Here is a 72,089-nt window from a genome sequence, read left to right on the forward strand (position 1 = left end):
AAAGTACTAGACAATACAAGAAAAGAAAATTCTACAAGGGAGAAAGGAATATAAACAGTCATACAAATATCTGAAAACTTCCAAAAGATCACAAATCATGCCTGTGGACCTTGGGAAACTAAAACTTAGAAAGAATTTAGAAAGAACTTGTTAACACAATTGTGGGATGCTAATAGTGTATTATGAAAGTAGTTTTCACTGTATTTATGTTATAGTCTCTTAAGGTAACTCCTCCTAAGTGGAGTAATCATTCACTGCAAAGTCTATGTGGAGTTTGTGTGTATAAATATAATCCAAACAAAGTGACATTTTCCTTTGTGGATCCCAGCAAAAAGGAAACAAAAAATGTTCAGCTAATATGTTACTTTTGCAAATGTAATTATCAATATCTGTCTCTTAATAGATTTTATTAGTAATTCACCTACATATCATAAGAGGGGCCAATCAATAAAAATTTAGTCAGCTGAATAAAGATCAGTAATCTTTCTTAAATAATAAATAATTTTAGAATGGAAAATATAAATATTGGGTTTGGCAAAGTACTTTATCAATTGTGATCACTCAAAAAATATGGAATAAAAATTTGTGAATTATCAACTTTCTCATTCTTAAGTTTTCAACATATTTATTTATAAGAAATACTTCCTAAGTTGCTTACCTGCCGGTATATGCCTGAGTACTCTCTTCCGATGTGGACCTAAACATAAATTTTAAAAAATAATGTCTAAAACTTAACACTAAAAATATTGCCTATTCTTAGAATAAGGAACAAGCCATTTTATACCAATACTAATTCTTTAAACAAAGGACATGCAAATAAAAAGCATTCTTGTTTACCCAAACACTGACTGCAATGTATTCTCCAGTAGAGAATAGTAGCAAGGCAGCAGAGACCTTTTTTTCTTGTGAATTCTAAGCACAGACTATAATGACTCTAAATTCCTAAATCTGGTCTTTAGGTTCTAAGTCAGTTGTTTTTTGTTAGATATATAAATTGCCATATTTTGTAATTTAAAACTTATATTTGCACTCTGGCATACTGACTTATGAAAGCCTCTCCTTCCTATCCCATACCTTAAAAAAAAAAAAAAACTAAAGAAAATAGCACAAAAATCTAATCCACAACTGAGACTGAGAGCCACAAAAGGCTTTCCCAACACTCAGTGAAAATGAAGAAACTAGAAACTCATAGGAAAACAGGAGCTAAAGCTGAAGTACACAAACCTTAAGGTATATGGTTTTTATAAACCTAGCTTGGAAGGAGTTGAGGATATGTGTTTTTTTAAATTTGTTAGAGAGCTGGAATGAGCTATTTGTCCAAGCCTGAGTCTTAAATAAAAATAACAAGCTATGACCACTGAACTTGAAAATGAACCAGGCCAACTGTTTCAGCAATATGGATGGAAAGAATCAGCTAGAAATGCAAGAACTCCATAGGGCAGGGCCTTGATTGCTCCATGCCACCACTCACAAGTTGGAACTGCAAGCATAGAAAATATTGTAACATTTATGTCATATAATAGGAGAAACAGCCCTGGAACACCTTCCTCCTCCAAATGTAGGTCTCTACAACTAGGGGCAAGCAGAATTCCCACCAGAATGATCATTGCCCTGAGGATGAACTTACAAATCTAAATTATAAACTACTGTAAAATTACCACAGCCACAGTGCAATAAAACAAAAATTTCATATATCAACATCAACATATAATATAAAAACCTTTTTAAAAAGGGGTTTAATATCTCCAGAGATAAAGGCAAGAATAAGGCAAGAAAATGGTAGCTCTTAAAATGATGGGTGATCAGGAAACTGCTTAGAAAACAAACACTGTCAGATACAGAAGTATAAGAGCATAGTTACAAACAATCCAATTAAGAAACATGGAAGCTAAGTTGAGAAGACCCTCCTGAACATAAACATTTCAGAAAGAGAAGAGAAAGATGGGGACAGGTCAATCACTGAGGAGATCATGACTGAATTTTTCCAGAATTAATGACCTGGGTCCTGACATATAAAGACTACACTAAATCCAGAGGTGGATAAAAAATATATCAAAGTATATAATAATAATAAAATAAAACATTTAAGGCACAGATGAAACCTTAGAAACTACCTAGAAAAAACACTCATTAACAGGAAGTAGGGGAATAAGGGAATGAGTAAGTTAATCAGACTGACAACAGAAAACAAATCAATGACAGTAAGTGGCATATTACAACAGAGTATTTTTTTTTAAGTTTCAGGAAAGTGACTCTCAACTAGCTGTCTTTAACCACTTAAATGATCATTCAAAAATAAATATAAAAACAAATCATGCTCAGCCATTTAACACAAAATGCTTTATAACACAGAGATTACCTCAAACTAAAAGAGTAGTACTTCAAGAAAAAGGACATTGAAGCCAGAAAGAAAAATAGATTCAAGAATGAATAATGAGCAAAAGAGTTGATAAATGTGTTTTAAAACTCTTCTAAACATTCATTTAACATAAAAAATGATAATGACAACAGGGACTAATGGAGTGTGGAACTCTATAGGTTAAAAATCTGAAACTAAATGACAATAATATGGGAAGATTAATAATTAGAATTTGCTGTTAAATAGTCTAAGATCCTTCTGTTGTTTAGGGAAAGACTGGATATATTGATGGAATGTAGGCATTTAAAACTTAGTTATACTAAACTGTTACTCATAATGAGATTCATCCTGTGTCTCTGCTGTCTTTAGCTTCAGTATCCTTTCCCACTAACTTTCTGCCTGTAGAAGATTATTCCAAAGATAAGTGACCTAAAATTTCAATGAATACTCATCCTAAAAGTGTCACCCTAGTGCACATTATGCCAGAAGGGTAAACCAGAGGATTAACATTACAAAATTAAGCTATTTGAATTGAAACATGCATTTTCCTGTAGGTGATGCAATCATCCCTCATTCAATACAGATGAATGATGATTCTAAGAAAGATTATGTTAACAAGATTTCAGGAGGAGCTGGGCTGTGGTGATTTATGCCTGTAATCCCAGAGGTTTGGGAGGCTGAGGCAGGGGGATAGCAAGTTCAAAGCCAGCCTGAGCAAAAGGGGCACTAAGCAACTCAGTGAGACCCTGTCTCAAAATAAAATACACGATAGGGATGGAGATCTGATTGTTTTTCTTAGGAACAAGGGACAATTAACATTTGTTTACATACTGAGATTTAGAAAAAATGTCCACACACAAATTGGAAAATTTAAATAGAATTAAGTCAAACATTTCTCTACAAGAAAAAAATGAGAAATGAATAATTTTTGCCAGAGACTAAACCAAGAAGAATGCTATATGTTCTATGCACTGTGAAAACTGTACTTTTTGCAATTCAGCAAATTGGTGATTAAAATTATTGCCTAGTGATGATAGTGTGGTTTGCTATTTGCCAGGTACTATAAACCATCATCTCTGCCCTCTCAGCAGCCAACATTCTAAATTAAAAATGCTCATATTTCTTCAGGTGGAAAGGTATTTGGAAAGTCAGTGCTCTTAGTAAAAATAAAATCCTAAATGATAACATAGTTTTATGCACATATGAATGAATGGTATTTCTCATCCCCTAATATTTCATATTGCTTAAAAATAACATAAAATACTATTTGAAAACATATGTTAAAGTAGGAGAAAAGGCACAACTAGAGGTAGAAACATAAACAAGGAGTAGAAACAGGGCACCATAAAAATGGTTGCCATAATGCCCTTGACCTTGCTCTGAATGAACTTAGGGTCAACTGGAGATTTTTTTTAAATTTGATAGCTTTTCAGATTTGATTTTATTTCATTTTATTCTAATTTGTTATATATGACAGCAGAATGCACTACAATTCATATTACACATATACAACACAATTTTTCATATCTGGTCGTATACAAAGTATATTCACAACATTCATGTCTTCATACATGTACTTAGGGTAATGATATCCATCTCATTCCACCATCTTTTTTACTCCTAGGCTCCCTCTCTTCCCTCCCACCCCTCTGCCCAATCTTGAGTTCATCTAATCCTCCCATGCTCCCCCTCCCAACCCCACTATGAAACAGCCTCCTTATATCAGAGAAAACATTTGACATTTGGTTTTTGGGGATTGGCTAAGTTCACTTAGCATTGTATTTTCCAACTCCATCCATTCACCTGCAAATGCCATCATTTTATTCTCTTTTATTGCTGAGTAGTATTCCATTGTGTTACATATACCACATTTTCTTATCCATTCATCTAGATTGGTTCCACAGATTAGCTCTTGTGAATTGTGCACTATAAACATAGATGTGGCTGTGTCCCTGTAGTATGCTTCTTTTAAGTCCTTTGGGAATAGACCAAGGAGTTGGATGGCTGGGTCAAATGGTGATTCCATTTTCAGGTTTCCAAGGATTCTCCATATTGCTTTCTATATTGGCTGCACCAATTGGGAGTCCCATCAGCAATGTATGATTGTACCTTTTCCCCCACATCCTACCAACATTTATTTTTGTTTGTATTTTTTAATAGCTGCCATTCTGACTGAAGTGAGATGAAATCTTGGAGTAGTTTTGATTTGCATCTCTCTAATGGCTGGAGATATTGAACATTTTTTTTCATATATTTGTTGATTGATTATATATCATCTTCTGAGAGGTGTCTGATCAGTTCCTTGGCCTATTTATTGATTGGGCTATTTGTTTTGGGGGGTGTTTAGCTTTTTGAGTTCTCTATATACCCTAGTGCTCTATCTGATGTGCAAGTGGTAAAAATTTGCTTCCAAGATGTAGGCCCTTTATTCAGTTCACTGATTGTTTCTTTTGCTGAGAAGAAGCTTTTTCGTTTGAATCCATCCCTTTTATTGATTCTTGATTTTAATTCTTGCACTATAGGAGTCTTATTAAGAAGTTGTGGCCTAATCCAACACAATGGAGTTTTGGGCCTACTTTTTCTTCTAATAGGCGCAGTGTCTCTTTTTTAATTCCTAGGTCCTTGATCCACTTTGAGTTGAGTTTTGTGCATGGTGAGAGATAGGGGTTTAAATTCATTTTGTTGCATATGGATTTCCAATTTTCCCAGCACCATTTGTTGAAGAGGCTATCTTTTCTCCAATGTACATTTTTGGTGCCTTTGCCTAATATAAGATAATTGTAATTATGTGGGTTAGTCTCTGTGTCCTCTATTCTGTACCCTTGGTCTATCAGTCTATTTTGGTGCTAATGCCATGCTGCTTTTGTTACTATTGCTCTTTAGTATAGTTTAAGGTCCTCAGCTTGCCTTCTCACTTTGATGTTCCATGAGGGCACCATGTAGGTCACTGCAGTGCAGTACCAGCAGAGGTCAAAGATGGGTGGGAGTGTCAGTGATGCAGCATGCAGCAGGGAGAACAGACACCATGTAATGTATGGCCCCATGGAGCATTTTCCTGTACTGGTCCACAGTTGAAATAACCCATATGAGTGTCAGTGTCAGAACTGTGTCTTTTCCAGTTTATCTTATTTTTTTTTTATTTTATTGTTGGTTGTTCAAAACATTACATAGTTCTTTTTTTTTTACATTTTTTTTATTGGTTGTTCACAACATTACAAAGCTCTTGACATATTATATTTCATACATTAGATTGACATGGGTTATGAACTCCCAATTTTACCCCAAATGCAGATTGCAGAATCACGTCAGTTACACATCCACAATTTTACATAATGCACTAATAGTAATTGTTGTATTCTGCTACCTTTCCTATCCCCTACTATCCCCCCTCCCCTCCCCTCCCATCTTCTCTCTCTACCCCATCTACTGTAATTCATTTCTCTCTTTGTTTATTTTCCCATTCCCCTCACAACCTCTTATATGTAATTTTGTTTAGCAATGAGTGTCTCCCTTCATTTCCATTCAATTTCCCTTTTCTCTCCCTTTCCCTCCCAAGTCTCTGTTTAATGTTACTCTTTTCTTCCTACTCTTCCTCCCTGCTCTGTTCATACTTGCTCTCATTATATCAAAGAAGACATTTGGTATCTGTTTTTTAGGGTTTGTCTAGCTTCACTAAGCATAATCTGCTCTAATGCCATCCATTTCCCTGAAAATTCTATGATTTTGTCATTTTTTATTGCTGCATAGTACTCCATTGTGTATAGATGCCACATTTTTTTATCCATTCATCTATTGAAGGGCATCTGTGTTGGTTCCACAGTCTAGCTATTGTGAATTGTGCTGCTATGAACATCGATGTGGCAGTGTCCCTGTAGCATGCTCTTTTAAGGTCTTCAGGGAATAGTCCGAGAAGGGCAATAGCAGGGTCAAATGGTGGTTCCATTCCCAGCTTTCCCAGGAATCTCCAAACTGCTTTCCAAATTGGCCGCACCAATTTGCAGTCCCACCAGCAATGTACAAGTGTACCCTTTTCTCCACATCCTCGCCAGCACTTGTTGTTGTTTGAATTCATAGTGGCTGCCAATCTTACTGGAGTGAGATGGTATCTTAGGGTGGTTTTGATTTGCATTTCTCTGACTGCTAGAGATGGAGAGCATTTTTTCATGTACTTGTTGATTGATTGTATATCCTCCTCTGAGAAGTGTCTGTTCAGGTCCTTGGCCCATTTGTTGATTGGGTTATTTGTTATCTTATTGTCTAATTTTTTGAGTTCTTTGTATACTCTGGATATTAGGGCTCTATCTGAAGTGTGAGGCGTAAAAATTAGTTCCCAGGATGTAGGCTCCCTATTTACCTCTCTTATTGTTTCTTTTGCTGAAAAAAAACTTTTAAGTTTAATTAAGTCCCATTTGTTGATTCTAGTTGTTAACTCTTGTGCTATGGGTGTCCTATTAAGGAATTTGGAGCCCGACCCCACAATCTGTAGATCGGAGCCAACTTTATTTTCTATCAGACGCAGAGTTTCTGATTTGATATCAAGCTCCTTGATCCATTTTGAGTTAACTATCTTAATTGCCAAACACAAGGAGGCTGGACTTCTTTGCTTTTGGATATGGAGTGACCCAGGAATCCAGCAAAATGCAAAACCAAACCAACAGTTGTCAAATGAAACATTTTATCAAAACCTTTCCATTAGTTTGACCTCCTATAGTTCCACTCAAGGGATCATTCTCATTGCTCTCAGCATGGTTTCAATCTTTGCATCACGGGACAAATCATATTTGAAGGGGATATTATAAGGTGTTACCATTTTCAAAATGAGGTGTTCCCCAGAAGCTCCTGTGTGAGACAATGCAAGAAAGTTTGAGGTGAAAAGATAGAGTTAAAAGAGCTTTAAATGAAGCCGTACCTTAATGCATGCATATGATTAAATGAGACATAAGTATAGGCAGGTAGGTGTTGGCTAGAAGAAGTAGTTCCATGTGAAAATCCCTTGGTGTTTCTCTTTTGTGCCTTTTGTGTTGCTGTCTCTGTGCTTTCCAGTGGCCACGCCTGACTGCTTTCTTAAAGCACACTCTTTTGACATGTTTTGCCTTATCTTGGGCCCAGAATTACAAACACAGCTGTCTATGGACTATGTCTGAAGCCATGGGAAATAAATTTTTACTCCTCTAATTATTCTTGTCATCTCTTTGGTCATACAGACAAAACAAAAGATGACTAGAACAGAAATAGGTATCAACAGGTGAGCTGCTTGTAGTGACTTGCCTGAATATTTGTTTCAGGAACTTGTGGAGACTTTGGTATTTGAGATAGACACATTGAATAGTTTAGAGATGTAAGCTGGAAAAGCTTTGAACATTGTTAGTGAAGCTTATCATGTGTATTTGGTAGAAGCTCTAAATAACAAAATGCTGATAGGATTGTTCCTAGGAAACACTGTGTTCATGAGTTTGCACAGGAGAAGGACTCTGCTGGAAAAGGAACTAGGAGACATTTATGTTACATTCTGCCAAAGATATTGTCTACCTTATGCATATTTCCCATCACATTCCTGTGGCTAAACTTAGAGGTGATATACTCATTAATCTGATGAAGGAAGTGTCAAGGAAGAACAGCATCAAGAAACACACATCAAGAAACCTGTGATATGGATGTTACTAGCAGCTTTTATTCATGTTTACTGTGAGAATGTGGAGCACAGGGAAGAGTGCAAGCTTGCATTTTGGTCAGAAAAGGTGGAGTAATTCTGGGCCTCAGGAATTGTGGTTGTTAACACATTACAGTCACTAAAGAGATTCTAAAGAAATTACATAGACACAGTAGAGAGGTAGCTTAAGGTCATTTCAGGAATTGGCAAGATCATTCACAAATCATGTTCACAAGATATGAAAATACAGATTCCACTGAGAAACTACTAGGAACTTTGTTCTCCGTGCTCACTCAGCCACTCCAAAGTTGCCTCCTCATGGTCCTCAGAGGCTTGGCTACTGCTTGAGATGGTGGCAGACACTGGCTTCAACCACGTGGTGCTGGTTCTGCAGGAATGCAGGATCCTAAAGTTAGGTGGTCATGAAGGCTTCCAACAAGATTGCAAAGGAAGGCCTGGCAGGTCAAAGTATAAGGCAGTGAGAATCCATGTAGGTAGCCCTGAGAGGGTCATGTGTGCAATTGTAGAAGGAAGTTGAAGCTGCAGTAGTGACCCCTTGGATGAAGAGATGCTGGCAATGTGGACTATATGTCAGGGGATGTTGCTGGCTGAGGATAGAGCCAGCCTATGTGAGGGGACATGGAACAAGGCTGCCCAAGTCCTTTGGAGCCCACTGTCCACAACATGTGCCCCAGTTGCTAAGCATGGGGATAGAGGACTTGTTGGCAGCTGGATTTCAGTTTGATTCATAGCCATCTCTTCTTTCTATGTGCCTATTTCTCCCTTTGGAATGGAAATACTTACTCTGTGCCAGTGTATAATTGGATATGCATGAGTTGATTTTGATTCCTACAAGGTCTGAAAACCAAGAGTTTAATTTGAGTCCCAGAAGAGACTTTGGACTTGCAGTTTGGGGCAATGCTGAAATTGTTTACATTTGGGCATCTCCTGGAAATACACTGAATGTATTTTCCATAGTGAGATGTTCATAGCCTTTGGGGATCACAGATGGCATGTGAAATTTTGGAGTCCACAGTACCTCAAAAGCTGAAGTGAGATAATGTGGGAATGACTAGAGGTAAAATTATTACATTATGAGATTGGTGCCATAATCTATAAATAAACTCATTAGGTGGATTAATAATTTGAAAGAAGTACTGCATTGGGTGGTAAAGGGAGAAGGTATATATCTAGAAGAAATAGGTCACTGGGGGCATGTCCTTGGAAAATTATATTTTGTCACTTGGTCCTCCTTTCTTTCTGCTTCACAGCAGCCATGAGTTTAGAGGCTTCCTGAAAAATGCCCTTCTTCCCTGATGTTCAGACTCACCTCATGACCAGAGCAATGGAGCTGGCTTCCCATAGACTGAGATTTCTGGGACATGAGGTGTTCTGCATCACCTTGGGCCACAGCACAGCAGCCATCCCAACACAGACTGAGATCCCTGAGAAATGTGGTTCTAGGCAACAGCAAGAATATTGGGTCCCCTAAACATGATCTAGAAATTATATATATATAATATATAATATATATATAATTATACATATTATATATATATATATATATTAGAATAAAAGGGACTTCATCCCAGTGAAAATGTCCATATTTTGCCTGAAGCTAATATCAAAGAGTCAGGCACCATTACTGGATCCTGAGTTCTGCTGGACTATTCCTTCTACACACCATTCTAATGGTTTTCTAAAACTGTATTATTATGCAGGAAATGATTGAGAAAACAAGAGTAGAGCTATTCAGTGGTAATTGGTGGCAGTTTTGATTGGCTAATTGATAAATCCAGATGACTACCTCATGTCAAGGAGAATCCAAACAGATATCATGTGGTATGAATGTCAAATAACCAATAGGAAAGCAGCCCCAGAATAACACTCTGAAGAGATGAGAATCATTAGGTGGGAAAACAAGCATTGCAAAGTCCTGAGGAACTCTACACTCAGAATAGCAGTGGACATTGGGCCATGCTCCTTGTCCCTGGGGCATTCCTCTGACCAACAGGGCTTGTCCCCAAGCCCTTTCTCTATCTAGCATTCCAGCCAGAAGTCACAATAGGTGAACTCAACAGTGCTCCTTTGGGCTCCAGAGGAACAGATGTCCCAGCTGAGCTCCTTTATTTTTGTCACTAATGTCAAATTGGACCTCACCAGCTGATCTGAATGGTCAATTTCTGGGCAAGTATGGTTGTGGGCCAAGCGACCTGGTCTTTTGGGACCATGAGGCACACCTGACCCATAATGCTTCCACACCGTGGCATGATCACCGAGTTGCTCCAGCAGCTGCCATCAAACCTGCCTCCAGACACTTCTGCCAGGATCTCCATGCTCCCAGGCCTGGATAAGCTGCCTCAGAGGCCTTCTCCTACAGGTGCTGCGCTCCTCCCAGGGGATCCTGCCCCTGGTCTCCTGCTGCCGCCCTGATAAATACAGTGCTGTCCTACACCATCTTGCAGATGTTCGGACCATCCAGAACAGTAAGAGTTTCTCCTCCTCGCTGCAGACTAGTACTCCTGCCTTCAGCAGTTGAGCAAGTTCATTGGCCTGTGCAGAACATGATACCCACTCTAACCCTTCTTCCTCATTCAGAGAAAATGGAACTGTTAATCTAAGAGCAGTGTGAAGAAGGGCCCATAGTGAGATGACTAATGGACCCCACACACAGACACCTCCCACCCCCAGATACCCAGCCAGCAATAAGTGGCAACTGCAGCCTTCTGGACACCTGAACCTCTTTGTCCATCCTCCTTCGCCCTCACTAAGTAATGATGAGTAGGGAATCACTTGTTCTCTTCCCCTGCTTCATCCCACTAACCCTGATCTCCCATGAGGCCCAGTCCCAATGAGGGAGTTACCCTACATTGTTTCATGCCCCTTTTTTACCTGAGAAGCACAGTGGCACCTCCCATTTTTTACCTTCCCACACCCCATATCCAGGTCCCTCTCCCCTCCAAGCCTACCCCCTGCAGAATGGAATCCCCGAACTCCATGTGCCTTGATTCTCCTCCCCCTCTTCCTACTCATCCATCTGTTCCACCTCCAAGTGGTCCTCACCCTGCTCCTCCTCCTGGTCATCTTCTATTTCCTTCTCCTCCTTTTACTCCTCCACTTGTTTCTGATCACTTGCTTCCCATCTTCCTCCTCCTCCTGCACCTCCTCCTCTTCATTTCTTTCCAAGGCCCATTCTAGTCCCTTCCAACTGCACCCCAATAGCCTTGGCCAGATCTTAACTGCTACAAGAGTCTCTCCCACCCACACAGCCAAGTCCTCTGCTCACCTGACTCACCCTCCACTGTGCTGTCTGAGGACATGGCCGTGGACACTACTCCCTCTTCTCTGGCAGTAATATTTCCAACTGCACCTGTCTCCAATTACAGCTCCTGCCCATGCCCCAGGACCATGGCCCTAGGCAGCACAGGCGGCCCACTGGCTCCCCAACACCTCAGGTCTCCCACCCCAACCCCCAATTGAACCAGTCCTTTGTCCCACTAACCACACCTCAGCTCTCATCCGGGGGTCCTCCTGGTGATCAATGGAGAACCTGCCTTTGCAATGCTGCCCTGCTTATGGCGATCCCGGTTAGGGACCATGCACTGCCTCCACCTGGCACACAGTGTCTCTGCCATCACCTCCTAGCCTGCAGCACAGAGGAACCTGTGGATACCACCCCTCCTCCCTGGGCTGTCCTAGCACAGTCCCTCCTGCCTCCTACTAAAATTTTGGAACATAATATGGGCTGCTTCCTGGTTCAGGGAACCTCCATCAGAGTGGCAGCATTGCCTCAACTCCAGTCTCCACCAGCTGGGGTATACGGCAGGTGCAGGGAATAAGTGTAAGTCTCCAGGATCCTAGCAGTTCTAGAGCCACCTCTCAGTCCTCATGTAGGAGCCCTGGTGGGCAGTGGTAGCATAACACATTCATTTAGGGTAACCCACCCAGGAAGCTCAGCCCAGGCTGTGGGCTTGAACTCAACAACCCTTCAACCCTGAATAGCAGCAATGGGCTGCTTGGTCTTGTGGATATGATGTCAACCCAGATGCCCTTGTGCACATCACTCAACAGCTGGCTAGGCTTTCCTATAGTGCAGTGCAGGGGTTTAGAGTCTCCAGGACAGGCTTGGACTTTGTCACAGGTGGGCTGGATATGGGACATCATATCCAGACTTCCCATTTGCCAGCTTCCCTCTCAGGCATGAAGTGGTCTTGAAACGTGCACTGCTGGGCCTGGAGGGGAAGCTGGTTTTGAAGTGCTCATTCAAGTCCTGGGGTCCACACTGAAGCCCAGGGTTAAACACTGTGCATCTAAAACACTCACTATGGAGCATAGAGGAGATCTGCATGTATGCCTAACCTGACACCATCACAAAACACACACTCTGGTTTGATGGTAACCTGCTTGATCTGAGCTGGGCAATTTTCCTGACCTTCAACCTGGCTAAGATATTCATTGCTAGCTAAAGGGGCTTCCTAATAACTCAAGTGTTTGCCTCCATGGCCTTGCTCTTGCCCCGCAAATGGATATAAATTTTATTGTTTCTAGTTTTTCTGACTCTTTTTATGCATCTTGCTTTCTGATTAGATGTCAAAGAAAGATGTGACATATGTTCATGGTAATGTGTGGAGCTAGACATTATGCAAATTTGGAATAACAAGATGTATTGTGTGTGCAGAAGATTGAGCCAAAGGTGCTCTTCCATTGGGCTTTACAAAAATCTTTTATTTTTTATTCTGAGACAGGGTCTCACTACTTTCGGGATACTACCCTAGAACTCAACAACTTCTTGCCTCAGCCCCTGAATTACTGGGATTACAGGAATGCACCACCACACCTGGATTGACTAATAATTTTTAAGTCCCTTTCCCTTATTTCTTAAATTTGAACCACATATTTTAGAGGAAAGCCTCATCTTCACCATGGTATTGAATGTAATCTCCCATCGAACAGCATGGTCCAGTGCTGCCTGAGAATCTGGGCTAAGCACTGTGTGTCCTGGGCTCACTAGGTCACTTCTGGTCATCATTACTGGGGGGTGGATATGGGAACATGTATAGATTGGCACCTGGAAAATAATGTAGCTTTCCATCTCGGTTTAAGACAAGCGAGTGGCCAATGAGCCAGGAGGCCTTTGTGACCCTCAAGATCCTACCTCTGTGGTTAGGTCATTTATCATCCTTTGTGCTCTGTCTATCCCTCCAGTTGCCAGCATAGCACCAGCATGTGGAGGAGAACCAGTTGCTACCCAGGAGCCCTGCCTCTCACCATAAATCCTCCCATCTAGTGCCCCAGGACAGTGTTCAGACAAGCCATTGACCTTCCCTCTCCACAGCCTTTGTAGCACTACTCAGTGGTTAAAATCACCTACTACAGCACTGGTCAATCTCTTTCCTCCTCTGTGGCTCCAGAACTCCAGGTTCATAGGCAGGTCTCTATCCAAATGTGACAGATGAATCCCTTCCCTTCAAGGCAAAGGAATGTGTGAGAGGAAGGTGATTCTGGTACCAGGGGGTCAGCCCATATGAGAAGACAGAGAGCCTGATAATGACTTGTCTTCAGACACAAGGAAATGATAACTGAAACAGTGGGAGAGGTCCTGGGTGTGTGGGAGAAAGAATGCTATGAAACCATGGCTGCCTCTCCCTGAAATCTGAAAAGTTAGAACAGCAGAGCATCTCCATACCCAGATATATAAAAGTTGGCCCCAAGTACTTCCCCTATTTAAGGGATACTGGGCTCCTTAGGTGACCCAAAGCCTGAAACCAAGGGACATACAATCCAATTCATGAACCATCACACATGGAACTCCCTGCCAGTGCCAAAAAATGGCTAGCACAGGAGGGTAGAGGTGCTTTGATCCTCAGACAAGGGCCAGTGGTCCCCCCAAACAGTGCACTATCCCCCAACCCAGCAGGACTGACAATGTATCAGCTAGATTCGAGGACCCCACTGCCCCTTCTAACCACACCAGCCCATGATTTCCCAAACACAATTGTACCATCCCCACTACAGCAATCCTATGTACCAAGTGCCCACTGGGATACTGCCAGCCAAGTGGACCCACCCTTCCTTTCACTGTAACAGGAGCCTGCATCCCTAGAGATACACAGCTTAAAGGCATAATTGCCATTATTGAATCTCTTGGACAGGTGAAGATAGTGGGGTTGGAGGTTTGGTAGGAAATAACCTGCAGCCCTCCAAGTCCAGACAAGACCAGCAAAGAGGCGGACTGCAGCTCATAATACGATCCCTTGTAGATCTTTCAGGCTTTCAGGGCAGCCTGCCCTCCACCACTTCAGCCTCCTATGTGTAGCTGCAAGGTAGGGCATGGGGGTGCAGGTCTGGGAGATGTCTTTGGAGGGACCAGGCTCCTCCATGTGCAGGTTCTCACTAGGCCACCCCTCTCTGCCCTGCCACCAATAGCCAGGCAGTTCATGACAGGGGAGTTGAGATTCTTCCCCTGTCTGACTCCACTGGTTCTCTTCCTTCTCCCTCCACATCTGATCAGGCTTTGGGCACTAGATGGGGTCACCAGCCTCTTGACCCCGAGACATCTACCTCCTAGTCTAGGTGAGTTCAGTTTGCACCCCCCTGGAGGGCAGATTACTTGGCCAGTGAGGACAGTATTAGGGTAAGAGGGTGTCACCTGGTCATGCAGGCGACTAGCATACATGGGATGGGGCTCTCCAACAGGGTCATGTTCCATCTTCTACATCCAGCTTGTGGCTTTTGCCAAAGTTGCCACGAATTTAGGCACTGGAGTTGGGGGTTCAAAATAAAAGGAGCTTTCTGTCTGCTCAGGACCCCAGAATGAACAAGGGGAAATGTAGAAATAGCCCACCATGCCCTTTGAGAGCCCTGCAATTTGTCCAGGAGATGTACTAAAAGCTGCTTGCTGTGCCCATTATGCCAGGTGCATGGGGTATGGAGAGGTGTGCTGTTGGAGACAGGAATAGAATTCAGGTGCTACCCAGTGGGTGTCCCTTCCCCACCAAGCACCAGTTTCCAATCCTGATGCCTCTTCCTTCCATGCACAGGCTCCTCTCCAGTGCTGGTTAGATCCTTTCCTACCTGAAGCTCTCAGCAGCAAGTGCTCATCTGTGCCTGTGGAGGTGAGAGGGCCCCTAGGCTTTGGGAGCCACAAAGGCCACTGCCTGGCTGAGTGGTAGTGTTCAGGCCTGTGGCCTGGGTGGGGTCCACAGCTTCCTTGGGAGGCAAGTCCTGGCTTCTGCCCTCCAGGATCCTTGGGCACCAAAGCGATGAGGGTGACTCTAAAGTCTGCAGAGGAGGAGGCCAGCTTCTTACCTGGGTGACCAGGTCCACCACTGGGCAGAAAAGATCACTGTGGCCAGGCTCCTGTACTCTGACCTCTCAGACTAATAGATGCCCCCGCAGCTGTCCAACCCTCCAGGAGATTGCAAAGTCTGCACACCTCCTTGGCAAGAGGGTATGTCCCTGCCCTGCTGCAAAGGTCATCAGGGACATTATTGGAGAGCTGGATCCTAACTACTAGAGGGGCATGGGACTGAGTGGGGAAATTTTCCCAAACCAGGAACCTACCCAGAGCGTGGGTACCCAGCCCACAGATGAATTCAGAGTTTAAGCACAGCCAACCCTGGTCAGCAATCCCTGAACCTCTAGTTGTATGTTTTAATGATGAAAATAGAATATAAACATTAATCACACCCTCATCCTTAAGATGAATAAGCTCTTATTTTGTATCACATACTTGATATTGAAAGGAAAAAACAACTTTAGATAAAGTTCAATTCCATAGAATTTATCTGAGCAAGCAGAAATACAAAAATCAACAACTGGAATGACTGGATTCTCTGAAAGCCCTCACAATCACAAAATGTCCATGGAACTAATGTGTGCAGTGCCATGTGGCAGTATTTATGAACTGAGGTGAGGCACAAAATCCTTTCCTTGCTTACAAGAATATTATGACTCTGCATTGGGCAAGTTCATCTGCTGTACTTGCCTGAGCCAAGGCTATTCAAGAAACGAGGCTGTCAGTCAGTCAAACTACTAAATTGTATTGTACTTTTCAAAAGGACTCAGTTTGAGTCCCTACATAGGTTTGCCACTGATGTCTGCCTGGACAGCTGGACCCTTGGAGACTCTAGTGCTGCACAGTCTGAACAGCCAAGCCTGAGGCTTGCTCGCAGTGCCTCTGGGCCCCACTGCAAACCTACTGGAGGACCTGCCAGAGAGCACCAAATGCATAAACTGTGGCTCCATCTAGACACTACTTGGTGGCAGGAGGGAACTGGCCCCTACCTGTGCAAAGCCTGCAGCCTCTACACTAAGATGAATGACCTCAGTCTGCCCCTCATCAAGCAGCAGAAGCACGTGCCTTCATCTTGGTGGCTAGGACTATCCCATGACAACTGGCACACCACCATCATGACTTTATGGTGCAGAAACGCTGAAGGCAAACCTGCGTGCAATGCCTGTGGACTCTATCAGAAACTCCATGCAGTGCCTCAACCTCTTCCTACGAAAAAACAGGGAATTCAAACCAGAAAACCAAAACCTAAAAACAATGAAGTCAAAGACTTGTTCTCCTAACAGCAATAATTTGGTTCTTGTGACTCCAACTTCGCTATCTTCTAACTCAGAGGATTACAGCAGAACTACTTCCCCTCCAACAGTTCCAATAGCCTCAGGGACAGGAGCCCCTGTGAGGTCTGCTGCAGGAGAGGGCACCAACCCTGAATATAGCAAGCTCCATTATTCAGGTCAAACGGGCTCCACATAGGCTTCAGTCTGGCCTTGCCAGCTGAAGTCACGTCCTCAGTGGGACAGAATTCCTATTGTGCTATGGCCCTGGTCTCAGCCCTTGTGACAACGAGGTAGGGAGGGATCCACCCAAGAAGGCCTTGCACCTCTTGTGTCTGAATTTGTCCAGCAGCCCAGACTGTGGCAATGATGTAGACAGTACATCCCACCCATGTGTGATTTCCCCAGGAGGCTTACCAAAGAGAAAAAGAAGATGAAGCTCCTCTAGGAAAGGGCCAGTGCATGAAAACATGGCCTTCTCCAATGGGTCAGGGCTAATTCCAGCCAGTCTGCCACGGGTTGGCTCCTAAACTGCTTGCAGAAACTGGGACTAGGAACAGGGCCAATTGCCTGCTGAGGAAAATGCAGAGATTCTTTCCAACAAAGTTCTATGTGAATTGCCCCAAATCATGTGTTTCTTCTGATCAATTATTTTGATCAGTCAAGTATTGGTTATTCCAGAATTTCTGCACACCTCTTCCACATGCATATTTCATAAGCATTCATGGAGAAGATCATTGGAGGCTGTTTGGCACAGTCCTGAAGACTCAGTGAGTTCCTGGCTCTCTTGTCAAAATATTGTTCAGTTTGCAAGACTTGAGTAGTGACTCCAACAGACTCTGCGACTGATGTTTCTCAGAGGTCATCTTGCCTGACTAGTCTGAGGTCAGCTGGAATTTGTGCACAAGTAGCAAACAAAATATTATTCTTCCATGTATATATTTTTTTAAATAAGTGAAATTTCCATTGCAGCAATCAGAGTTAAATCATTTGCAGAAGGTGGAACAACATTTTTATAATGAATGTAAAAATTTACCTTAATGTTACTTTAAATAATTTAAAAGAATAATGTGAACTTAAACCTTCTTATTCTTCTTTACATTTACTTTGCATTTCTATATTCCTGATTGTTTAAGAGAACTATTTCAAGAAAAATCTTTTTTCAGAAAATTTTGCCTTTTTCCATTTGTTAAGATTTTTTAAACAAGAATTACAACATATGCCCTTTCTTTTACTGTGGAATATGTACTGGAAAAATGACAACAGAACTTTACCACCTAGTGAACAGCATTTGTAAATATTCTAAGCACCTATAAATGCTCTGATGAAGTCTGTAGAGTGTGACTAACCCACAGGCTGGTTAACATTGATTTTTTAAAAAATGCAGTGTCATATGGAAAACTATTTTGATAGAATTTTTAAAATAAAAGGATATTGTTTTTTCTGTAAAAAATGACATGAGTTTTTTTTGTTGTGGTCACTTTTTTTTTTTTTTTTGTTACTGTGACCAAAATACCTAACAAGAACATCGTAGAAGAAGAAAAGATATTTTCACAATATCAGAGGTTTCAGTCCATGATCAGTTGGCACCATTGCTTTGGGCCAGAGCAGAGGCAGAATATCATGGTGAAAGCCCATGACAGAGGAAAACTACCCTGTCCCATGGCAGCAGGAAAGCAGAGAGACAGAGCAAGCTCCCAGGGACAAAATGTAACCCACAAGGGCGTGCACCCACGATCTCCTTCCTGCTGACTCACATCACCTGCTGGCAGTTACCACCCAGTACCTAGTCCTCTCAAATCATCCACTCAAAACCATCAAGATTTGGTGGTCTGGAGTTATGGCTCAGTGGTAGTGCACTTGCCTGGCATGTGTGAGGCACTGGGTTTGAATCTCAACACCACATATAATAAAAATAAATATCTATCAAAAAAATTAATAAATAAAAATAAAAGTATTTTAAAAACTCAGGATTTGTTAGGTCCACTGTTAGGCCACAGCACTCATAATCTAATCACTTCACTGTGAGCATTTCTGCATTGTCACCCATGAGCTTTGGGGGACAACTCACCCCCAAAGCATAACACATTTTAATTGCCAAACAGAAAGTAGTTTTTGCTCAGTGTCTACGTAGGTTGATCATCACCAGATCATTGATGATGTAATTCTGTCCATCCTGTGGCCTGGTGAAACTCCTTTCCAGTATTCCCATGGAAGTTCCATCAGACCCATCCAGCACACCAACACACTAGCTAATATCTACACCCAATTAGGTCCCATCTCATGTCCCATTTCCAAGGCAGTAGCATCAGGCACCACGACTTACTGAACACAGGAGTTGTTCCTGTGCCCCCTGGAACCTTTGAAGCACAGCTGCATTTTTGGATGATGCTTCTCTAAATACAAGAGTTGTTTGCTGTTCAAAGCCCCACACTGTTTTTGTCTTAGGGACTGTGGTGCATCTTCATACTGCACTGCCCCTTCAACTAATGCTAGAGCAACCCACACTGGAGCCTCCCAAGGCCTTCAGGGCCACAGACAGCAATGAAACAGCCAGGTGCTGCATGAAAGGTAATTTTCCAAAGACTTAAGAGCCAAAACAATCTGGTTGGATGGTGGTGCAACATCATTAAAAGGCCAATCGAGCACATGGTTGCCTTCTTTCTCCACAAGAGGAGTGTCTAGAGTGGCTTCACATACTCTTACCCTTGATGTAACTCCAAATCTCTTAAATTCTTCTGCCAATTTTCCTGCATTTGCATTGGATAGATCCTGTGTAGGAAGGAATCTTCTTTCATACACATGATATTCATTGGAGAAAAGATAGTTTCTTCAACAAACGATGCTGAGAAAACTGAAAATCCATATGTAGAAAAATAAAATTAAACCCCTATCTCTCACCCTGGTTGAAATTCAACTCAAAGTACATCAAAGACTTAGGCACTAGAACAGAGACCCTGGGTCTAGTAGAAGAAAAAGTAGTCCCATGTTGGCCGAGGAACTGACTTCCTTAACAAGACTCCTAATGCACAAGAAGTAAAAGCAAGAATCAATAAATGGGCTATATTCAAATTAACCTGTCTCCTCAGTAAAGAAAACAATCAATAATGTGAAGAGAGAGCCTACAGAATAGGATAAAATCTTTACCACATGCACCTCAGATAGAGAATTTCCAGAATATATAAAGAACTCAAAAAACTCAACACCAAAAAAAACAAATAACTCAATTAATAAATGGGCTAAGGAACAGAACAGACACTTCACCAAGAAGATATACAATCAATCAACAAATATATGAAAAAAATGTTTAACACCTCTAGTGGTTATAAAAATGCAAATCAAAACTACTCTAATATTTTATCTCACTCCATTCGGAATGACAATTATCAAGAATACAAGCAATAGTAAATGTTGATGAGGCTGTGGGAGAAAAGGTACAGTCATACATTGCTCGTGGCCTTGCAGATTGGTGCAACCGTTATAGAAAGTGGTATTGAGATTCCTCAGAAAACTGGGAAGGAAACCACCATTTGACCCAGCTATCCCACTCTTAGGTTTATACTCAAAGCACTTAATATCAGCAGACTACAGTAATGGAGCCACATCAAAGTTTATCAATATTTATCAATTCACAATAAATAAACTATTTAACAAACTTAGGTTCCCTTCAACAGATGAATGGATAAAAACATGAGGCATATGTGCACAATGAAATATTACTCAGCCTTAAAGAAGAATGAAATTATGGCTTATGCCAGTAAATGGATGGAGCTGGAAAATATCAGCTAAGCAAAAGAAGCCAATCCCAGAGAACCAAAGGGTGAATATTTTCTCTGATATGCAGATACTAAGCCACAATAAAGGGTGGGGGGGGCTGCTTTAGACGGAGGGGAGTGAAGGGAGAAGAGGGGGTATGGGTTTAGGAAGAATAATAGAATGAATTGGACATTATTACCCTATGTGCATATATGATTTCATGACCAGTATGATTCTACATCACATACAAACCAAAGAATGAGAGGCTATAGCCCATTTATGAATCATGTGTCAAAATGCATTCTATTCTCATGCGTAACTAATTAGAAAAAAATTAGAAAAAGTAAAACAAATTTAAAAAACTGACTATATTTATATTATTTGATCCGCAGTTACAAAAGGGTTAAAAAGGAAGATAAGTAACCCACAATCCTGTTCTTCCACATGAGCACTGCATTGAAATGAATAGGTATTGGACTTGGTTGAATGTGGCATATGTGCAAAAAGTGATATATATCTTGACACACCACGTCCTTCAATCCTCGGATTGAGAAATGTGTCCCAAGTCCTAGGAGGCTTCACAGCAGCTGAGGGATTCCAGGACTGGGATGTGTCCCACTCGTCCTTGAAGCCACAGTGCCCCTGCTTGAGGCCAGGACTGCTTGCCCACAGGGCTGCAAATCTGGGTGCAGTGGGTGGTCCTGCCTGCATGAGGAGCCTGGGAGACTCTGAAGGCCAGGTTTTCCCAGTCCTTCCACACCTAGTGATTCACTGACCATGGCCCTGATGACTTGGGGGTTGGACAGGCAGAGTGGTTGTCAGCCCCTGCAGAGTAAGAGACTGAACCTCTCCAGTGGCATCTCCATCAGGGACACAGTGGGCAGTCCCCTCTTAGTCACACACCCTGGTGCCAGCAGCACCTGCAGCCTCTGCATCTGGATAAAGGAGACATGGAGCCTCATCCTGGCAGCAGGAGGAGCAGCTATGGAGTGGTGATGGATTCCCTGGGAGAGTGTTCTGGGGCTGCTTAAATGAAATACATGGATTGTCCCATCCTCTTGTCTCCACTTGTGAGCTCACACAGTAGCAACCTCTGCAGAGCTCCCCTCAGTGTGTCTGGTTTCTTCCTACGTCATCTGCCAAAAAAGTGAGCCGGGCACTTTAGAACATGGGCACCCATTTGTCTTACTCTGCATACAGCCCCGGAATCTCACACTTCCCCTCTTCCTCTTAGTATCCTTTCATTTCCTTCTTCCAGTAAACTGGATTCGGGTGCAGGAGGTTCTCATTCTCCCCTCATCTACCTACAATGGTGGGATACACACACTCATCCCAGACAAAACACTCCTGAACTATCTAGTCCTCACTGTGCCCTGTTATCCAGATGTTGACGGTGAGGAAGAGAAGGTGATGCTGCTGCACATCCTGAACCTGCAGAGAGTGGGTGCACTGCCTTCCCTCCACCTGGCAGATGACAGAAGAACTTTGTCTCCTGGCTCCAGGTTGTGCCTGTGAGAGTTCCACCCCCCCACCCCATGCTCTGTCCTCCTGCCTTCTGCCATGCACAGACACAGCAAGAATGCCCTCAGCAGTCCAATGCTCAGCACCTGGATCTGGGACTCCATGGACTCCAGGGCTGTGAGAAAGGAATTTCTCTTCCTCTTAGATGACCATCCCCAGGTAATTTGTTGCAGAGCAGAAAGAGTCTAGGCAGAAGTAAACACTAATCCCAAATAAGATCTCCTGGGCTTGTTGCCTAAAAGGTCATCACCAATCAGAGCCCAAGGCTAGATGTTTGGGTGACAAGGGGAGAATGAGCTCATCTCCTGGCAAAGGTCAACTTTCCATATAGAGCTAGAAAAGGTGGTAACATAGCACACTCAAAGGTCATGGAATCAGATCTCTTGACACAAGGTCATTATGATATGAAAACTATAAAGAGACCTGCATTCATACATATATTTTTGGATTCAAAACTCCCTCCCCAGGTTCAAAAGCAGCAGTGTCCTCCAGCTCTTACAGAGACCTGCTCCCTTGGTGTCCTACCTTCAGTGTGTGACTGTCTAGTGGGTCATCCCATTCACTGCTGAAGGCAAAGATACTCTCCAGGATCCAATCATACAAAACAGAAACAAACACCAGGTGGCTACAGAGTGGCTCTGCCATTGCTCCTACTGCTGAGTCAATGCTGGGCCACACAGCATCTTCTTGCTCTGACTTCTGTGTTGTCAGGCCCTCTGTTGGGCACAGAGTCAGGACAGGGATGGGCCACCGCCCAACAATGGCAGCCATCTCTAGGACTCTAGGCTTCCAGATCCTTCTTGCTGATTAGGAGGAAAAGCCAGCCAAAAGAACCCGCCAAAGATCCGCCAGCGGCCCAGGAGCCCAATAGGGAACTGACAACAGGCACTTACAATCACCTGGCCAATTGTAATCAGGCACATTTCCCTTAGTGGCTATATAGGTCCCTAGAACCACACCACTCCTGCTGCAGATGCTTCTACCTATGCTAAATGAACTGTTCTCTGGACAACTTGGTGTGCTCCCTCACTTTCTGACTTCGAGTGGTTGGGGTCTTTCACTCTCCCTGGGTTCTGTGCAATCAGAAGCCTTCCACAAGATAGTGTAATCAGAACAAAGGCTCTTCCACGTGGAGTTTCAGGAATCTATGCCTCTAATTTGGAAGCTCTTCAGCGAGATCCACAGGATGTTCTACATGAACCTAGAGTAAATGTCAGTACATGAGTGTGGCTGAAGATTTCTCAGGCAGCAGGGTATGGACACAGGGCTGGAGTGGTTGGAGGTGGTAGAAAAACACTCAAGAGATAGACTTGCTACTGGGACATGATCTATGGTGGACAAAGAAATATAAAGGCATGGATCAGTAGGACATGAGAAGTGGAGCCTTGGCTTCTCTAGCTAAAGCCCTGCTAATCAACGTGGGATGGTGAATTTACCAATGGGTTAAAACATAATAAATGCACTGTACAATTCAAAGGCAGCATCTCGCCACTCCTCCTGCCCATTGTGGAGTCCTGTCAACTCCCCACTCTTCTTTCTCAATATTTTATGATCATTTGGCTTCCTTGTATCTCCATGTGCTTCTAGAGAGCTTTAAAATTCTTTTTTTTTGTAGTATGCTGATTTATTTTTAAATTAATTAATTAATTTTAATTAGGTGTATATGACAGCAGAATGCATTGTGATTTATCGTACACAATTGCAGCACAACTTTTCATTTTTCTGGTTGTACAGATGCACCATTTGTGCATTCATACATGGACCTAGGGTAATGATGTCCATCTCATCCCACCATCTTTCCAGCCTCCATTTCCCCCTCCCCACTCCTGCCTCCCTTTGCCCCATCAAAGTTCCTCCATCCCCCCTTCTCCAATTATGGATCAGCATCCACTTATCAGAGAGAACATTCAGCCTTTGATTTGAAATAGCTGCAGAGTCCTGCGCTTTCCTTGGCGGCTTGGCGGCTGAGTGGCCGACCAGCCAGCAGGGGGCACACTGTCCACCGTGATCCCTCCCAGCGCCCGCGTCCGCTAACGGAAGCCTGGACAGCTGGATCCTGCGGGATGGCGGTGCCGCTCAGGTCCCGCTCTGGTCGCTACCTGCGCTGCCCGGGGCACGGCATCCACTGGCCCGGCCTCACGCTCCGCCCGTCGCCGGCAGGTGTGCAAAGCCGGACCGACCGAGGCGGCCATTTCCGCGGCCTGCGACCCGCGGCCCGCGGCAGCTGGAAGCTGGTGGCTGAACCAGAACTTCGGGCGCCTCTTTCCCGCTAGGACGCTGCCTGCCCCGCGCGCCAGGGCGGCGGGCAGGTGTCCTCCGGGAGGAGCCTCTGGGACCCGCGGCGGGCGGGGATGGCGCGCAGCAACCCGTGTCTTTCTTACCTTTGTCCCTGTGGTGTCCGCTGATGGGGACTGGGTGCCGCGGCCCACCCAGGCCGGCCTGCCGCCTGGGGCGCCCTGGAGCTGGGTAGGGGCGGCGGTTGAGCGCGTGAGTGGATCTGCACCCACCTGCCCGCCTGCGCGGGGTGGGGGCCAGGTGAGTGGTCAGTGAGCATGCGTGGGCTTCAGGTGGTGCAGAGGGAACACCGCGGGCTGTGCCAGTTGTGCCTCCAGGCAGGAGCACCAGAGGGTGAACAACAGGCCTTGCTTGGCTGCCTTCAGGTTGATTTGTCTGTGTCAGGTCCCTGCTTTGGGAGCTTTCCCTAAGGATGACCACTCACTCTGAAAGCTCCTTTTTCCACTCCTTCCTTTTGTACTTAGGCAAACACTTTGTCATGTGCCATGCTCTGTGATTTGTGTTTCTAAGTTTGATTATTCACTTTCTATAGATCAATTATGAATCTCTCCAATTAGGACGTTAATGTTTTTCTCAAAACTCAGTTTTTGTTTTTGACCTACAAGCAACCAAAAACTTAGCATTTAATGCATGCCTTTTTCTTCATTAATTCAGCTAAGAAATATGTATGGAACACCCACTGTGTGCATTGTGCTGGGCACTGTACTGGACACCCTCCATGCATATTTGATTAAGGCATAGGCTTTTGCATCACATGTCCTTTCAGTTTGGTGGAAAAGAGAAGAGAATCAATTGCTCATTATCTTTCTTGCTTGGCATAATCTCAGTCAATACTCTCAAATTTCACTTTTGTTCAAGGATTCTGATTCTTGCAAGAATATTTTAATTTCTTTGGGGAGTTCATTTAGTATCTGAAATTGTGTGTGTATTTTATGCTGCCTTTCTATAATATGCCTTTACTGGCTTTTTAAAGTGCACATATGTAACTTTTCTGAAGACAAAAATGAGGCCTTTACCTATAATGGAGTCCTGTTTGGTTTTTAACACAGTATGCAGTGTGGTTACTGCTGAAGCTGAAAACCTGGTATTCTTTCTCAGTAGTGGTAATGTTTTTCTGGCAATTGCCATACTAGGCCTTTCACATTCTTGGAGTATATTGGAACTTTATGAATATAGAAATGTTTAACAGGCTTCTGACTTTATCCCATGTAACACTTCAACTCTTGTTTTCTTTGTATATACTCATACCCCAAATTCACTATTTAATTTTGAAGTTTATCTTTCATTTGATGAACTTTTCCCCCTCACAAAGAAACCAAGTTTTTGTCAATTCATGAAGCCGATGATACATAAACAACTGTAAAGAGAACCACAAACTGAGATGTGTTTTCTTTGCTATCTTCATCTAGACACAGTTATGTCTGTCTCCTATCCTACCCCACCTTGGCCTTATGATAATAATTCATAACCCAGCAGAATTACAAAGTGTTAAGTCCACAAATAATTGCCAAGTCCCGTTCAAAGTCATTCTTTCTCACCTGCCTTTACCCGTGCTTTGATTTTGGATAGCTTGTGCTGTTTTGGAGCCTTCATTTCTTAAAAGTTAAAATGGACCGGTAGAGAATAAATACAGCACAGGAGGAGTGATTTCAGTGACTTAGTCACAAACCAACACAAAATATTTTAATGAATGAATGGGATTCAATTGTCATTTTGTAAATGATCATCTTTCTTCCTTTTCTGGTAGGGTTTTTAGACCCTGAGGAGGAATTGGAGCTAATCCACATTGTGGGAATGGAAACCACCGAACCTGAGCCAGACAGTGCAGTGCAGCCTGCCTCTTGTCCTGATGACCTTTCATGCCAAATGAGACTCTCAGAAGATCACTCCATTGAAGACTGTTCTAAGAAAAAGCAGGATCAGAAGAGATTGGGAACTCAAAGAGGTCTTGAGACCAATATTAAACACTTTGCTAGAATCTGGATCACTTCATGGGGATTTTAGATCTAGAGATGAGAGTGGTGATGAGAGCAGTTTACATGAACCTATGGAAATTAAACCTCTGGAAATTAATCCATCATGTCCAACAGAAGAAAATGATGTATCTGTCCTGATTCCTGAGGGGGACCAACTACCAGAAGCCCATCTTTCCACTGATGTTCCAGAAAAAGCGGTTCCAATCCAAATCACAGCTTTCCACCAGAAACCATGAGTGAGACAGTGGTCCATTCAACCGCAGGGCACTTCCAGACTGAACTTTTTAAAAAATTTATTTATTTGTTCTAATTAGTCATACATGACAGCAGAATTCATTTTGATTCATAATACACAAATGGAGCACAACTTTTTATTTCTCTGGTTGTACACAAAGTAGAGTCACATCATTCATGTCTTCATATATGTATCTAAGGTAATGATGTCCATCTCATTCCACCATCTTTCCTACCCCCATGGCCCTCCCTTTCCATCCCTCCCCTTTGCCCTATCCAAAGTTCATCCATTCCTCCCTTGCCCCCTCCCCCATTATGGATCAGTATCTACTTATCAGAGAAAACATTCGCATTCAGTTTCAAGTGATATTCCTACTAGCCCCGACTGCATATACATTGTAATGGATTGATTATATTCCAGGGATTTTCCAAGACAACAGATTTATAATCCAGTACATTTGGACATCAGTGATCAATTGAGTACTGAGCTCTTCCAGGACAAAAGTGAGGAGGCTTCCCTTGACCTAGTGTTTGAGCTGGTAAGTCAGCTACAGTGTCATACTCATGAAGAGAATGGAATCGAAATTTGCATGGAGTTTCTGCAAGGCACTTGTATTTATGGCAGGAATTGTTTGAAGCATCACACGGTGTTGCTATATCATGGGCAGATCAAGAGCCCAACTGATCAAAAGTGGCAGAGTATTCTATGATTCTCAGAAATACTCAGAAAGATTTTATTGTAACCCAGAAAAAGATAAAATGAGAAAGAAGTGTAGGTATGTATTATAACAACTTGTAAAAACTGTTAAATGCTGTAGAGAAAGTAAAAAGGCAAAAGTAAATTAGTTTCAGTAAAAAAAGAAAAAAAATTATTGAAATAGCCATAATGTTACCCACATTATAATTTGTAAATGCACATGTTAGTGGCGTTGAGTCCTCAAATCTTTGGACATAATCAGCAGCAAGATCATGATATTAATATTTCTCACTGCCACTCATCATTGAATGTGGAAATTCTCTGTAGAGCATTTAGACAAGAACTATACCAGAGATAGGGAAAGAAATTGCTTTATCACTACTCTCAGAAATCAGGATCCTATACTTCAAATTCCCATAAGATTTCTCACGAAAACCCAGGGTATTAATAATTAATTTCTGCATAGTTGCTATGAATAAGTTTATATATCGGCAATGACAAATACACAAAGAAATTTAGAAGAGCATTTCCATTTCCAATAGCATTTAAAATGCAAATGTTACCTAGGGAAATTAGGCTTATATAATTAAATGAATACATTACTGGAAAAAAAGAGAAAAGCTCCAAGTAGAGTTTTCTCGTAATAGCACAGAATAATACTTATAGAGAGACAAAGTCACCATGAGACCTGTACAAAAATTCCATAAAATTCAACAAAACTAGAAAACCAATGGAAGAGCAAAGCTGAGGACATACTGGTATGAATGTGGGAGATGTGAGCAAAAAGTAAGCAGGCAGAGAACAACACAGGCTGTACTGTACATCCTGAATGAAGAAATACATTACACAAGATCTGGAATGTTACTACCTGTTCTTTGGTTTTGCATTATACTCCAAAATAAAAGTACTATGCTGGCACAGGAGCTTTCTAAATTTCTTATATATGGATAGGATTTAAGCATGAAAATAGATTTTAAAACATAAGTAAATATTGGAGAATTTCCAGCAAAATCAATTTGTAGAAATGGTAAGCATCATTTAGGGAATTTGCATACTCCTTCAGGTGCCCTGGGTCTCTCTCAATGCCCAAGAGCAACCCTCGCTGCTGTCCTTCTCCCTGCTCAGTGCATGCCCAAGGAGATAGAAATTATTCTGGAGCAGCTCCAGAGCATGGATGGCCATGGCTTATGGTGGCTGATTGCAAAATTATTGTAGAGCCAAGGCTGCAGGCGCAGTTGACTTCAGGGTTTTTCCATGGTGAGATCTCTCCACATTGCCTTCCCCCATCCCTTCCTCCTCCTGTTCCTCTTGTTTCCAGAGTGGACCAGGACACCATAGCTCCTCACAAAAGCAGTAACAGGATTTTTGGCCTATTCCTTGCTTCTCAACCCATAAGCCTTGCATTTCTTCTGGGCTCCCCATGGACCTTTGGTGCTAGCGTCTTTTTCCCTGGGAGTGCCTTGTCCAGCTGAGAAAACCTATTGCTCTTCACTGAGCTCAACCAGAACAAGACCACCAGCAAGCTGTGACAGTCTCGTTGGGATGCCAAGATGAGCCAGTTTGTACCCTAACAGCCTGAGGACATTTTCCTGATCCTTGTTGCCCTCTCCAGTTAGGGACATGCCGCTTTCAATGGTGCACCTGGCTTCTTCCTACATTTGCAGCCACAGTAGCTGCAGCTGCAGAGACGGCCAGTAACTGGTCTATGTACCTAGCACCCACTGCTGTCTTTCTGGCCTATCTTCAATGGGGACCCTGATTGGCCCCAAGTCTCATCCCACAGTCCCCCATAAGGCAGAAGAATCAATGTAGCCAGTGGTTGGGCCAAAGAGCCTGACTTCCCTGGCTAGGCTGAGGTGCACACCTTGGTTCTTCCCCTACTGGCCAAGCCCTTCCATGGCCAATGGAACAATCCTGGAGGCTAAACTGTGGTGGGAAGCAGGGGCTCTGGCAGCACGAGAGGCAGTGGCAGGTGCACCCTGGCGCCCATGAGCAGCCAGGAGCACAAGTACAGCTCAGTGTCTATGGCATAGCTCCTGAACCAGACATACCACTATTACCACCACCAATACTGAGTCCATACTCACTCTACATGAGTGCACCACTGATACCTGCCTAGCTCCTGGAGCCCTACTCCAGTACCTGAGTAACCCAGTGCAGACCTGCTGGAGAACCTGGCAGAGAGACCCTAGTGTGTGAATTGTAGCTTCTGTGGACATCTGGAGGACACTGGCCATTGCCTGTGCAAAGTTTGTGGTAGCTAATCCCATTCTAAAAGTCTTTACAACAAGATTAATGGCCTCAGCTGACCCCTCATCAGCCAGAAGCATGTGCCTTCACCATGAAGGCTTAGACTCTCTGTGCCAACTGGCACACCACAACCACCTTATGGTGCAGAAACCTTCAGGGTGAAACTGTATGCAATGCTTTTGGACTCTACTTGAAACTCATGGGGTGCATTGACCACTTGATATGAAAAAAAGAAGTTTAAACCAGGAAACAAAGTAAATAAGTAAATAAGTCAAAGACTTGCTCTGGTAATAACAATAAATGCATTTCTGTGACTTCAACTTCCACCTCTTCTAAGAGGATTGCAGCAAAAATATTTTTTCTCCAACACATCCAACAGCCTCAGGTGCAGGTGCCCCAGTAATGGCTGGTGCAGGAGGGGCACCAACCCCAGAACAGCAAGCTCATGTATTCCAGTCAAGATGGGCGGGCTCTACATAGACATCAATCTGGCCTTGCTTGCTGGTGTCGCATCCTCAGAGCAACAGGATTTCAGGTATGCTCTGGCCCTGGTCTGAGCCCCTGCTGCCAGGAGGCAGAGAGAACACCACTGAAGAAGTCCTTGCACCTCTTATGTCTGATTTTGTCTAGTAGCCCCAACAGTGGTGAATGCCAACAGAACTTTCCTCCAACGTGTGATTTCTGTGCCTTTGAGTCTGAAAGAGATGTATTTCCCCAGGAGGCTTGCTAAAGAGTAAAAGAAGATGAGGCTCCTCTGGAGAAGGGTCAGTGCAGCAGGAACGTGGCAAGCTCCATCCACCCATGGCCACCTCCAGTCAGTCTGCCTCTGGGTTGACTCCTGCACTCCTTGCAGAAACTGGGATTGGGACCAGGGCCTTGCCTGCTAAGGAAGATGGAGAGAGATCCTTTAAAACAAGGTTTCATGTGTATATCCTCAAGTCTTGTGTTTCTTCTGATTGATTCTGGTTATTCCAGAATTTCTGCATATCTGTTCCATAAGCAGATTTCACAAGCATTCATGGAGAAGATCATTGAAGGCCACCTGGGACACATCTTAGAAAATGAGTGAGTTCCTGGATCTTTTGTCAAAATATTTCTCAGTTTCCAAAACTGCATAGATACTCTAACATACACTGTGACTGGTGTTTCTCAAAGTTCATCTTGCCTGACTGATCTGAGGTCAGTTGGAATTTGAACACAGGTAGCAAACAAGATATTTTTCTTCCATGTATACAACATATTTTTTAAAGGGTAATTTTCATTGCAGAAATATTTTGCATATGTTATATCATTTGCATAAGATTGAAGAGTGGTTTTATAATGAATATAAACCTTTTACCTTAATGGTTCTTACGATAATGTAAAAGAAAAATGCTAACTTACACATTGTTATAATTCTTTTATATCTACAGCCTTTTCTATATTCCCAATTGTTTAAGAAAACTATTTCAAGAACAAATCTTCTCTCTGGAAAATTGCCATTTTCCATTTGTTAGGAATTTTTATAGAAGAACATCAATATATGCCCTTTCTTTTACTATGGAATATGTGCTGGAAAAATTGCAGCAAACCATTACTACCTAATGAATAATACTTGTAAATCTTCTAGAATCTGTAAACATATTGTGCAATTCTGTATATCTTGAGTAACCCACAGGTTGGTTTACATTAAATTTTTAAATGGGATGTCATATGGAAAACAATTTCACGAGAGTTTTTAAAATAAAATGAGTATTATTTTTTCTGTCTGGAAAAAATGAAGAGTAAGTTTCTTGGCAGTCACTTTTTTGTTACTGTGACCCAAATACCTGACAAGAACAATTTAGAGCAGAAAAAGTCATTTTCATAGTTACAGAAGATTTAGTCCATGGTCAGTTGGTGCCATTGCTCTGGGCCTGAGCAGAGGCAGAAGATCATGGCAGAAGGATACATCAAAGGAAAGCTCTCTAGTACTTGACAGCAGGAAAGGAGAGAGAGAGAGAGGGGGGGGGGGAGGGAGAGAGAGAGAGAGAGAGAGAAACTCATAGGGAGGAAATATAGCCACTAAGTGACCTCTGTCTTCCTGAGTCACATCACCTGCTAGCAGTTACTACATAGTACCTTAGTCATCTCAAATAATTAAGCCATCCGGATTAGTGCCCTGTTAGGACACAGCTCTCATAATCTAATTACTTCACTGTGAGCATTACTGCATTGTCTCCCATGAGCTTTGGGAAAACTTATACCCAAAGCATATCGCATTTAATTGCCAAACAGTAAGAATTATTTGCCCCGTATCTAAGTAGGTTGATCATCACCAAAACATACAGGGAGAAATTCTGTCCATCTTTTGCCTGGTGAAACTGCTTTCCAATACTCCTTTGCAAACTCCGTCAGATACATCCAGGACAGCAACACTTTGGATAATATTTAAAAACAGTTAGGTCCCATCCCAAGTTACACTCCCAAAGCACCATGACTTACTGAATGCAGCAGTCATTCCTATGCTCACTGGAGCCCTTGAAGCATGGCTGCATTTTTAGTTCATGCTTCTCCAAATATGAGAGTTGCTTGCTATTCAGAGTCCCACACTGCCTTTGTCTTAGGGATGGTGCTGCATCTTCATACTTCACTCCACCATCAATTAATGCTAGAGCACCCAGCACTGGAGCTCTCCCAAGGTTCAAATGCAACAAGCAATAATGAAACAGCATGTGGTTCAGGGAAGTTAATTGTTCAAACGTAATGGGTCAACAATGATCTGGCTGGAGGATGATACAACATCCTCAGCAGTGCAATCAAGCATATAGGTGCCTCCTTTCTCCACAAGAAGAGTGTCCTCAGTGCTTACTCTTGGGGTAACTCCACACTTCTTAACTTCCTCTGTAAATTGGGTCAAGCTCACATTGGCTGGATTGTGTGTAGCAAGGCATTTTCCTTCTTTCATATGACACTCAGAGGAACAAGTCAGTTTTTTTAGATCCATTGTAAATAAGGTAAAAAGCACTCAAAGGGGCTAAGAATGAAATTGTAATAACTGAATGAATGTTCCCAATTTAAAAATCTAAATAACACATTCTCAAGAGCTCCTACAGTAGAAATTTTGTTTTTATATGACCAGATTTCAATAGAAGATAGTATGATAGTCAGTTTTAACTGGGCAAGCATCTAAGGGTCAAAGATAAATGAGAAATTTTAAGTAAATTTGAACATTCAATTGAACTTTTATAAAAGCATATTTAATATGATATTTTGGTTACAGAAAGTCTTCAAGAGCAGAGAAAGCTACTATACACATTAATTCATATTACCTATATTTTTAAAAAATATATAAATGAAATAATTTTTTAAAACTTACAGTGTTAGCAAGGCCAATGACATGAATGACCTTCTGTGTTACAGTCTTTACATCAGAGCCCATATAATCAAACTGAAAAAGATAAATTATTTTTTAAAATGAGTTTATGTTTATGTTCAATTATAATACAACACAGTGAATTCTTCTTTATGTATAATGTACCAATAAAAAATTTTAAAAAACTGGTGGATGTAATTAATATATCACATCCCTTCCAACTGTAATCTAGAAAATAATGATACATCATGAATAACAAAAAATTCAATAACATAATTGTAGCAATGTTCAATGCTCTTAACATTGGGAACAAGATGGTAACCAAGGTGCTAGGTCTATTACATTCTCATACAGACATGAAATCAAACAGCTATTCATGTACCAATCTAGCTTCACAAGAAGATGAGGAAGCCAGGTAAGAGACCACAGTGTTTGGTTTTAGTATAATAAAAGTGAGAGAAGAGCCAGGTGCAGTGATGCACACCTGTAATCCCAGCGGCTCCAGAGATTGAGGCATGAGGATCACAAGTTCAAAGCCAACCTCACCAAAGCAAGGTGCTAAACAACTCAGTGAGATCCTGTCTCACTATCAGCCCTTGTAAACTGTAATTTTCAAGGACTCTTCTCATCATATCTAAATCTTCAAGTTTTCCCCACCAAAAAGAAATGCTAATCATAAACCTTGACATTCTTTATAGACTGTAGGATTTGTACTCATTTTCCCATTTTTATTTATTATATTTTTTAATAGAAAAGGATAAATTTCTTGACTAATCTCACCACAGGTTTATCAATTTTATTAGTTTTCTACTGTACCAAGCTTCAGATTTCAAATGATTTCTCTTTTTTCTATATCCATAACTTGTGCTCCCTAAACTTATTTCCTGTATTCTACTTTCTTTTGGTTTAACTTGTTCTTTTCTTTCTACTGTCTTGACATAAATGTCTTGATTATTTATTCTCACTATTCCTATTTTCCCAGTATTCACTTAATGGCCAATGAAGGCTTTAACTGAGCTTATGAAATTGATATTAATACTGGACACATATTTTTTTCTAGTTTCTACTCTTGTCTCTGATCATGGGTTATTAAGAAGCTTAATTCCCAAAAGACATAAATCTTTTGATGATGATGATGATAATAATACTAATAATCTTTTTTGATAATACTTTCTAGCATAAATCCACTGCAGTAAGAGAACACATACTATAAACATACTAACACTTGGTTATGGTTAATTATGGCTATTATGGTTGGCCTCACATGTGGCCAATTAGAGTAGTCTTAGGCCACTATAATACCTCAGCAGTAAGAATCATAGCAATATGGACTTTGGACATAACCAATGCTGAGCTGGTCTCAGCAGGCCATGGACTTCAGTGTGTGACACAAAATTGCCACATTCCTGGCCATAAGCATGACACAGGAGCTTGGGGCTAGAGTTCTTCAGTTCCTGACCACAAGACAATGATTGTGGGTGAGGTATTTGGACTACCCTTTCTCCAGGGAGAGGCTTCCTATGGACTCTGGCTTTGGAGGGAGTGTGCTGGCCAGAGGTCACCAGTGCCTCTGGGTAGTTCTCATATTTTGTTTTAAACTAAGAATAGGAATTAAATTCAGTTTCTGCATGCATGGCTAATATGAAGCTCCCTTAAAAGACCCTGTAAGTCTCATATCCTCTTACTGAGCCTGCAAGGTGGAGACTGAGATTTCTCTCTGTAACATTGCAACTCTCAATTCTCGTGGGGAACGACTTATGACCTTGTGGACAATCTTTGCTATGAAACTATTGATTGTCTACTTTCCTCCTCTTTTATAACTTCTATGATTAGGTATTTTTATAAGCCATTTTTACAGATGAGGAAACTAAGTTTTCTTGCTCAAGTTCACCAAACTTGTAAAGTATAAAGCTTAGGCTCCTACCCAGCACTTCTGATTTCAAGATCAAACCTCTCTGTATTGCTTCCTGGAAATAAAATGTGGTCAACAGCAAGACACTGAACTTTGTAATATCTGCAAGATCTCTGTAGGTGATGATGAAGAAGTGACAGGGGTTGCTGAGTGGGTGATAGAACTGGGACAAGGAGAAAATATTTCTTAAAATAACATCTAACAAATGAGATGAAGACATTTGAGTTTTATATTGTTGGCCAAGATTCTTTCTAACTCTGTAAGCATCCATTGCCAACTTTCAGTCTCATGGTATTTATTTACTTGTTCAGTCAGTATATTTCTGCTTTGATCCAGGAATAACATACGTGTATGTGCATGTTCTGTCTGCTCCATGTATGCATGTGGGTATGATAAGGTGAACGTATGTGATTCTTTTTAGACGTTTTTGGAAATTGGAAATAATTTTACTTCAGCAGCCAATGCTGAGCTAGAATCTGACAAGGAATTATGCCATGCCTTACCAGCATGGAAAATTCTCAAGGGCTGGGATATTCAGGCTTAGTTTCGCAGCTAGTTCCATTACAGTTCATTATATGTGACTGGATGCCTCAGAGGGCCTGGAGAGCCATGCTTAAGGCATTCAGGAGATATCAGCCAGGATGGATGTAAAAAAGGAGGAAGTTTGTTTTTGAAAAACTGCTAAAACTGAGGTAATTAAAAATGACACAGCTCATCTGTTTCTATTTCTGCATATTCCAAGATGACAGATTCACCTCAGGCTGTCTTCTTCCCAAATGGAAAAGTCAGAATTTATCTACCTTTCTAAATAAAGTATTCTGCATAGATCTGCAATTAACTCAATGTGCAAGGGGCTTGTATTTTCTAAGGAAGTGAGCATTTCCTTACAAAAATAAGGAAGACAAGTCTTTGGTGAAAGCAAAGAATAAAACCTCAGTGTATGTGGCATTCCAGTGGGATCAGAGTCTAAATTCCTTGAGAGCAAGAACTAAATACTTTTCATTTTTGTATCATAGAAGAGTAACTGGTAATAGCAAGTGCTTAATAAAGATTTGCATTATATTACTAAAGTATAATTTCAAAAAGAATGTTAACTTGTAATTTAGGATTGTAAAATATGTATTTCATGAATTTGTTTCATTACTGTCTATTTTATGCTACCTCCCTTCCAGCTAATGTGTATAGGGGCTGTTGAATTTACCATGCTAAGCTTGTTCTTGGTGGCTACATTTATTTATATGTAGAATTTTAAAATAAATATTTATATATTAATTAATATATATTCATTTCTATTGGACTTACAAAGTATTGGGTGAAGGCCTGCAAATGAAAAAAGAAATCTGACCTAGAAGGCAGATTTGATAGGAACTAATTTCTGATTCATCAATAGGCCTGGAAGATTATGCAACAGCTATTAAATAGCTGAATACATTTGTGTCTTTAATAACGCAACACTAAATTTTAAGATTTTTACTTTATTTCAAAATCTGTAAAATAAACAAATAAAAGTAGCCTCTTTATTCTTTTCAACTGTTTGGCCTAGATAATGCATATATTATTGTTTTTCTCAGATACTTGTTATTCTTGTATTTATGCCATTTTTATAACATTTAAGCATCATGTTTACATTGATACTTTTAACAATTTTACAAGGTAAGTTGTTTTATCTAAATATTCATCATATTATAGTTTGTATTCTTTAATTCAAGAATCTATCTGGATGTTAAATAGTTAAATTATACATATATCTAATATATTCATGTACATCACATCTATATAACCCATATAATCTCCTGGTGTCTATATGTTCCTAATATTCTGTTACATTTTAAAATGTTTATAAATTACTGTTACTTGTGATTCTTTGAATAATGATCATATTAGAATTTATGAAAATATATGTGCTATAATTCATATATAACGATATTCAATATTCACAATAAAATAATTGATCACTAGCTATAAAGTTCTGAATGTGGGATTCCAGGGACATAGAATACCTTCCAGAGAATAAACTATCTTAAAAATCAGTAACTTATTTTTCTGAGACTTTGGAGACAAGAGAAAGCAGATATTTTTACGTGGCAGTACTAACAGCTTTGGATATTTAGGTTTGTATTACCGAAAAGTAAAGGGCATGAATCAGGTGCTTCTATACATATACTTTCAGGTGGAAGCAACATAATTTCTAAAAATAATGGGCTGAAGGTTTTAACTTTTTCTCTGAACTAACCCATCAATCAATCATTTATCAACTATGTAGAAATCCATGTGCTAGGCATAAAGCAAAGCAAATACACAGAAGGCATATTATCTGTCGTAGAGAGCTTATAGTTCATTTGGGAAAATGTGTTTATACAACAACCTTTTTACTTTTTTTATTTTTTTATTTTTTTGGACAACCCTGTAGAAGGTATGATGGTGAATATTTTGATGGTTATAAAAAAGATGAAAACAGACTTCCAATAGAGAGGCTCTCTGTTTACCAGGAGGAATAAATCTAGCATATCAACACATTGAATGGTAGGGCAGAGTATGAAATGTTTTATGAAGGAGAGCTAAATAAAGTGTTCTGAAATTCGAAAGGCAGAGAGATCACGTGATGTCAGAGGTTTCACTGAGCAGGTGGCCTTTCGTATACAGTTTGACAGACATAAAATTCCAATTGTTTCCAGTCACCTTCAATATTTCTAAGGCACCAAAGAGAGTTTGACACTCTCCCCATTTCTCTTAATAATCATAATTCCAGATGGCTTAGGAGAGAAGCCATGATTGAATATGACGTGTGCATGCATGTGTGCGTGGCACAGAGAAATGTGATCTTATAGCATATCTATAGACGCCATCTTCTTTTGAAATCTCTTCCCTGTCCATGACTTCAAAAAAGCACCTCTCTCTCAGTGACCACTTATTTCTTTAGGCTAGACCTCTCCTCTGAGGTACTAGCCCTACAAAGCCAATGACCCATTTACCACTTTACTTTGTATAGTTTAGAGACATATCACACACTCAATGTGTTTCAAACTGAACTCTTGCTCCTTGCCCTAATCCTGTAGTGATAGATATTAGCACTCTTTCCAGATCTCTTATAAGATGGTTCTTCTATGCACCCTTGAAATTCAGTGGCATTCACCATCATAAAAATTACCAACTTAGAAGTTATTCTTGATATCCTTTCTATCTACATTCCCCATGTCCAGTTGTTTGCAACTATTGGGAATTTTATTTCCCAGATATTTCTTGCACTTGGTTATTTCCATTTCCACTGATACTATTATCACTCAAGTTACTACTGCTTCTTTCTTACATTGCTGCTGTTTCCAGGTTTCTATAAGATGGTATCTTCAGGATTTGCAAATGGAGAACCATTGTCGACAATAATTCTTTGGAAATGCTAAAATCCTTCTTATTTTTTTTAACACTTTAAGTGATCTATTTTGAGTGGGGGAGGTTGTAATAATAATTTTAATAATATCTATAGGTATTTAATAATAATAAATGGTCATAATAAAAAATAGTGCATAATTTTTCTGTGTCAGGAATATGTTAAAATATTTGGAGTTGAACTGTAAAATTATATAAATAAATGAATGCTTTATTATTGTCATGAACCCCACATATTGTGAAAAGGGTATATATTTCAATAATATATAAACAATGATGTTTGAATAACAGAAAATATTAAATAAACAGTAATGTAAAATAAATGCCAAATAAAAATCATTTTAAAATTAAAGTATGAAACCATGAATATACAATAATTAAAGATTATTCTTGAGATGAAATTTAAAAACACACAAAGCATTAGTTGCTCTATCTAATAACTGCCTTGGACTTTTTTTCATGACCAATATTGCAGGCATAGAAAATTATTTTACATTGCTCAATGGGAGTCATTGTGTGTGTGTGTGTGTGTGTGTGTGTGTGTGAGAGAGAGAGGGGGGGGGGTACTAGGGATTAAACTCATTGCTATTCTTTCACTGATTTACATCCCTCAAAATTTTTATTTTATTATTTTAAGATCTTGAGACAGGGTCTCACTAAGTTGCTAAGGCCAGCCTTGAACTTGCTGGTCTCCTACTCAGCCTCCTGAATAGAGGCCTGTGCCACCATGCCCAGCCAGTAGTTAAACTTTTTAAAAGTATATCCAGATCTATTTTCTAGTTGCCAATAAGGTACATGATGTTCCTTATAAGCTCATTTATTTTTTATCAGTGAAACAGTGTTCTGCCCACTTGTACTGATTTTTGTTTGGCCATGAAACCCATACTGATTTTGTTAATTCAAACTTGAGTTTCTGATTCTGCATTGAAATGTTCCACAGCATCTTCCTCCTGTTCACTTTGCACTTCTGTTAATGAGTTCATATTGAACTCTATTCCATAGCAAATCATCAAACACTAGAAAATGTCAGTAAAGCGTTTTTAGAAAATATTCAAATAACATGATTTCAGATCTCCTAACAAGGTTAATAACATTATTCAGAATCACATTTTGCAATTTCTAATTTAAGGAATCTGCATGTAAAACTTGTTATGGAACATCACATATGATTCTGTATATCTACATTTATTGAGAGTTTTTGTTTGTAAAACCAACTCACCCTTATTAGCAGACAGGGTCACATAAACATACTTATGATGCGACAAGAGCTACAAGCAAGCCAGACTCATTAGATCGTGGCCATTTCTCTCCTATGGATTCCTGTTCCAGCTTTAGCAATGTCAACCCTCATCATGTACTTGGTTTGTCAGCATTTCCTGCTCTTGCTTGTCATTTGATGCCAGTGGATTCTTTCAAACTGGCAGTCTCTATGTTGATCATTAAGCTTTATTCTCAGAGAAGAATCATATTTTCCTGTATTTCTAAACTTTTGACTGACTTTTCTTGAGATTTGGAAAAATATTCTGAGAATGCTAAAAGAAATTCTGATATGGAAATACTAATTCTTGTACCAGTCTCCCTATATGTCTCAGACATGCTGAACTGACATGCACATGACAGCACAGAGGGCCCAGCCAAGACCCAGAACTGTAAGATGAAAACAGCCTAAATTTCCATCCCACAGAAATATAAACTAAATTAATGAATATTGTTTTAATATCCATTTTAAGTTTTGGAATCATTGGTTATGCAACAATAAACTGATATAAGTAATATTTCTATTAATGCTTTAATTATAAAAGAATTTTTTAATGTTAAACAATCCTAGGTGTCATAATTTGCCTAAGAACACAAGTGATATCTTCAGAATTTTCTTTTCCAGAATACATAAGCATCCTTAACCAAAATTTTTAATTTGACTCTGAAAGTAATGGCTTTGTCCAAAAGGTCAGGAAATAGCTCTAGTTCATGAACATAGCAAAGAAAAAATACAAATGATAGCAAAACAGAATGGAAGTTAATGTTGTATCTTGCAAAAATATCTTTCAAAAGACTTTAGGAAGAATTTGAAGGATTAGGGGAAATCACTAGAAAAATTTGGCAACAGACTGTAGCTTTGGGTTATTAATTATGTAGTCATTCTCTCCCTGGTCTCTAGCCCTCCTTCAGAGTTACTCTTTCCCCTTGCAATATTTTTTTCCAAGGGCAGTCTATAGTATATTATACTCTTTGCCCTTCTCCAGAAAACAAATCAGCCTCAGGCCATTTATGGTCCCCAAAATGTTTTGTTTTGTCCTAGGATCAAAAACAAGTCAATTTATCTCATCAAACACTGACCTCTGCATCTACAGATGAGTCCAGACAGAATACAGCTCAGCCCCTGTCTCAGACTTTGGGTAGAGGAGGAAGCCGTGCTGTGGTCCCCAGGCCAGATGCCTGTCTAACAGGCAAACTGGGTATGGTTTGCAAACAGACAGAGATGGAGACTCTTAAAAGCAGTTTGCTTTGGCTCTTGCTGGGAAGCAAGGGTCGGGGCATCACAGAAAACTAGAAAATCAGGTCACATGTGATGGCAACTTGAACAGAGGCAACTGTTGCTTTTTATATCTGTGTTTATAGATTTTTCCCCCTGGACAGATAGCTTTCAAGAGCAGCAGGAATGAGAAAGTTTGGCAGAAGAGAAAGTTTCTCTATTTCTTTTCAGCAAATTCCTCTTGGATACACCTTTGGCTGGATGCTAAACTAAGGACACCTGCCAATTTCACCTTAGGTTTTGATAAAATAATTAAGTTATGAAAGAGAATGTAACATTACATATTGTATAAACTCAAATCCACGTAATTCACATGAGGGATTAAAGGGAACATTCTTCCTCCCATAGGTTGTGAGGATTTCACTACAAATTAAATTACATTTAGTTTCAGGGACCAAAATCTAAAAAGAAATCTGAAAATTTAAACATTTAATACACTGATGGATCTTAAATAGACTAATGGCTTAGAGATTAAGGAACCAGATAGTTAAGGGTCCAGAGAGTTAAAGATGACAAAGTACTTTCCCCTTAAAAAGCAGATAGAGATCTGGGGTTAGTCAAAGTTCATTATGCAAATGGAAACATGGTGTCTAAATTTCTTTAATTATTTTTTATAAAAATTGGCAAATGCATTCTCTAACTTATAGCAATTATATACATATTTTCTCCCTTCGCCATATTTTCATTTCTACCAACATCTAAATATATTTTGAGATCTCAACATCTAATTCTAAGTTAACTAACAGTTACTGCAGAAACCAACCCTCTACCTCACAATGTGAATTTTACACACATTTGTGTCTAAGTTAAAATAATTCTTTCCTCACAAAGTTAAGTTTCTTAAATTATTAAAAATATAATACATTTAAATTTTTTAAGGACTTAGCATTTCCTTAAAAAACTACAGAAGACTATGTATGGTAATTTTCTTCCAAACCCATAGATGAGCACAAAATGTTTGCAGATAGACATTTTTTTTTTCCTGGAGCACATCCTCAGAGTAGTCTACAAGGCCCTGTATCATCTGGTCTTTGCTTATATCACCACCCCTTATACCTTGTCACTATACCCCCTCAGGACTGCCCTTATTTCAACTGCTAGTGTTCATCAATCTAAAGGCTCAGGTCATTTGCACTTGCTATGTCTGTAATCTATATCCATGTTATTAGTAGACTGGCTGCTTTAGGCATCAGGTCACATGTCTTTTTCTTTGAGGTGGCTCTCACAATCCTATCTAAGTTGGAATCAACCAGTTATTTTCTAATTTAGCAACTTGTTATTTTACTTGATAGTCCTTAAAAAATGTGGTTCTAAACCCAGAGTTGTATTCTTTCCCTGAAACACATTTAGCATTATCTATAGATATTTTTGATTGTCAAAATAGTGGGGAGAGGAGGGACTGCTACTAACATCTGAGGGGTGGAGGCCAGGGATGCAAGTAAACATCCTCCAGTGCACAGGACATCCTCAACAAAGAAGTATATTGCCCAAAATATCAATAATTATGAAGTTGAGAAATCCTGACTCAAAACAGTTATTTTATTTGACAGTTCCTTTGTTTAATATATTATCCTGCTAAACTACAAGCTGAAAGATGGTAAAGATGAACCACTCTTAGTCATCATTTTATACTTCATACCTCAACCAGTACATGGCATGTAACAGATGGTTAATAAACACTTGTGGAAGCAAAGAAGATCCAACTACAATTAAGGACAAAGCTGTGGCTTACAGGCTTTTGAAATGCAAATGGGAAAAGGTCACATTCCAAATTTAACAGAAGGCAGTATTCAGTAAATTATTAAGGGAATGATTTTCCCATTAAAATCAAAAGGTTTCATCAGTATTTGATACATAATTTGTTCTAGCTGAGGACAACTGCACATAATAGTAAGCAGATCAACGGTGGTTGGAGGAACAGCTGGTCAAGGTGGTTCAGTGTGGCTGAGCTTATACAACTAATGTTCCTGGAATGGTCACAATCCAGAAAAGAAGCTGTAGTGTGATTAAAGTAGTCTTCATTTTGATCCCTGATGCATGTCACTTTGTTTTGTTTTTTTTTTTTTGAGCATAAACTCCAATAAATTCACAGATACATATGCATAAATTATATACATATAATGGCGACATTTACTTTGGCTGGAGTGTATAAGGGAACACAACCAAGTGGCATTCATTAATAGTAGATATAAATCCATACACCAAAAGATTTTCTTGATAATTTCTAAAAATTATGGTAACTTCTCACTACACTGCCATTATTTTCTCCCTTATGAAAACTTAGAGACTCTGTATAGGAAAGGTAGACTGTCATCTCTGTTAATCTGTACCTGTACCTGCATTATTACCTTTAATCAGCAATGTATTTATACACGAAATATTAGGCTAGTTGTATGTTTTTGAGAGTTAGTCATATCTAAAAAATACATTTTACAAATTCATTAACCAGGTAAATGTAAACTATAAAATATTGTGTCATCCTAAAAGCAAATGAGGACACTACAGTTAATCTGTGTATGTGGCAAAGTTCCTTCCTCACATACTATGTATGACTTGTGATCCATGGAAAGTAGGGGAAAAAATGAAAATGTGCTAATGTGACTGTACACATAACTTTGTTGCTTTCTCCAAATTAAAAGAAGGATGTCTAATATGTTTTCCATTTATACTAGAGGATTACTTTACATAATTCATCCAGGAGGCATATATACCTCTCTCTGGCATCACTGACACAAAAGGACAGGCAGGATTACTAGTGTGCCCTTCCATCAAGGGTCGAGGTTCTTAGGAAGCAAGAGCTCAGGGAAAACACATTCTTGGGTGGATGTGGAATATTTACACCATAAAATTTTTTCTATTTTGAGCTCTTTGAAGGTAAGTAAAATGATATATTCTCCTTTCTGAGACTGTGGAACCAGACCCAAAAGGAACTCAATTAATACTTCCTAAATGAATAAACACATGACCACAAAGAGCAAAAAAAGATGCTGTGAAACAGACTCAACAATGATATAAAAAGGAATAAAACTAAAACCTGGTATGATTATCATTAGGTTTAGGTACAAGCATAAGTAGCTTGACAGTATCTGTAGCAAGAAACTTTTGAGGCCTCATAAGTATATATCTATAAAAGAAAAAAATCAGATTCAGAATAAGAAAAGTCAAGAAAGAAACCCTATGCCTTTTCTTGTTTTTTTTTCTGGTAATATCTACCTTTCTATCTGTGCCTAATACATATGATCTCCATGAATCTAGCCGATATAATTTCACATTTGTAAAAGGAAAAAAACTGCAAAAATATAAATAAAAAGCTTCTTTATGAATTGTAAGAACTGATATGATGATGTAATCACAAGCAAAAAATAAAATTTGTAGTATCGTTATTTTCAATAAATCCTGGATCTGAAATATTTTTATTTGTAAAATAATTACTTAAGTGTATCTCTTTAATTAAGATATAATAATGAGCCAATAATTAAGTTATTGTTCATTTTAGGAATAAATAAATATATGAACACTTAAATCTTGCTTTTGAGTTCAGTAATCCCCCCCAAAAATGAGCCAGTGAGGTAAGCATTATTTTGGATGGAAAGGTGCAGGCCCAGGAACAACTAAGAGAATTGCTCCTTAGAACTACTCCTAAGATGCAATTCCTAAAGGTTTTGTTTTTCACACAGTACCTTGAGATTCTGATTAGTTGTATTATTGTTGGTGAAAGTCGCACCAAAAATTTAGCACAATCATATCATATTCAAGATGAATGATTACTTTTTAATTAACCATCAACCACACTTGTCTTAAGGAAACACATGATCTTATAAGCAACATGCCCTAGGGTCAGCTTAGGAGAAGGGGTTTAATAAATTGATGCCATTTCATCTTTGCTCTTTGTTACCCTCAAATAAGCCTCTTTTGCTTACATAAGAGCCTGATATAAAGAGTGCTCAATATGACAGGTCAATGTTGAGAAGATTGGGAGCAACAAGATAAACAACTTCCTCTGCCTTCTTACTAATTCATTCAGGACATTATACACACTGAAATGTATCAGCATCCTAAGACTCTAATAATCCTCCTTTTTTCCTTTTATTTGTAAATGTTTCGTTTCTGCTCCTTGTTCCACCATCAAGATAAAAGACTTTTTATATATTTCAAGCCAGAATTTCTTTGGCCTGGGAGACTAAACCCACAACAGATAGGTCTTATGGTAATACCCATGCAGGGGTTGCTGCACAACTCTAAGTGTGACAGAAGTGACTGCCTTTGAGTACCAGAGCACACCTGTCATAGAACTGGTTAAGCCCCTCTGGTGCACAGGGATTGTTTAGCATCTATATGTACCATGATCTAATGGAAAATTAGGAGTCCAGTTGGCAACACCTGTGCTATGTACAGAACACTTAATATCTTGATCAATGAAGGATCCACAGATGCCCTGAAATTCAGGCCTCAGGAGGTGATTGTTATTATCCTCCACAATTAGAAACTGTCATACACAAAACCATCAAAATATATAAAAGATATGATTCAGTTAAGTACCACCTGGACAAAATATGTGTTTGTTTGTGGGGAGCAGGGAGAGTATAAGATACCAATTCTTAAATTTAAGGAAATGACAGCAATTTCTATCTTAACCCCTTCAGCTCTGGTTGCTAAGTTACCGTGACATACCACTGTGTATGCTTTTCAGTTTTGGGTTTTGGACCTGACAGTTTGTTTAATTCTCTGGAGTCCAAAAATCTTCACACTGAATATTTAAAAATTTCACACGTGTGCACACACAAATATGCCCACTCACCCGGCATCCCATTATTGCTTCTGATTTATAAAATCTGTTTTATAATTATATTGACACATGTAGGTGAAAACCTAAAATGACACTTCATTGTGGGGAAGAAAGAACTCCCCCCTCTGGAGGAGAGAAAATCCTCTACTATGTATGTTTCTTGAAAGTGTCCTTAAATATACCACAGTTCACTCTTTCCTAATAGAACACATTTCTACCCTTTAATGTGTTCATTTAACCCTTGACTTTGTATCTAAGAAATATGGAAAAATAAATCAAGGGTTATTTAATAGTTGTCATTGCTTTTCCTTCCTCTGCATGTCTTACTTTCTGTGTGATTGAGTTCAAAGGTGTCCATAAATATTACTGTGAGTTGGTGACTAGTGGGCTGTGGGATATGAGATGTATCTATAAGGGGATATGTCAATGAAAGATAGACAGATCAGCCAGGCTCAAAATCCCAGGACACCGCACAGGAGATAATGTTAAAATAACATTGGGAGAAATGATGCCTTTCCAATATTGACTTTTCCCTTCCAGGAATTTATCTGTTTATACACATCATGATTTACAGTTTGGGTTTTTTTTTGTAGTTTTATTCATAGAGATAATGTGTATTGCTTTTAATATTTATTTCTAAATAACATATAAGAAATTCTTTCTTGATATATTTGTAATATAATTTTACCAGGTATTTGAGTATGTTTTTATGCATACATAATTTTTATACATACATGTTTTATACACACATACATACATTTTTTTTGTTTTCTTATATGCCTTTTATGCCTTTCAAATTCACCTATATATTTTATAGTTTGTGCTATTATATATAGCTATTCTACTTTTTGTTTTCTCATTCGGTATTTTAGGTTTTATTTTTTGTTGTACAAGGACTGAACACCAGGTACCTACCACTGAGCTATGCCCCCAGCCCTTTTTATTTTTTATTTGGGAACAGGGTCTCATTAAGTTGTTGAGGCTGGCCTCAAAAGTGTAATCTTCCTGCTTCAACCTTATAGACAGCTAGAATTACAAAACTATATGCCACCTCTCCCAGCCTATTTTCTGTTTTAATTTTAAATTCTCTGGAGCATTTTCTTGATCTTATTCTATATGTAGAACAAAATGATTAGCTCAGTTATTTTTAATATGAATTTTAGAATACAGAATTTTCTCTGAGTATAGATTTGACCATGTATTATAAATTATCATGCATAATAATATAAAGCTCTCATTGTGCTTAATTCCTAAATAATATGAAGTTGCAATTATAATATTTTATTTTAGTTATTTAGGAGAGTTGATTTTTTCCAATTCAATAAAGCTTAATTTCTATATTTTTTTGGTAATAAATTTCTAATTTTAGAATGTTAAGTCGAAAAAGTCCTATCTATATAAATAACTGAAAACTTCTTATTTTTCTCACTTACCTTCATTCTAAGTAATTTTGAATCCATACTTAAAAGGCAGTGTGTTCTCCAGAGGATACAAATACATACATGTAGAGTCTTTATACCCATCCTTAATACATGTGCATCTTTGTGACTAATTTTTCTATATACACTAAGCTCTAAAGTACAAGTGCTATATTTATACTTTTTACTATTGAATCATTAGAGCCTGACCCAATGCCAGGCATACTCAAAAAATTTATAACTACATTTATTATTAATTTTAATCTATTCTTTTCCTCTAAATGACCCGTCAAAAACTAATAGATTTCTTTAAAAATCTCCTGCTATGGGGCTGTGGTTGTGGCTCAGCAGTAGAGCACTTTCCTTGCACCTTTGAGGCACTGGGTTGGATCCTCAGCATGACATTTAAATAAATAAATAAATAGATATAGGTTTAAAAAATCCCCTACTATTATAGCTCTGTTGAATTTTCCTTGCATGTTTAAAATCATTCATTGGGAATACTTAAATTCTATATTTGGTGTATGAAGGTTCATATCTGTTATATTTTCATCAAAATAAACACCTCTGTCCACTTATTGCTTTTGGGAATTTATTTAAATTTTCATGCATGTGGCAGCTCTGGTGTTCTTTTTTGTTGGTATTGTCTGATAAATCTTTGTCTAATTTTTTAATAGTTTAATGAAATAATTTAAGAGTTATTTCTCATTTAAAAACACATGAATTTTGTGCTTTCATTGTTTTAAATAATATGAGCTTTTAACCTCTACTTGGTGACATGTCATAATTTTTTATTATGCTTTTGGTTTTTACTCGTCCATTCCTCTACAATCAGGTGTTTTCTAAACGTGCTTCATTTGCTATTTTTTTTAATTTCCTTAATAAGGTATATAAATACACAAAGTGCTTAACAGTATATATTTTCATATATTTAGAATTATAAATTTTGTTAATACACCGTTGAAACAAAAGAACTAATTTACTCCCCACCCATACAAAATTAGGAAAAAGGTATGCTTTTACTCTCACTACATCCATGCCTCCAACTTCCCATATACACTTTGAAAAAAATAACTTGACCAGAACCATATTACCAATAGTAATGTCATTTATGATATACATCTTGGATTACTGTATATCATCCAGGATTATTCTTGATACTTAATTTTGATTTCATCTATTAGTATAAAAATTCTTTAGTCATACCTTTGTGTTTAATTAGTGCCAAGGTTTATCCCAGCCTTTAAATACAATTGCCTCATTCTTGAGTTCTTTTGTCTAAATTTATTCCTAAGTTACAGAAGATATGGTTAAATATTTTTCTCCAAAGAAAAATAAATAAATAGATGTAATATAGTTTCTGGTCATGTTCATATCACAATTCTTTCTTTTCCTTTCACATGAACTGTGACTGATTTATTTTCTGATGTTCAGGTTTGTAAGAGTAAGGCCCAGGTACTCTTTGTTCCTTTATCCTTACTTTTTGTCTACATGACTGGAAACTCGAATTTACCAGTTACCTTTCCAATTTTAGAGGCTGGGGCGCTGAGTAAGGAACTAGGTCTTCAAACTTCACAGTCACTAAAACTTTTCAGTCCCTCTGAATTCCTGGTCTGCACCGTCCTTGCTGGGATCTTACATCACTGGGCCAAGGGTAGAGCGGAAGGATGACTAGGGCTCACCTCAGCAATTCAGAGGCCGGTGGTGCTGCAGAAGACGCTGTGCACCTGAGGTCATCGCATAAGGGCCAGCTTTGGTGTCGAGGCTCCGCAGATTCATTTGTGAGCTAAGATAGAAGGGTCCTGCGAGGGAGAACTGTTAGATTCTACAGTCTTTGTGAGTGAGGTTTTCTGCTTCTCCTCCTGCTAGTCCACTTCCTGCTTCCTCTCCCTTCAACCTCTGCCTTCATGTTATTTGTTGCTGGATGAAAAAGAACCCAACAGAGGTAACTGAGAGACCAGATGGTGGTAACAGGTGAGTTTGGGAGAGAAAACCTGGTGGGGGGTGGGGGGGTGGGGAGAATTGAAAGGCTGGTAGCTTTTATCCTAAAAGTTCTATGCTTATACAAGAATATGTTTACCTAGGTGTCTCTTTTTGTTAGTTTTGCTAGGTTGTTATTTTGATTATTATTTTTTTAGGTCTCTTATGAACTTGAGAAATTTTATTTTGATTATACCTTTATTCTCATTTATGTTTTCATTTCTTCTTATTGGTAAGTTCCCTGGATAGCTGTGTCCTATTTAATCATTTATACCACATTTTTACTGTGTTTTTTCTATATTTAGATATGTTTAGACACACAAATACTTACCATTGTGGTATGATTGCCTCTAGCATTCAGGATGGTAACATACTGTACAGTTTTGTAGCTGAGGAGCCTGAGGCTTTAACATGTGGCTTAATTGTATAATAGGCTCTACCATTTTGTTTTGTGTAAGTTTACTTTGAAAGTCACACAATGATAAAATTGAATAACAATGCATTTCTCAAAGCATATCCCCTCTGTTAAGCAACCCATGGCTTTGATATATATCTATATATTTATTGTTTGATAAATCTACTGATATATTGATAGATTTAATGAAATTGATGTATGATTTTGTAGTTGGCAAATCCAGCATCTTCAGGGAAAGTCAGCAGGCTGGAATCCCAGGGAATATTCCCTGCTTGAGTCCAAAGTCCAAAGTCTTTGGTTAGATTTAAATGCACAAATTGCTGGCTCAATTTCCCCTTCTCCAGCGGAGGGAAATCTTTTCTGTTAAGGACATTACCTGATTATTACCACCCACATTATGGAAGGTAATAAGCTTTACCCAATCTGTACTGATTCAAATATTAATCTCATATAAAAATATTCACAGAAAAATTTAGAATAATGTTTGACCAGGTACTGTGTACTGTGGCCTAGCCAAATTAATACATAAAATTGAATATCACTGTCTCTGTAAGAGCTTAATATTCTGTTTATCATGTTCTAGTCAGTAAATGCAAAGATTTGTTGTACAATTTTTTTTAGATGTATAGTTCTGGTTTTCAGGGAAGCATGTTGTGTGTATTTTGAAGAACATTACTCTTGTGAAAAATGAAGATGTAATGTGCATTTTCAGTCTCATTTGTTTCCTTTTAATTGGAGTTTTCTACAAGAGATGTAAATTCATACTCTAGGAGTCAAAAATAGAAACTTATTTAGAACATTACTCTTGTGAAAAATGAAGATGTAATGTGCATTTTCAGTCCCATTTGTTTCCTTTTAATTGGAGTTTTCTACAAGAGATGTAAATTCATAATCTAGGAGTCAAAAATAGAAACTTATTTTTGTTTCATTTTCCAGTGAAGTTTCAGAAAAATAGTTATACCAGTTTTTATTTTTATCCTTACTCATACCACATGCTGAAACTTGTTATTTCTTTAGTGGGGGACTTTATTGAATTTTTTTATTTGCAGAAAAGTAATGGTGGTAGATGTTTTGAACTCTAGATTATGCAATTCTCATTTTCTCAAACCTCAGTGATATGTTGAATTTCAAAAATAACTTTTTTTCTCAGTTTACTTTGGATCTCTTTAATATGTGAGTACCCCCAGTAACTTTTACAGAAGAAAAACTACCATGCTAATTTGAAATAACTATTTGGTATCTCTCCTGATTCAGCTAACTCAGTGTGCACTTTATTCTAAACTTGCTAGTATTTTTTTTTTAGTTCCATCTTTGATTTTGTAATTGTTGCTAGTTGTGTTTCTGATTCCACACACTAGGCAGTAATTTGTGATCTCTTTGAACCATGAATGGTTAGGTATTCCTTATATGTATAAGTCAACACACAGTGTAGATAACAGGAATGTTTGTAGTGTTTTATTTAAGCAAACTTGTTATGTTTAAGTAAACTTGTTTATTTAAGTAAACTATTGTATTAAAATGATTATAGATTAACAGGCATTTGTGGGTTTTGTTTGTTTGCTTTTGTTTTGGAAGCAGGGATTGAACCTAGGAGTCCTCAACCACTGAGCCACATCCCCAGCCCTTTTATTCATTTTTTATTTTAAGACAGGGTTATACTAAATTGTGTAGAGCCTTGATAAAATGCTGAAGCTGGCTTTGAACTTGTGATCCTCCTGCCTCAGCATCCCTAGCCACTGAGATTACAGGCGTGTGCCACTGCATCTGGTTTAACAGGCCTTTGTAAGGAAGATACAGAAAGTTTCCATGTATCCTTCATTCAGTCCACTTCCCTCCCCAATAATATTCTGAAAACATTTTGTCCATTACAACCAAAATGTAGACATTGACTCAGTTGAGATACAGAATATTTGTGTGAATATCCCTCTTCCTTAACTACTAGCAACCACCGGACTATTCCATTTCTATAATTTTATAATTTTAAGAATGTTATATAACAAATTCATACTGTATATAATCTTTTGGGATTGGAATTTTTGTCAGCGTAATTTTCTAGAGATTCTTCTGTGTTATATAAAATAATTTGTTCCTTTTTTCTGAGCTGTATTTCTTGCTATGGATATGTCAGAATTTATTTAATCATTCACTCATTAAAGAATATCTTCATCATTTCCAGTTTAAGATCATTTCAATTAAACCTGCTATGAACATTTGTGTACAAGTTTTGGGTGATGATGTATTTTTTATACCTTTATTTATTTATTTATTTGTTCTTATGTGGTGCTGAGGATCGAACCCAGAGCCTTGCATGTGCTAGGCGAGAGTTCCTCCCCTGAGCCACCGCCGCAGTCCCAATGATAATGTATTTTGATTTCTCCGAGATAAATGCCCAATTGCTGATTTATAGCTAAAATTTTAATTTTTCAAGGAAAATATCAAACTCTTTTTCTGAGTGGCCATAATATTTACATTGCTACCAGCAATGCATAAGTGATTCCGTTTCTGTCTTCACCAGCATTTGGTGCAGTCACAGGTTTTTTTTTAATCCTCCTAATAGGCATATAGTGATATCTCATTGTAATTTTAATTTGCATTTTTTTCATGACTAAATGATGTTGAACACATTTTTGTACGTTTGTCATCTGTATATCCACTTTTCATGACATATATATTCCTATCTTTTCCCCATTTCCAAATGTACTATTTATTTTTCAACATTGAGTTTTGAATTTTCATTATATTTTAGATACTAGATCTTTGTCATATATGTAGTGTAGACTGTAGCTTGTTGTTTCATCCTCTTAACAGAATATTTCACAAAGCAAACCAAAAAAAAAGTTGTTAATTCATGATGATTTCCTTTAGTGGGTTGTTCTTTTGCTATGAAGAATAAGGACATTTTACCTAATTCTAGTTCATATATATTTTCTCCTACATGTTTTTTTCTAAAAATTTTATACTTTTACATTTAATTATTTGATTAGTATGTGAATTTTTGATTGACTCTTTTGTCTTCTTCTTGTGTTGGGTTGTCTAATTTGTCTCACACAATTTGCTGAAAGGTTATTCATACACCATTGAATTGCTTTGGAAACTGAAAAATCAGCCTGGTATGGATGTGTGGGTCTATTTCTGGATTATTGTTTTCCATTTTCTATGTGACGGTTCCTCCATCTTTACCCCATAATCTTTATTCTGTTTTTATATAATAAATCTTTAATTATATATTCCTCCCACTTTTTCTTTTTCAATTTGGTTTAGGTATCCTAGTTCTTTTGTTTTAAATATTAATTTTAGATTGATTTCTGGGTGTACAGTGTTGCTGATATTTTGATAAAAATTACTTTATATCTGTGTATCATTTTTGTGAGAAGCATTCTTTTCTATATTGAATATGTCAGTCTAAAATTTAATTTAATTTTATTTCTGTCATTAGTATTGCAAAATTTCCTGCAAACAAGTTCTTCATGTTTTTTAGAGTTACACCTAAGCTTTTCATTTTTAAAAGCAATTTACATATAGTATTATATTATTAAATTTTACTTTCCATGTGTTCATTGCTTATATTTAAAAATAAAATTGATTTTTGTATGTTTATTTTATATCTTGCAATGTGGCTATTTTAGGACTTTTTGTAACTTCCTTATGATTTTCTAAGAAGCAGGTATGTTCTCTGAAAATAGACCTTTACAAATTTTGGCACTTAGTGCTGTAAATTTTTCTTTTTAGAACTAGTTTAGTTTTGACACATAAAGCTTAATGTATAGTTATATTTTCACTTTAATTCAGCTCAATGAATTTTAAAATTTGTCCTTGAAACTTCTTCTCTGACCCATGCATTATTTATAACTGTATTGTTTTAACTTCAATTATTTGGATATTTTCCTCTTATATATTTTTCACTGATTTTGAGTCCACTGTGGTCAGAAAGTTTACTCTATATAATTTCAATTATTTTATGATTTTAAGCGGTTTTTTAATTAATTTTTTAATTTATATATGACAGTGAAATGCATTATAATTCTTATTACACAAATAGCTAACAATTTTTCATATATCTGGTTATATACAAAGTATATTCACATCAATTCATATCTTCATACATATACTTTGGATAATAATGTCCATCACATTCCAACATCATTTCTAACCCCATGCCTGCTCCTTTTTCTTCCCACCCCTTTTCCCTATCTAGAGTTTGTCTAGTCCTCCCATGATCGCCCTCCCTACCCCACTATGAATCAGCCTCCATATATCAGAGAAAACTATTAAGCATTTGTGGTTTTTTTGTTTGTTTGTTTTTGGATTGGCTAACTTCACTTAGCATTATCTTCTGTAACTCCATCCATTTACCTGCAAATGCCATGATTTTGTTCTCTTTTATTGATGAGTAATAATCCATTTGATGTTTGTTTTATGATTCAGGTTATGGTCTATGTTTTTATATGTTCTGTGAGTACATAAAAAGAATAAGTGTGATTCAGTTGTTGGGTGAATCCTATCGTTGGTGGTGGTGTTGAGTTCTTCCATATTATTGCTCATTGACTATCTAATTTTCCAGTTAATTGCTGAATATGGATGTTAAAGTCTTGAACTGTAATTGTTAATTTGCTTCTCCTTTCAATTTTATCAGTTTTTCCTTTACATATTATATAAGTAAAGGAAATATGTACATATTGAGTGCATACACATTAGGACTGATCTTTTTTTTTTTTTCTTAGAGGAATGATTTCTTTATCATTCTGTCATAATGTCCTTTACTTTCCTGGGTAAGGCAATTTGAGACATACTTTTAATCCACCATGCCAATCTGTCTTGGAATTGGTATATTTAGACATTTACATTTAGTATAATTATTGATATGGTAAAGCTTATGTCTCTCACATTTTTTGTTGTTGTTATGGTGGTTCTTATTGTCTTTTACTTTTCTCTTTACTTTTTTCTGCCTTCCTGTGAATTTCTTGAACATTTAAAAAATCAATTCAAAAGAAGTTAAAGACTTAATCATAAAACTTAGAACCATAACACTACTAATAGAAAACAGAGGAAAAGATCATGACATTGTACCTTGTGATACTTTTTAGATATGACCCTCAAAATACAGGCAACAAAAACAAAAATAAATTAAGAATACATTAAAACAACAATAATAGCAAAAGTTTTGCTCAGTTAAGGGAGCATCAATAGAGTAAAGAGGCAACCTACATAATGGGAGAAAATATTTACAAGCCATATGAATGTTAAAGGATTAATATTCAAAATATATAAGAAACTTAACTCTATAGCCAGGAAATAATCAAAATTTAAAAGTATGCAAAAGACCTGACTATAAATTTCTCTGAAGAAGATACACAGATGGCTAACAGATATATGAGGAAGTTCTCCACATAATTAATCAGCAGGAAAAATTTTAAAATATGTAATAGAAGTAGATCTCTGTTTCTCACCCTACACAAAACTCAACTCAAAAGTGGATCAAAATCTAGAAATTAGGGTAGGTCTTTGATCCACCTTGAGTAGTGGTATTTTCTTGAGTTCTTTCTGTATCCTGAATGTTAATGCCTCATTGGGAGAAAGCTGCAAAGATTTTCTCCCATTCTGTTTATTCTCTCCTCATGCTCTTGTTTCTTTTCTTGTGGAAAAGCTTTTAAATTTGATGCCATCCCACTTACTGATTCTTGTTTCTTTATTTCTTGAACTTTCAGAGTCTTGTTAAAGAAGTTGATGCCTATGCTAATATGTTGGAATGTTAAGCCCAGGTTTTCTGCAAGTGATAGGAGAAAACAGGATGAAATTATATTTTATATGTGTTTGAATATGGCGTAATGAATCTTATTAATATGTATAATTTTAATCCTCAAAAAAAAGCTACATTGAGATGTTACCTCATCTCTGTTATAATGGCTAAAATAGAAAAAATATGAAACAAGTGTTGACAAGGAAACAATTCTGCACTGTTTGTAAGAATGTAAATTAGCACAGCCATTATAGAGAAGATTATGGGGGTTTCTCAAAAACTTGGAAATAGAAATATATGTTATACAATAGCCCAATCTGGTTATGAAATTGAAATTAGTATTTGAAAGAGATATTTATACTTCAGTGTTTATTGCAATATTTATTAACAATAGAAGATATGGAATAACCTAAGGGTTCTACCATACCCGCGGGCCGCTGGGGCTGTTCTGCCGGTCGGTCGCAGGTCTGCCTACCTTGCGGGCGCGAGTGGCGGCTCTGCTCAGCCCCTACTCCAGTTGGGGTGATGTGACTACCATGCCGGCGGGTCACTGGGCCTGTTCCGGGCGCAGGCGGCGGCTCTGCTCTGCCCCTCTGGCTTGATGACAAAGTGAGAGAGACTCGGGTATATGTGACTCACTTTCTTTACCAGGAGACCAACTGTTTCTGTCGCCGCTGGTATCGATGAAGTTATCTCCTCCACCGCTTTCTGATGACATCAGATCTCTGCCATGTTGGTATCCCATGCAAATGGCAGCAGTTCTTTCCCTTTGCCGGGTGACCAAAGCAACGGGTGAGTCCTGACCGGCCCTCACAAGCTCCGTCTCAATCCTGTTGCCACTGCCTATGAAGGCTCGGTTGGTATTTACCTCCACAGTATTCAGCAGGACCCTGAACGAGAAGCACTTTCCGCGGGTTCTTTAGCCCAGGGCCAGAGCAGTTCCAGGAGCCGGAATTCGGCCACTCCGGGCTCGGTGTATGTTCTGATAGGAGCAGGCTCCAAGAAGCAGTTTCCGCGGGTTCTTTAGCACTGAGCCTGAGTAATTTGTCTGCAAGACGCAGGCAAAGGGCAGCCTGAAATTACCTGTTCTATAGCTGAATGAGCTGCGATCAGTCGAAAACAGGGATGGTGACGTCAGCTCTCCAAGATGGTGGCCGCTGGCTTCCTCTGTGGTCTGACTGGTGTGGAGAACCGAATTGGACCGCTTCCTTCCCCCGTCTCAAACCCAGAATTCAGCACTGAGTACAGTGATTGCACAGCTGGCAGGAGCCCACAGAATCCGCAGCGCTGTATCTTTGCATTGCTACCTCGTCATTTCCCAGCTCGCGCCGCAGACTCTAGCCGCAGGGCGATTTGCTAAATAAGCAGCATGACCATCCGTGCAGACAAATCGCTCGCATTTGAGCCCCCGTAGCTGATCCTCGTGTGATGAAAATCCTTCCTCTAGGTTTTGGAGCACCCCAATTTTGCTGGAAATTCCTAACAAGATAGCTTTTAGCCATTCTAACTCGTCATTCTCCCGCACAGTGACGCGGTTCACGGGGGTGATGCACTCCCTTCGCCGCCATCTTCCACCTTCCCATTTTGACTTTTTGAATAAATTGTAGAATCAGCTTCTCGGCACTTCACAAAATATATTGCTGGGCTGTTTATTGGAACTCATCAGAATGTATTCCCCTTAATATTGCTAAAATATTCAATTCAAAAGAAAAACACAGTATATCTCTCCATTTACTTAGGTCTTCTTTGATTTCTTTCATCAGTATTTTATATGTTTTTGTATACAAATCTTCCCATTTCGCTTCAGCTTTCTATCATGTCTTTAGTGCTAATACATACAGTTTGTTTTAATTCACAAATGTTTTAGTGCTAAAATACAAAAACAAGAATTTTTGCATGTTAACCTTAAAATAGGCAAACTTGCTAAACTCACCTATTAGTTATAGTAGATTTTTGTAGACTGAGCTTTTTAGATAGAAAATCACAATCTACATAAAGAGAAAATGTTATTCTTTAATTTCCAATCCTAATTCTTTTTATTTTCTTGTCTTATTGAACAGGCTAAAATTTCTAGTAAAATTCTGAATACAAATGGTAAAAGCAAATATCCTTGTCTTGTTCTGAGTCATAACATTCGATTTTTTTTTTACCATTTAACCATATTGTAATAGTAGGGTATTTGTATATGACCTTTCTCAGACAAAACAAACTCAACTCTATTCCTAATTTTTTTTTAAATATTTATTTTTTTAGTTTTAGGTAGACACAATATCTTTATTTTATTTTTATGTGGTGCTGAGAATTGAACCCAGTGCCTCATGCATGCTAGGTGAGGGCGCTACCACTTGAGCCACATCCCTAGCCCCTCTATTCCTAATTTGTTGAAAGTTTTTTACACGACATGAATGTTAGGATGTGTCAAATGCATTATCTGTGTATATATTGAGATGATCATATGGTTTGTATTTTGTAGTGTGCTAGTAGGTTGGCTTATATTCATTGATTTTTAATTTTAAATTAATCATATTCCTGGGATAAATCACTGAGTCAAGATGTAGAATGTTTTTTATATATTATTTGTTTTGCTACTCTTTTATCTATTATTTTGCATGTATATGAAAGAAAATTTGTCTCTTTTTTTTTCCAGTGTTGCCTAGTGTTCATATCAAGGTAATTCTGGCAACATAAAATCCATTAGGAAGTGTTTTTCCCCTTTTCAATTTTCTGGAAGATTTTATTTGTATAAACATGATATTATTTCCTCCTCAAATGCTTAGCTTTCTGTACCTGTAATTTTCTTCTTAAAAGGTTTTTAATTCAAGATTTTCTACTAAGTATATGAATAAAAGGGTAAGCTATTTCTTCTTCAATGAGAAGAGTATGTGTCTTTGAAGAAAGTTGTTCGTTTCAACCAAATAGCCAAATGGTTTGTCATTAGATTGTTCACAATAGCTCCTTAAATTTTCACAATGTTTATATCCTTTTGATGAATTAACATTATTACTAAATAAACATCAGTATCCTTAATAAATTCTTATCTTTGACATCTTCACCTGATAATAATAAATTACTCCAACTTTACTTTTATGTGCATGGTATACATTTTGTCATCATTTTATTTTTTAAAATGGGGTTTATATCAGCAGAATATAGTGAAGTCTCACTTTTTAAATTCAGTATTGTGTTTAGGCCACACATAAAAGATGGGATTACTGCAATTTTTCAAATTATTCCTTCTTTTTGCTCCTCTTTTATACTCTCTTTCTGATTAAGTACCTTTTTATGACTCTCGTCAATTTATTTGTTTACTATTTATATCTACTTTTTCATGGTGGATTTAGATTTAACACTATTTATCTTTAACATAACAACTTCAAGTTACTATTTTGAATAAAAAACATTGATAATACCTTTCTGTTTCCCTGCTCTCAGTCCTTATGATATTGTTGTGTTAAATTTTACTTCTATATTTGTTATAAACCCCAAAACATATCATTATTACTTTTGCCTTGAGAAGAAAATTCTCTTTGAAAATCATGCTAAATAATAAAACATATTTTATGACTATCAAAAAATTTACTCTTTGTGGTGTTCTTCTTTCCTTCATATACATTTACTTCTTCCTGAGGGATTTCTTTAACAAGTTTCTTAAACTATAAGTCAGCTGATGATGAACTCTTTCAGATTCTTATATGAAGCAGTCTATATTTTCCCAGGCATTTTTTGAATAATTTGGTTTTGTAGAATATAGAATCCATGTAGACATTTTTTTTAAGAGTCCACAATTTTGTTTTTTCTCTTTTAGTATACCTTCCTTTTTATTTGTTCTTTTTAGATACATGATAGTAGAGTGTACTTTGACATATTATACATACATGGAGTATAACTTCTTCTAATTAGGGTCCCATTCTTGTGTTTGTATATGATGTGGAGTTTCACTGGTCATGTATTCATGTAAGAACATAGGAAAGTTATGTCTGGTTCATTCTACTGTCTTTCCTATTCCCATTCCCTCTCCTTTCCCTCCGTTCCCCTTTGTCTAGTGCAATGAACTTCTATTCTTCCATCATCCCACTATTAATGTATATTAGCATCCACACATCAGAAAAAAATATTTAGCCTTTGGTTTCTTGGTATTGGCTTATTTCACTTAGCATGATAGCATCCAGTTCCATACATTTACTGGCAAATGCCATAATTTCATTTTTCTTTATAGCTGAGTAATATTCCATCGGGTATATATACTATTTTGTTTATTCGTTCATCTGTTGAAGGGCACCTAGGTTAGTTCCATAGCTTAGCTATTGTGAATTGAGCTGCTATAAACATTGATGTGACTGTATCACTGTAGTATGCTGATTTTAAATCCTTTGGGTATATACTAAGGAGTGCGATAACTGGGTCAAATGGTGGTCCCATTCCAAATTTTCCAAGGAATCTCCATACTGTTTTCCAGAGACTTTGCATCAATTTGCAGTCCCACCAGCAACATGTGAGTGAACCTTTTCCCCCACATGCTTGCCAACACTTGCTTGTATTCTTGATAATTAACATTTGGACTGGAGTGAGATGGAATCTCAGTGTAGTTCTAATTTGCATTTCTCCAATTGCTAGAGATGTTGAACATTTTTCATATATTTGTTGACCATTTATATTTCTTCTGTGAAGTATCTGTTCAGTTCCTTTGCCCATTTATTGATTGGATTATTTGGGATTTTTTGATGTTAAGTTTTTTGAGTTCTTTATATATCCTGGAGATTAATGGCCTGAGGTGCAGATGACAAAGATTTTCCTCCATTCTGTATGCTCTCTCTTCACATTATTCATTGTATCCTCTTTCAGTTTGATACCATCCCATTTATTGTTTCCTGATTTTACTTCTTGTGCTTTAGGAGTCTTGTTGAGGAAATAAGTTCTAAACTGACATGATGGAGAGTTGGGCCTACATTTGCTTCCCGTAGGCACAGTGTCTCTGTTCTAATGCCTAAGTTCTTCAACCACTTTGAGTTGAGTTTTATTCAGGGTGAGGGATAGGGGTTCAATTTAATTTTGCCATGTATTAACTTCCATTTTTCCCAGCACCATTTGTTGAAGAGACTATCTTTTCTCCAATATAGGTTTATGGCACCTTTATCTAGTATGAGGGAACTATATATATGTGGTTTTGTCTCTGCGTCTTCTATTCTATTCCATTGGTCTGCATGTCTTATTTTGTGCTCATACCATGTTGATTTTGTTACTCTACCTCTGTAGTATAATTTAAAGCCTGATATTGTGATGCCTCCTGCTTTGCTTACTTGCTAAGTATTGCTTTGGCTAAGCTGAGCCTCTAATTTTTCCAAATGAATTTCATGACTGCTTTTCTCCTTCTATGAAGAAAGTCATTAGAATTTTATAGTAATTGCATTAAATCTGTATAGATAGAGCTTTTGGTAGGATGGTCTTTTTGACAATATTAATTCTGCCTATCCAAGAACATGAGAGATCTTTCCATATTCTAAGGTCACCTTCAATTTCTTTCCTTAATGTTCTGTAGTTTTTCAACCTCTTTTGTTAGACTGATTCCTAAGTTTGTGGGGGGATTGTTTGTTTGTTTGTTTGTTTGTTTTGAGGCTATCGTGAATAGAATTGTTTTCCTAATTTCTCTTTCAGCCGATTCATCTGTGGTGTACAGGAATGCCATTGAATTATTGATATAGGTGTTAATTTTATATCCTGTTAATCTGCTGAATTCCAGATGTTTTCTGATAGATTTTTTTTTGTGGGGGGAAGGTCTTCTAACTATAGAATCATGCCATAAGCAAATAGGAATAGTTTGAGTTCTTCTTTTCCTGTTTGTATTCCTTTAATGTCTTTCTTTTGACTAATTCCTCTGGCTAGAGTTTTAAGTACTTTCTTGAATAGAAGTGGTGAAAGGGGGCATCCTTGTCTTGTTCCAGTTTTTAGAGAGAATGTTTTCAATTTGTCTCCATTTAGAATGATGTTTGTTTTGGGTTTACCATATATAACTTTTACAATGTTCACGTATATTCCTACCATCCCTAGTTTTTCTTGTGTTTTGAGCATGAATGGATGCTAAGTTTAATCAAATGCTTTTTCAACATCTATTGAGATTATCATGTGATTCTTGTCTTTAATCTATTGATGAAGTGAATTACATTTATTAATTTCAACATGTTAAACCAACCTTGGATTCCTGGGATGAACCCCACTTGATCATGGCACACTAGCTTTTAAATATGGTTCTGTATGTGATTTGCTGGTATCTTATTAAGAACTTTTGCATCTATGTTCATCAAGGATATTAGCCTGAAGTTTTCTTTCTTTGATGTGTCTTTTTCTGGTTTTGGTGTCAAGGTGATACTAGCTTCATCAAATCAGTTTAAAAGAGTTCCCTCCTTTTCTATTTCATAGAATAATTTGAAGAGTATTGGTGTAATTTCTTCTTTGAAATCAGCAGAAAATCCATCTGGTCCTGGGCTTGTCTTTGTTGGTAGATTTTTGATGTAATCATCAATTTCAATACTTGAAATTTATCTGTTTAAATTTTCTATGTTTTGCTGATTCAATTTGAGTAGGTCATATGTGTCTAGAAATTTGTTAATGTCTTTATGATTTTCTATTTCATTGCAGTATAGATTTTCAAAATAGTTTCTAATATCATCTGTATTTCAGTACTGTCCATTGTGATATTTCCTTTTTTATCATGAATCTTAGTAATTTTGAGTTTTCTCTTTCTCTTCATTAGCTTTATTAATTTACTTATTTTTTCAAAGAATCAACTTTTGTTTTATTGATATTTTGAAAATTTTTGTTTCATTTCATTGATATCAGCTCTGATTTTGATTATTTCCTGTCTTGTACTGCTTTTGTGTTGATTTGTTCTTCTTTTTTATAGGTCTTTAAGATGTAATGTTAGTTTGTTTATTTGATTAATTTCTATTCTTTTAGTGAATAAGCTCAATGCAATGAACTTTCGTCTTAGGCCTGCCTTCATAGTGTCCTAGTGATATTGATATGTTGTGTCATTAGACTTTTGAGTATGATAATGATGTTCTTCTACTGTTTACTGGCTTGCCTGGTTTTCAGTGAGAATCCTATTATCATTATCAGTAGAAATTTATTGATTTTTCTTTTCATTATAAGTGGTATTTTTACTTGTTTATATGTCTGGTAAGTTTTCAGTAGACAAAAGAGATTATGGATCATATTGTGGGGTGACCACTGTACATGATTGTTTATTTAAATATTTTTAACTTTGTTTTAGGACCCAGTTAAAGTATCTGAAAATGTTTTGACTTGTTAATAATTTATATTAAGGTTCATTATATAAGCCTAGAGCAACCTTTAATCTACAACCAGTTTTCCACGTTGGTGAATTTAAAAAAAAAATTGTCTATGTATTTTTCCATTCATGCTCTGTTTTAAAGGGTTTTTTTAAACTTTTGTATGGTATAAGAAAACAAATCGTTCAAATTATTCTTGACCCTGTGTGTAAATATAAGATATTCTTCTGCTTATTCTTCTTGAATCATTCTTCCCCAAGTTCCATGTAGTTTTTTTCATACTCCTGCAATAAGACTCTAAAGTGACAGGGAATAAAATTTTAATAAAGATGTTCAAAAATTTTGTTTTGACTCACATATCCCAGATCCAAAATTGAAAAAACTGGAAAATCATCAAGCATAGAAACAAAAGTCTTAATAAAATCCATACTTTAAGAATCAGGAAAGTGGAAACAATGGGACAAAATTTTCAGATAATAATGTATGTACTCCAGAAAATCATCACAGAAAAATAATTCCTAGTTCTGCTGATAGCAGAAAAGTCCAAGTGTAGGCCTTTGTTTCTATCTTCTTTAGGTACTTCAAAGTATTTGAACTTGCCCTTGCCGAGACAGTATCATAGTAAAATATGTATGGAAGCCCCATTATCCTTCCCTCCTCATGTCAGTAAAAGATCTGGATTTTTAAGTTTCACTGGGTAGAATAAATATGTTTCATTACAAGCAGGAAAAGCATTAGTGGAATGTCATGACTTTCAACATTATCCAGCAGTAACAGGCCATCCCACATTGGAGAAGGGGAGGGAGGACGAATGGGAAGCAATAACTAGACATCCTGCTGCTGCAGGTATGATAGTATTGATGGAGACCTAGTGGAGGGCAGGAACTCCAACACCCACCAGGCAGTAATAAGGCACTATCCCCCCAATAAAAGCCAACACACCAATTGCAAACTTCTACCAAACCCAAACTTAGGGCACCACCTAATCATAAAATACCAACAGTAACCAAAGTTCAGGGAAAAAAACTGCTTAGAATTTCTAGAAGGACAGGCACAAACAAAGCAAAAATATAAGGACTGTAATAAACACCTAATCCTTCAAAGCACATCATCATATGCCAACAAACATTGAGAACTTTCAGGGAACCACAACTTCAACTAATAGACAAAATAAGATGCACATACTTATTGTGTCCCCTAGGGAACAAAGTAATAAGCCAGAAACATAGCAACAAATATGTGGGGATTCTCAAAAAAATAATTTAAAATAGCTGTTCTACGGAAACAACCATCTTAGAAAATACACATTAAAAAAATCTCTGTATTTTATCAGAGAAGCTTAACAATTGAGTAATTTTTTAAAATAAAACATAAATCTTTAAAGTTCAATGTGCAATAAATCAAATAAAAACACAACAGAAAATATATATATATATTACAAAATCAAACAGTAAGCTCAAAACAGGCTACTTTAAAGAGAATCAAGAAAAAAAGGAAAGGAATAAAGAAAGCTTATGGAAATTTTGGTACAATATTAAAACATAAAATATTAAGGTTAATGGGCTTCAAGACAGACTTGAGAATACCAAAGGGATAGAAAGCTTTTTCAAAATAATAATAACAGAAATTATCTTAAACCTAAGGAAGACTATAAATACCCAGGTATAAGAATTGTCAAAGGTTGCCAGATTCAACTCAAGAAATAGTATGATTATCCTCTAACCAAATATGCTGTACCCAGGAGATCCTTTAGTGTAGAATTTTCTATTAGTATTTTTTTTCTCTTTTTCACTTATTATCATTATTTTTAATGTTAAATAGCTATTATTTTAAAATAGCTTGTTTTATCAAAAGGCATCTTTTGAAAGCTTCATAGTAACCAAAAGGCAAAAATCTATAATAGATAAACCAAAAATAATTAGCAAGGAATCAAAACACACTACTACAGAGTATTACTTAACCACTATAGGAAGACTATAACAGAGGGAGAAAGAAAAAAACTTTGAAGACATTACAAAACAAGTAACAAACCGGAGAGGTAATGTGTTTTCTGTAGATAATTACCTTAAGTATGAATAAATTCTCCTGATTAAAAGGTATAGAGTGACTGTATCATATCACAAAATCTATACAATGCTTACAAGACACTCACTTCATCTTTAAGGACACACAGACTGAAAGTCAAGGGATGGAATAAGATATCCCATGCAAAATGAATCCATAAGAAATTAATAGTTACATCAAAAGGCATCTTTTTGAAAGATATGTGACAGGAACAAATCAAAAGCAGTCAGACGAGACCAGGAAGGTCATTTTATGATAATAAAAGAGGTAATTCACCAAGAGGAAATAGCAACCTAAATACATATGCACTAAATATTGGAACACCTAACTATATAAATAAAATAGTAATAGTCTTAAAGGGAAAAATACTTTTCAACAAATCGAATTAAGGGACTTCAACATCCCACACTTAGTAAAGAACAGAAAGAAAAGAAACAAAGAAACAGAGTTAATGGACTGTTTTAGTCAGCTTTTTCGCTGCTAGAACTATAAGATCTGAACAGAACAATTTTAAAGAAGGAAGTTTGTTTGAGGGCTCAAGGTTTCAGATGTCTTAGTCCATAGAAGGCTAGCTCCATTCCTCAAGGCTCTGGCACAAGAGTGTGGCAGAGGGAAGCAGCTCATGTGTTGACCAGGAAGCAGAGAGAGAGACAATATACACCCCACAACCACACTCCTAATGAGCCACTTCCTCCAGCCACACCCCACCTGCCTCCAGTCATCACCCAGTTAATCCCATCAGGGATTGATTCACTGATTGGTTAGAGGCTGAAACCCAATCATTTCTCCTTTGAACCTTCTTGCATTGTCTCACACATGAACTTTTGGGGTACACCCCACAAGCAAATCATAACAAGGACCTAAAAGACACCTACAGAATAATTAATCTAACAATTATACAATGCACATTCTTCTCTCTAGTGTATGGAACATTCTCCAGAACAGAGGGAAACAAAATAAGTCCTAGTAAATTTTTAAAAACTGAAATAATTTTGAGTTTCTTTTCTGATAGAATAGTATAAAACTAGAAATCAATAACAAGTTTTGAAAAAAACAAATACAAGAAAATTTAAACAATATACTCCTGAACAACCAGTGGAATGAGGAAGTAATTAGAAAGCAAATTTAAACATTCCTTGAAGTAAATGAAAATTTTGAAATGACATACCAAAACCTGTGTGTACTGCAAAAGCAGAAATAAGATTACAACAATCGGAGAGATCCAAGATGGCGGAGTAGAGGAGATACCTTTTCTGGCTGCTCTGTGCATGATTCCAAGAAAGCTATCACGTGGCTTCTCCACAGGGTCTTGCCTTGACAGAATACAGCATCTCAGAGCATGTGACAGGACCCCACACAGCAGATTTTCGCAGAATCCACCAGAGCTGCGAGCACCAAGCAGAATTCAGAGCCTCTGTGTTCCAGTGAGACTCCAGACTTGGGTCCCAAAGGCCGCAGTTTGAGCACAGGCACAGCAAGCAGCTCTCAAGTGCCAGAGCAGAAACACCAAATCAACACCTCTGCAGAGCAGCAGAACTCCAGACTACGCTCCACTCCCACGCAGGTCACCGGACTGCGTTCTTGCCACAGCACGAGGACATCCCAGCTGTCCCACCTGACAAGACACCCCACCTCACCAGACACCCCAAGGTGGGAAACAGACGGACTCCATCTTGGAAAACCTTTCTCACCATCTTTTGGTGGGCATGGCTACCAGTGCAGATCTGGATCTGCGACTGAACAGGTACCTGGTTTCCAACGCCCCCTCCCCCCAGCTGTGATAACTCAGCACAGTGACCATCAGCACAAAAACAGCTCTCAGTTGAACAAGAGCGCAGTGCAACCAGGGTACTGCCCACCTGGTGTGATCCTAGGGCAGAGAGGTTCTGAGGCTGAGACCTGATAAGCAAGAGATGGGAAGGGTCTAAAATTCAGGAGCAACACAGAGAGGTCAAGATTAGGGAAGCTCCAGGCAAGAGAGGGAGAGCTCACATCTTCTCACACTGGTTACCTACACCACCCTGAGGGCAGAGACTCAAACTTGGAATAGACAACTCCACCTACTGAAAGAGAAGCAAAGAACTCAAAGAGTATTTTGTTGTTGTCATTGTTGTTATTTGTTTTTAGTTTTTTGTTGTTGTTTTTTGTTTTATGGTTTTTTGGTTTTGGGGGTTTTTTTCATTCTCTTCCATTTTATCCTCTTTCTTTCTCCTCTACCATTCCTCCTCTGGTGTTAATAACCCCAACATATGTGAAACCAAGAACTTTGCATGAAATAGAACTTTAAGAACTGAGTCACCAGAATAATATAATATAGAGGAATTCCATAAGCCCCCCTCTTTTCTTTCTCTCTCTCTTTCTTTCTTTCCTTTTTATTTTTCTTCCTCCCTCTCTTGCTCTTTCAATCTCCTAAATTTTACTATTTTTACTTCTTGTAATTTTCTAAATACATATGTGTTTGTTTTAATGCCTTCTACTGTCCCCCCACATACTTGTCTACCCTAAATTACTTCCTGTCTATTCCCCTGCTAATAACCCTCTTCATTAGAGTTCTCCTCCAAATTTCCTAAGTTTTATTAACCCCATACCCTCACATCTTTTCCCCTTAACATAACGTCATACACCTGAACCCCTGTCCACTGCCAGAAACGGTACACCTTTTATGAAGCAACTTATTATATTTTAAATAATAATTGAATCCAACATTTCTAGACAATGAGACTCACTATAAATGTCTTAATAACAATAATTTACTCATAGGTGATGTATTGTTGATATTGGGAAATGTCAACATTGTCCTTCCCCACAAAGGAGGGATCTTGGAACTACACAAGAGCACTACAAATCTATCGGGTAAACACAACAACACATCAGTGCCCCAGAGTGGAAAAGAAATGTGAGCAACATGAAAAGACAAGGGAAGACAGTGCCACAAACAATTCAAGACAACACATCATTAGAAGAATTAACAGAAACAGCAGAAAAAAATGACAGAGAAAGATTTCAGGATTCACATGATTCAGATGTTTTGGAATCTCAAAGAAGACATTAGACAACAAATACAGACAGGAAAAGATCACTTTGTCGATAAGCTACATAACCAAATCCAAAACCAAAAGATCACCTCTACAGGGAGACAGAGGTTAAAAAAAAGCAGAAATCCTTGAAATGAAAGAAATAATAAGCCAAATTAAAAACAAAAATGAAAGCATCACAAGCAGAGTAGACAACTTAGAAGATAGGACATCAGACAATGAAGACAAAGTATATCATCTTGAAAAGAATGTAGACAGCACAGCAAAAATGATAAGAAACCACAAGCAGAACATCCAAGAAATATGGGATAGCATAAAAAGACCAAATTTAAGAGTTATGGGGATAGAGGAAGGCATAGAGGTCCAAACCAAAGGAATGAGCAATCTGTTCAATGAAATAGTATCAGAAAACTTTCCAGACATGAAGAATGAAATGGAAATCCAAATACAAGAAGCCTACAGGATGCAAAATGTGCAAAATCACAACAGATCCACACTAAGACAAATTATAATGAAAATGCCGACATACAGAATAAGGAGAGAATTTTAAAAGCCACAAGAGAAAGGATCCCGATTACACATAAGGGTAAACCAATTAGGATAATGGCAGATTTTTTAACACAGACCTTGAAAGCTAGAAGATCCTGGAACAACATATTTCAAACTCTGAAAGATAATGGGTTCCAATCAAGAATCTTGTATCCGGCAAAACTAAGCTTCAGATTTGTAGGTGAAATAAAAACTGTCCACAATAAAAAAAAGTTAGGGCTGGGGATGTGGCTCAAGCGGTAGCGCGCTCGCCTGGCATGCGAGCGGCCCGGGTTCGATCCTCAGCACCACATACCAACAAAGATGTTGTGTCCGCCGAGAACTAAAAAATAAATATTAAAAATTCTCTCTCTCTCTCTCTCTCTCTCTCTCTCTCTCTCTCTTGCTCGCTCTCTCCCCTCTCTCTCCTCTCTCACTCTCTCTTTAAAAAAAAAGTTAAACAATTTAGAGCTAGAAAACCAGCACTAAAAAACATCCTTGGAAAAATATTTCATGAAGAGGAAACGAAAAATAATAATGAAAACCAGCAGAGGGAGGTAGTGCACTAAAAGAAAAATTAATCAAGAGAAAAACCAAGTCAAGTTAAATGACAAAAATAAACATGACTGGAACTACAAACCATGTCTCAATAGTAGCCCTAAATGTTAATGGCTTAAACTCACCAATCAAAAGACATAGGCTAGCATATTGGATTAAAAAAAACAACAATATGCTGCCTACAGAAGACTCATTTGATAGGAAAAGACATACACAGTCTGAAGGTGAAAGGTTGGGAAAAATCATACCATTCACATGGATGGCGGAAACAAGGAGGGGTCTCCATATTCATATCAAATAAAGTAGACCTCAAGCCAAAGTTAATCAAAAGGGATAAAGATGGACATTACATACTGCTCAAAAAACAGTATGTAATGTTATTCCAATAAGACATAACAATCATAAATATATATTCCCCAAACAATGGTGCAGCTATGTTCATCAAACAAACTCTTCTCAAGTTCAAGAGTCAAATTGACCACAACACAATAATCTTGGGTGACTTTACCACACCTCTCTCACCACTGGAAATATCTTCCAAACAAAAGTTGAATAAAGAAACTATAGAACTCAATAACACAATAACTTAGACTTAACTGTCATATAGAGAATATACCAATCAACATCAAGCAGATACACTTTCTTCTCAGAATCACATGGATCCTTCTCAAAAATAGACCATATACTATGCCACAGGGCAACTCTTAGCAAATACAAAGGAGTATAGATACTACCATGCATTTTATCAGATCATAATGGAATGAAATTGGAAATCAACAACAAAATAGGATAAAAAATTCTGCATCACATGGAGACTGAACAGTATGCTAGAGAATGAACAATGGGTTACAGAAGACAAAAAGGAGGAGATAAAAAATTCTTAGAGGTAAATGAGAACACAGACACAACATATCAAAATCTCTGGGACACTATGAAAGCAGTACTAAAGCAGTACTAAGAGGAAAATTCATTTCATGGAGTTCATTCCTTAAAAGTAGAAAAAGTCAACAAATAAATGACCTCACACTACACCTCAAAGCCCTAGAAAAAGAAGAACAAATCAGCAGCAAATGCAGTACAAGGCAAGAAATAATTAATATAAGAGCTGAAATCAATGAAATCGAAACAAAAGGAACAAGTGAAAAAATAGACAAAACTAAAAGTTGGTTTTTTGAAAAAATATATAAAAATGACAGACCCTTAGCCATGCTAATTAAGAGAAGAAGAGAGAGAACCCAAATTACTAGCATACAGGATGAAAAAGGCAATATCACAACAGACATTACAAAAATGCAGAAGATAATTAGAAATTATTTTGAAACCTTATACTCTAATAAAATAAAAGACAGTGAAGGCATCGATAAATTCCTTAAGTCATATGATCTGCCCAGATTGAGTCAGGAAGATATACACAACTTAAACAGACCAATATCAAGTCTTAGCCCTCACTGGGATATAAGTTCCATGAAATAGGAGCTGCCTGACTTATTTGCAATGAAAACCCAAAATCTAGCACAATATCTGGCATATTATCTACTATTACCAAACATTTCCTGCAAAAATAACTGAAATAAGTTCTGAAAGATAAGACTCAGTGTATTAGTTTGCTATGGCTGCTGCAACAAGTACCCAAAATTAGGCGCTATACAAATTTATTGTCTCATAGGTCTGGGTGTCAAAGTGTGAATCAAGGTGTCAGGAAGGTAATGCTCCCCCTGAAGGAGCTAAGAAAGGATCTGAATCAGGGCTATCTCCTAGCTTTTGGTAGTTCTATGGCTTGTGACAGCAGAACTCTGTCTTCATAAGGCATTCTCCTTCTATATATATCTCTATCTCCAAATTTCTCCTTTTTTAAAAGATGCCAGTCATATTGGATTAGGACCCATCCTAACAATCCTATTTTAATTTGATGGCCCCTGTGAAGATCCTACCTCCAAATTAAGTCATATTCTGAGGTTCTGGGATTTAGGACTCCAATGTATCTTTTGGGAGGACTCAATTTAACACTCATCTAGGCCTTTGAAATTTATCTTTTAGGCAGAGAGGCCCCTTAAGCAAGAGTGTCACACAATAAAATATGCATTTTAGAGATCATTCTGGGAGATAGATGTGAAAGGTGGAATAAAAGTATGCAATGCAGGAAGATGAAAAAAAAGCAAAAATAAAATTAAAAATTTAAATTTTAAAAAAGAAAATAATAAATATGTTGATTAATTAAATAAAATTTTAAAAATAAGTATGCAAGTTAAGACAGACATGAAGGCAGGTGTGTGAGTCTGCTTTCTGTTCCTATAACAAATACTTGAGATATTCAACTTATAAAGAGTAAAGACTTGTTTTGGCTCACAGTTTGGGGGTTTTCAGTCCATGGTGAGTGGACTTTTGGCCCCATTGCTTTTGGGGCAAGGCGTGGCATCACAGTGGGAAGCACATGGCAGAGCAGAGCTGCTCACCTCATGGCTGGGACACAAAAGAGACAGAGGAAGGGGATGGGTCCCAATATTCGCCAAGTTGGAGACTAAGCCTTTAACACATGGTCCTTGTGGGTGGGGGTTTTCAGATGCAAACCATAGCAACAAGGAAGGTCCAGATGAGAGACAATAAGTCCCAAACAAACATTAGCAGAAGGAATAAGGAGAGAACAGTTTCAGAGATATTTTGGAGGCAGACAGGCAAGGTATAAGGACTAATTGATGGTGACTGATTAAAGAGGGAGGGCCAGTTACTAATTTAAGGAATCCGAGGAGACAAGAAAAGGAAGAAGAAAATTAGTTCAATTTGGGACTTGCAGAGTTTGAAGTCCTCCACCCCACTATCTCTCCCCCTGAATCTCCAGCCAGCAAAAGAAACGTAGGATAATTTACAATGTCCTTATTCAGCATCCTCTATTAACAAAGATGTAAATACACATAGATTGCTACTCAGCAAAGAGACCTGAGTACTTTTTTTAATTCTTAACTTTTCATTGTGAAAAATCTTTCATATAAACTTATTAAAATGTTACCATCTTACAGAACCACAGTATAATTATCAAGCACACACTTAATTATTTGTATGATTACCAATTGTACTATTAATTATTAATTAATATTAATTAATAATTGATTAAATAATTAATATTGATCCATAATATCAACTACTCTTCAAGCAACCTAGTACTTTAGATCTTTTTTCAAGACAATAATTATTTAGAGAAATTCAGAAATAGTAACTGATACATGTCACTCAATACTTTTGAAAGAGGGAATAAATAATTAAGAAATGTTAGAAGGAGCGCAGGCTAGGAATGTGGCTCAGTGGTAGAATATTTGCTTGATATATGTGAGGCCCTGGGTTCCCAGCATGGGTCGGGGGAGAAAAGAAATACTAGAAGGGGGGCTGGGGATGTGGCTCAAGCAGTAGTGCGCTCGCCTGGCATGCGTGCGGCCCGGGTTCGATCCTCAGCACCACATACAAACAAAGATGTTGTGTCCGCCGAGAACTAAATAAATAAATATTAAAAAAAAAAAAAAAAGAAATACTAGAAGGGAAAACAAAGTATCATCCACTGGGTAACAAACATTACCAGAAGGTGAGTTAAGAATTTTGCCTCGATTCTCTTTTTATCTTCATTACAACCTGTGAGACCAGCAATTAATGATCTTATATTTCATACAAGGAAATTAAAGCCATTTTAAGTATTAACATATATATGTTAATTTATATATATGAATATGTTTATATGTGAAAGAAATATATTAAAGAATAGGTAGGGTTAGAGATATAGATCATTGGAAAGGATTCTCCTCGTCCCTGAAAGCATTCAATGGAGGG

General features: G+C 38.1%; 1 protein-coding gene across 2 annotated transcripts; it reads left to right on the forward strand.

Moving 5' to 3' along the window:
• Positions 1 to 23,891: 23,891 nt before the first annotated feature.
• On the forward strand, positions 23,892 to 27,963 carry LOC308634919 (uncharacterized protein). Of its 2 annotated transcripts, none has more exons than XM_081269116.1 (2): positions 23,892 to 24,014; positions 25,897 to 27,963. In XM_081269116.1, exons 1-2 carry the CDS (start codon positions 23,918 to 23,920, stop codon positions 26,151 to 26,153), a joined length of 354 nt encoding a protein of 117 aa, XP_081125242.1. In that variant the 5' UTR covers positions 23,892 to 23,917; the 3' UTR covers positions 26,154 to 27,963. The 2 variants fall into 2 exon arrangements, 1 of the variants encoding a protein (XP_081125242.1); XR_014019111.1 differs by having other exon boundaries at positions 23,895 to 24,389.
• The last annotated feature ends 44,126 nt before the right edge of the window (positions 27,964 to 72,089 follow it).

Source organism: Spermophilus citellus (genome assembly GCF_964194105.1).
Source record: "Spermophilus citellus genome assembly, chromosome: 16".
Lineage (NCBI taxonomy): Eukaryota > Metazoa > Chordata > Mammalia > Rodentia > Sciuridae > Spermophilus > Spermophilus citellus.

What these genes read in the sequence shown, in the direction of transcription:
- LOC308634919 (XM_081269116.1), top strand. Translation starts at nt 23,918, where the DNA reads ATGGCGGTGCCGCTCAGGTCCCGCTCTGGTCGCTACCTGCGCTGCCCG. An exon ending in GCTCCGCCCGTCGCCGGCAG is followed by an intron (nt 24,015 to 25,896) that starts GTGTGCAAAGCC and finishes CTTTTCTGGTAG; the next exon opens with GGTTTTTAGACCCTGAGGAG.